A 68,233-nucleotide genomic window follows, 5' to 3' on the forward strand; every position below is an offset into this window, starting at 1 on the left:
GGCCCCCGGGAACTGAAGTCCAAGTGTGCACGGAAGAGGGGCTGGTGACAACCAGCGTGTCCTGAAGACCCACAGACCTCAGGCTCCTCCAGCAGACCTTCCCGGGCCGGGCCAGGCCTGGCTGGTGAAGCGAGTGTCGCGAGGGCGGGCGGGAGTCCTGCCAGCCCCCACCCCTTCCCCACCCGGTTCTGCCCTCAGCCCCAGGAATCCTGCACTGCCAGCTTGGCATGGCAGAGAGGCCAGGCCGGTCTGGCTCGCACAGGTCCAGCCTCCTCACCCCTCACCCCAAAGCCCAGGATTTCCTGCTTCTACCAGCTGGGCCTCTGGCTCAGGGACACCCTGGGGAAGCTGGGCCCAGTCGTGGGGACCCACATGCTCTCTTTCTCCAGGCCCCAACAAAGACGCAGAACTGAGAAGAAGGCATTTTACTGAGGAGACCACAAAGCCACAGGGACATCCATGATGGGAGGGTGCAGCCGTGGACCACAGGCCAGTGACATCACACCATCACAAACCAGCCAGGCACACATGGAGCCTCGCCCTCATCTCCGTGGTCACACGAGCACGTCACATATTCTCTCATTCAACAAACACGTGTCCACTCGTGACAGCAACGTGACGGTCTGGGCTAGGCCTGGACACGGCAGGGACGGAGCCACTGCCTGGCCCACATCCTAGACCACGGCTGTGGGCAGGGCTGAGAAGCAGCTTGGAAGGGGTGGGGAGCATGCAGGATGCAGGGGAGAGGGGCACAAACGCTGGTGACCACGGACTGGCACTCACTTGCTGGTCACTCGTGTCCCACATACAGGCTGACACTCAAACGTGTGGCACACAAAAGGTCACACATCGTCACTGCGCCGTGCAGGTGGTCACTGGTGGCCTCCCACACTGAGACAAACCGCAGCCCTGCAGCCCTGCCTCCCCTCCTCCAGGAGGGGCAGGGACACCGGATCTCCTAACCTTCCCTCACCATTTCTGGACGTGCAGACCTGGTCAGGGAGGGTCTGAGCGGCAGACGCGGGACCCCCGCCCCCCAACCCCGCAACGCTCTGGGCTGGGCGCCGGTCTGCACAATCCTAAACACAGTCCTTTGGAGGAACGCGAGGGCCGGCCTTGCTGGGCTCCCGCCTTCTCGCACGGCTCCAGCCCCAATCGGGGCGCGCGCACTCGGGGCCCTCACGGCCAGAGGCGCAGCAGGTTCTCGTACACGTGGCCGGAGGCCTCCGGGGTGCTGCGGGCGAAGACGGGCTTCGGCTGGGGGCCACCTGCGATCCCGCCCCCTCGCCCCGGGCCCCGCCCCCACGCCCGGGCCACGCCCCCGAGGCCTCCCTGCCGGGACTCCGCCCCACCCCCACCCCCGGTCCCTGACGCCCCACTCACGCCGCCGGCGCCCGGGACGGCGCGGTTCCGGGGCTACAGCCGGGGTCGGCGGGCGAGGCGCCCGCCTTCAGGGAGTCGCGCTCCTCGGGCGACTCGCGCTGAGGGGAGGGGCCGCTGGTCACCATGGTGATGCCCCCGCAGGTTCCGCCCCGGCCCGGCCCTGCCCCCACCTGCTCGCGCAGGCGTAGCTGCTCGCCCCGGATGTACCGCTGCAGCGCCAGGTACACGAACTTGTACTGCGCCTCGGTCTGCACCATCCCCGAGCGCTGCCGCCGCACATGCTGGATCGTCTTGGGGACGTCGATGTCGCAGTCCAGCCCTGGGGACGAGCGAGCTCAGGGCGGGGCGGTGAGGCAGGGAGGAGGTGGGAGGGCCAGATGAAATAGGCGGGGCCGGCAACTGCAGGGGGGCGGGGCTAGATGGAAGGGGAGGGGCCGGTACCGGGGCGGGGCTAGATGGGAGGGGGCGGGGCTCGATTGCGGGGCGGGGCCTGCCTGAGGTGGCTCACCCTGCCTGCGAATGACGTCCACCAGGATGTCAATCACAATGATTGTGCCGGTGCGTCCGATGCCGGCGCTGTGGGGACGGACCAGGAGGCCTGTGGCCAGTTGACGGGACAAAGCCGTGGCCCCTTCCCCGGTGGCACCTGTGCCGCTGGCCCCGCCCCGTCCCTGGTCGCACCTGCAGTGCACTACCATGGGTCCGGCCCCCGGCATGCCGCTCTGGGCCCGGTTCACCTCGTCCAGGAAGCCAAGGACGCCGGTGGGCTCGGCCGGGACTCCGTGGTCCGGCCAGCCGAAGTACTGGCAGTGCGCCACTGTGCGCGGTGACTCCTCCTGGGCAGGGCGGGCTGGTGAGCGCCAGCCGGGGGGTCTGGGCGGGTCCCAGGCGCTCCGCGCAGTGTCGGGGCTGACGCTGCTGTGACCCTCGGTGGGGAGGGGCCCAGGGACTGAACCGGGAGGAGGCAGGCTGTGGCGCGGTGGGGTTTGCCAGAAGGAGTGACCAGCGGGGCCCGGACAGAGCAAGAGGGAGTGGGAGGAAAAGATGGGATTCAGGGCTTGGGGGACCCCCCAGATGGCCCCAGGAGGCTCAGGTGCCTGGGGAAAGGAAGAAAGATGGTCTGGGGGAGAGAGCAGCTTTCTGGGAAGTGAATTCGATTTGGGAAAGGCCAAATGCAGAGGCTGGCAGGACCCCCAGGGTGCTTAGACAAAGGGAACTGGCCAGGAGGGATCTGTGCCTGGGAAAGGAATGGGCACCACCAGCGTACAAAGGAGGCCGAAGGTGCTGAGACGGCCCAGGGAGGGCTGGAGGGAGAGGTGCATGTGGGTGTGAGGCCGCCCTGGAGCCAGGCAACTGTGGCTGAGAACGTGCCCGACTGGAAACACTGCCCAGCAGAGCCCAGTCCAAGACTGTGCCCACTGGATTGAGGGACGTGCAAGCCACCAGGGCCAGCCCAGGGCCTCCTCACCCCAGCGCAGACCTGGGGACTTCCCGACCACTCTGACCCTGGCCCCACAGGTCTCGTTGCCCTCCAGGCTCACCTGGTCTGCCCGCCACACCTGCAGCTCCCTCACACAATAGCCCTGGGCCTGGTGCTCAGCAACGTTGCACACACGCAGGCGGCCATACGCTTGGCTGCCGTGCAGCTCTGGCCAGTATCGGAAACACTTGTTCTGGGAGGGTGGGGGCATGGCATCAGCCATACTGGAAGACCACCAGCACCCTTGCCCCTCTGCCCCGTGGGACACACACGGGGTCTCTTCAGTGCCCTCCCTGCTCCCCCAGCATCCCTAAGACTGAAGAAGCAAGGCTGGGCCAGCACCAGCACCGGTCCAGTGGGGCATGCGGCAGGCAGAGGGGAGGGACACGAGCCTGAGCCCCTACCCGGCCTCGCTCCACCTCTCTGGTGGTCATGACGATGACACGCGTGTTCTCCTGGTGCACCATGGCCCAGAAGGCAGCTGCCGTAGTTGGCAGACAGCCCTGGGTGGCGATGTACACCTTGCCTGGACCGTGGCCTGGCTTCTCCTCTGGGTCACTCTGAAAGGAGGTGGGGTCAACTGCCTGCTGTTTCCAGGAATTAAAGTGCCAGAGGACCAATGCAAGTTGATGCAAATGATATGCAAAGTAGCCCAGTGGCTCACGCGCAGTCCGCCGAGGGTGGGAGGGTCTTAGGACGAATATTTTGTCCAGCAGGCTCTGAGGACCCCTCTGAGGACCCCTTGTGGACTGCCGCACCCTGAATATCCCCCTGAATATCTATTGTCTTGCCAAGGTCCACAGATCACTTCAGAGCTCCAGGCTCATTATTATGGGGGATGGGGTGACTGGTGTTTGATCCACGCGGGGCCACGCGTGCAGCTGGCCACCCACACCTCATGCACACTCACCCTGATGTAGTTGGCGTTGATGTAGTCGGCTCCAGGCGCGCTGTCCTCCACATCACGCAGGATGACACGGGTGGTATCAACTGGGAAGGGAAGATGCCGCTTAGGTCTCCAGGGCAGAGGGGATGCTCGTGGACCCCACCTGCTTCCTGGCCCGCTGACCCGTGGTGAGCAGAGACAAAGGACGAAGGGGCAAGAGGGGGCATCACACCACTGGTGGGGAATGACCCCTGCCTTCACCCTCCAGGACCCCTCTGCCAGATGGGCCCCTGAATGTGGTGAATGGAGCCCTGGCCCCCCATGTGGCCCCAGGCCCCGGCCTCACAGGGGAGGATGTTCTTGTATCGGTTCTTGGGCTTGTTCTCCAGCCGCTGGCCCTCTTTCCGGGGATACAGGAGCCGGCATTCCTGCTGCTGCAGCATCTGGGGGAAGTGGGGCTTTAGCCCGTGGCCCCAACCCTTCCCGGGAGCCCTCAACACCCACCCACACCCCCTGACCCACACCCCTCTGCTGGCCCTTGCCACAGCCCCAGAGGATGGGAGTTGGGGCGGGGGGGGGGCGAGGCGGAGCGGGCAGCAGTCCGGCACCTCGAACTCCTCCCAGAAGCCCTGCTTGGCCTTCTCGCTGGCATCCATGGCCTCGTTGAGCTCCCGCACACGGCTCTCAATGCTTGTGGCGCTGATTCTCGTGGTCTTGAGGGGCTGGCAGGGAGAGGCCCGCGTCCAAGCTTAGCAGGGTCCAGCGGACCCCACAGTGCCCCGGCGCCCACACCCTTGCCCTCGGCCACCCGGCGCCAGCCTGGTGTCCTTTTTCCCGGGTGGGGCTGTGCCAGAATCCCTTGCCCCCCCAGGTGGAGAAGTCCACTCAGAGCCCAAGGTTCAGGTGCCCAGGGGCATACCTGCTGGAGGTGCACTACGGTCCCCGACCTCTCCACCAGAGGGTTCTTCCTGTAGCATTCCACCAGATCTCCCAGGGTGTCAAACCTCTCGCCGCCTCCCACATCGTACTTCCCATCTGGCTGTGGGGACGGCAGTGAGCGGCCGGTGGTGCCCCCTCCCCGGGGTCACCCCCCAACCCCGGCCACTGCCTCCTACCTGGAAGTGTATCATGACATGGGTGACGCGTGCCTGGCGGTCCGCCCTGTCCAGCTGCTGTGTGAGCACTGACAGCACGAAGTCCCCAGGTTTGCTCTGACTCTCCCGAACCAGGAAGCTGCCCGGACGCCCCTTCTGCATCAGCAGCTTCTCGGCCTCCTTGCCAGACAGGTGCCCGTGGTACCACCTGGCCCAGAACGGCACAGGTGAGACCAGGGGCCCCAGCCTGTCCAGGTGAGGGACACAGACCCACATGTAGCCTAAGGCTCTGAGACACAGATACCGAGAGAGGCACAGACCCACCCAAACCTCGGGGGCCCAGGCAGCACCCGCACCCAGGCCAGCCTCCGTCAGCCCTGCCCACCTCTCCGACCCTCCTCCGACCCAGAAAGCAGCAGGAGGCAGGACAGGCGGGCCCTGCAGTGCCCCAGGGTGACCACCAGGTGGCAGCCTCGTCCTCAGCAAGGAGGAGCAGGATGGTCTCCCCAGGCCAGCCGCACCCTGCTTCCACGGCAGATGCAGCTGGCTCAGACCTCCGCAGTGCACATGGGGAAACCGAGGCTGGGGGAACCTGCTCTCCCCAAGTCACCAGCCAGGAAGGCAGGGGGCAGGCTGGCTGCAGCCCTCCCACCCCGCACTCACCCCTGTGGCTGGTGCCTGGGACCTGGAAGAAACGAGGCCAGGACCCCGGGGGAGGGGGTGCAGTACGCTCCCTCAGCTTTGCCACAGTTGTGCCCAAGCCTGACCCTGAGTCCTGGGGGAAGAGGACACCCAGAGGCCATGCCCAGCGGCCCCTGCCCCCTCGGTCACTCGCACGCACACCTGAGCAGACACAGAAGCCTGGCTAGATGCAGACCCAGCTGCTTACCGTTCCGACGTGGGGTCCTGGCAGCTCAGCGGGTGCCAGAGCTCCACGGGGGCCCCGCCACGCTCTCGGAGCAGCGCCCCGCGCTGGCCTGTGTAGTGCTGCACCAGCTCGGCCAGCGTCGCGAACTTCTCCCCTCCGTACAGGTCATAGTAGTCGCCTGCGTTCTGGATCTTGATGTGGGTCACCTCGTTGTGGCGCCTGGAAGGGCCGGTGCGCCAGCCGCCGTTGGGGGTTGCTGGTCCCATCACCACCCTCAGCTTCCCGAACAGTGCCTGGGGTTTTCCTGCCCTGAGATCTCGGCCTCTGCTGTCCCCCTGCCACGAACAGCACGGCCAAGGCCAGGCCCCTCCCCTCTGCAGCTCCCCGTGTCCAGCCAGTGTCCGGGCCCCACCCTGGGTGGCGGGCACCCCACCCCCACTGCCCATGGGGCAGCCAAGATCGGGCTTGTCGACCACAGGCCTGACTCTCCCTTGGCCTGGAGGCCGAGGCTGGGGCAGCCTCTCCGGACAGACTCTGCCTCATTCCAGACCACCTGCCCAGGGGCTCCAGAGGATGGGGGACTGGGGCCCCGAGACTGCTTCCCCAGGTGTCCCAGTGTGGCCTGGGAGGCCCCAGGAGAGAATGTCTGTGTCTCCAAGGTGAGGGAGGTCCATCCTGAGGGCTAACCTCATCCCGCCTGCTGCCCAGGTTTAGTAGAAAACCCGGAAGGATCTGGAGCCCTTTGGGCAGACCCCTCCCCAGACCCCAGACTGACCCGCCTCACCCAGGGTGGATGGACACGGATCCGGCTGTCCACTCTGCTGGTCGTGACTCCTCCTGCCCATCCTCCCCACACATTGGCCCTTTCAGGGCTCCGGCGAGACCCCCAGTGTGCGGCATCCCCAGGAGATGGGGGCACGATCCCAGCCATTGAGGCCCCTCAGAGGGTGGGAGGGAGGCCCTGCCGAAGCCCACCTCACGGAGCTCTCCCTGAAGGCCTCTCTAAGTGGCCCCCTCCTGCCCAGAGGCCACCTGGCCAGGATTGCCAGACTCCCCCCCAAGATCTCGCCCCCAGCAAGGGTCCTCACTGCCCACCCCCTCTGGAAGGACTGGGGAGCCTGATCCCCAGCTGTGCCCCCAGCTGAGGGTGTTCCGACCCCTTGAAGTCTTGCGGGACCTCGGGGCCTGTCCACACCCGGCAGCACCACCCACCCACCTGACGGACAGCGTGAAGCCCCCCGGGCGGCTCTTGCTGGGTCTTGCCAGGAAGCTCCCGTGCCGGCCCTTGGACAGGAGCAGCCGCTCCGCCTCAGCCCCGCCGGTGTTGGGATGAAACCACCTGGAACGAGGACAGCAAGTTGGTGACGAGAGAGCCAGGAACACTGGGCAGTCCTGACCACACCCACAATGCCTGCTGGGGCTGCCCTGCGCTCACCACCGTCCTTGAGCCGTGACCACAGGGTCTGGGGTCCGTGGGGAAGGAGGGGGCGTTGGGGGGGACCGGGGACACAGGTGGGCAGACACTGAACCACAGTGGCAGGTGGGGAGGGCAGACCCCCTCCAGAGCCCCCACAAGGACATCAGCAGGAACCTCAGCTCAAGCCCTCGGCCGTCTCTCCCACCGCCCACCGGGCGCCCCAGCTCAGCCGAAGGCACTCGGGACCCCCCACAGCCACCCAGGGCTCCCTTTCTCCCCTTACAGCCCAGCAGCAGACCCTGGTGGCCCACCCCCCCACCTTCACCGCCCCTCCCGGTCCTGGCCACCACCCTCTCCCGAGGGACCCCAGCATGGCACGCCAGTCACTGGGTCAGCACCCCCGGAACGAGAGCACAGCCCACAGGCCCGTCACCCCCGAGAGCGCCCCCCACCCCGTTGCCGCCTGCCAGTCCCGGCCCCTCACCCCACCAGGCCGTGCGCCTCAGGGCCTCTGCGCCAGCTGTTCTCCGCTCCTGGCTCACATCGAGTGACAGGGGATCCTCTCCCCTCACTCTGCGCCACCGATCCTGCCTTATTTTTCTTCCCAGTGTGGGCGCCTTCTTGACACACGCTGCACATTTACTGGCTGGCAGTCTGTCTCCTTGACTGCAAGCGCCACAAGGGCAGTGTGCACGGCAGGCTTGAGAACAGAGCCTGGGCACTGACAAACACCCTTGAATTCAGAAGTGAGCGACCTATGGATGGGCGGCGGGTGCTGGGCGAGCCCAGAGAGCCACCATCTGTTCTGCTGGGGGTCCAGGCTGAGAGGGACTCAACCCCACCCCCGCCACTGCCACCGCTCTGGGACTGACCTTCACAGCCTCCCGCACGCGATGGGGGGACGGGGCAGGGGGACCTCATCAGGACTGCACATGAGCCCACGGCTGAGATCATGACTGCTGTTAACTTTACCCCGGTGGCTTCTGTCTCCGTGTGTCTCCCCCATTAGGGCAGGAATTTCTGGCGCTGGGATTAAATCATACTCGTGCGGTGGCCCCAGAGCGTCTCAGAGCAGGGTCCCTGCACGATCCCCCAGAGGGACACTGTGACACAGTATCTGGCCTTCCATTGGCAACACTGTGTCTCCCAAAGGTCACTGCAGGAAGGGCTTGGGATCTCTGGTTCAGAGGTGTGTCCCTGGTTCACCGTGCAGGTGACACACGGTGTTGGGGGTAGTCCTGCCCCATCCTGCATCCAGTGGGAAACCAGGGCCCCCAACTCCAGCTCTGCTGCCTTGCGACCCCCCCAGGCCCCGCCCAGTTGTTCGCAGTCATAACCCCGGGCACAAATGGGGTGGGGCTGCTGTGCCCTGGGCAGACCCTGCCCCGCCCCACAGTTGACCCACTGAGATCTTTCTGGAATGGGAATCAGATCACATCTCTTGCGTAAAAGCCGGCCTGCACGCCTCCTCCGGTCCTCCTGCCGCTCCCTTGCCTCTCCTGGGCCCCTTCGTCCCTGCCGTCAGCTCCTTCCTGAACCCTCCAAGGAGCCACTGTGCTCAGTCTACATCGCGCTGTCTGACGCACAGCCCATGGCAGGTGTGGGGTGTGCAGGTGAATGGATTAAAATTCAGCAGAATCATAATCCCAGTTTCTGGGTCACAGTGGCCACGTTTCACTGCTGAAAGCCACGTGTGGCCACTGGAGGCTGTCGACTGCGGGTGGGAAAGAAATATTTCCACCATCACAGAAAGTTGTGGCCTGTGCTGGTCCACACTGCCCATCTTCGCCTGAGTCACCACAGACCTGTTTCCCTGGGCTCTCAGGGTCTCCCCCAGCCTCCCAGGGCCAGTGGTCAGGCCTCCTTCCAGAAGCACGTACTCCACACGGGAGTTCTCCACACTCCCCTGGTTTCCCACCTCAGCCGGCCTGGGTCCTCTCCCTTCTTCTGACCCCGCGGTGCTGGAGCCCCACCACCTGTGCCCTACACGTGTCTCCATGTCCACACACTGTCTACATCTCCAGCCCCACCTGGGCTCTGAGCTTCAAGCTCATAGACACAACTCTTTCCAGTATCTCTGTCTGAAAGGTAACAGCATCTCTATCTTAACGTTTGCAAAATTCGAAACTCCTGAGAGGGCCCCGTTCTATGCAGTCCTCGCTCAGTGAAGGGGGTCACCGCCCGCCCATCACTCAGGTCCCTGCCCTCAACTCCCCAGCACTCTCCCAACGCTGTGCCCTCTTATCCTGACTTCCAAACACCCCAGAACCAACCACTTCTCCCACCGCCCTGGGACCAGTGCCCACCGGCTCTTGCCTGGACGGCAGTATCGACTCCAGGTCTCCAGGCCTCATGCTTCACCCTCAGCAGAGCCATGGCAGACAGAGGGGTTCTCATAAAATGCACATCAGAGGCGTTTAAACCTTGCCAGTGGTCCTGCGTAGCTCTCAGGACGCTCACACACACCTCAAGGACCCCCCACTAGAAAGCCCCTCCCCCTGTTGGCCATCTCTCTGTTCACTGACGTCACTCCGCATCTGGCCGCCTCCAGCCGGCCCTACGGGGCACGGCTCACGCTCCCTCCCTGACCATCCCGCGGCCCCTGCCATCAACGCTGCAGCTGCATCACTGGCCCACCTTCCACGTGTGGCACCTGCAACAGCAGACGGGCACGTACAGGTTTCTGCGTTTACCTGTCTCCCCGTGTCTTCATCACCAGACATGAGCCCCGGGGGAGGACAGGCTCCGTTCTGACCTCCATGGCTCCCCAGGGTCCATGTACTGGTTCAGAGAGGCCCAGAAGCTCAGGTGACCCGCACAGGGCCACCCAGAGCGCCTATCCAGCTCGCCCCGGGGGAAGGAGGGCTACCACCAGCCAGGCGCTTCCTGGGCACTTTCTGGGCCTGGGGTCTCAAGCTCCCTCCCGCGCTGGCTCTAGAGGAGTGGGACCTGGGGGCTATTTGGTCGAGTGGTTCAGCAGATGAAGCTGCCAGGGAAGGCTTCCAGGGGGAGGAGCTGCCACATGATGACCTCCGGGGCCAATCACAGGACAGCAGGCGAGGCCACCAGGAAAAGGGCGAAGGCCTCGTGCCGTCAGAGACGCGGCAGTGTGTGTGGGGGGGACACTGGAACCCAAAGGAAGGCCTCCGACCCCCCCTACCCTGGGGCCACCCACTCTGCTGAACCACATCCTGTGCCCCAGATGCCGCCTCCCCCAGTCCCAGCAGCCTCAGACGCCAGTCCAAGATGGGCGATGCCCAGAGTGTGGGACCAGGGGCAGAGGGTGGAGGCCCAGCATCAAAGCCACAGAGCAAGGTGAAGGGCATATTGTTTGTCCTTTCTGGGACTCTCGCTCATACTCTCCGTCCCTCTCTCCTCCCCGAAAGCTGCCCCGGGTCTATTGGGTGGAAATCTCCAGGGGTGGGGTATCCTGAGAGGCCACAGCAGCTCACACCACAGCAGCTGCAACCCCAGGCCAAGGTAGGCCTCACTCCCCCGACCAGGCCTAGCGGTGGAGCCAGGTGTCCGCAGGCTGGCGCAGCCGGCGGCCCCAGGCTGAGGGGCGGGACGAGGTGGGGAGGCTGCAGTCCCGTCTCCAGTCTCCACACCAGGGTCACTTCTGTGCCAAAGGGCTCCCTGCTCGGTGGCAGGTCGGTGACTCAGCTCTGCCCTGGTCCCATGGTCAGGCAGGCCTGGGAGAGGGGCAGGTGAGGTGAGCAGGGCACGCTGGGCTCCCCATGGGTCTAACAGCCTGGGCCTGCCAAGGCCAAGCTGAGCCCAGTCAGTGCCCCGGAGTCCGAGAACAGCCCAGCCTGAACCCACTGGCCACTGTCTGGTCCAGCTTGCTGTGTGGCCTTGGTGTCCCAGCTGTGGATGGTACAGCTCCAACCCTGGGACCCTGGGAGACCCACGAATGGCCTGTCGACACGCTTACACGCACGGTACAGGGGCTGGACACACCTGCAGGGAAGACATTGTCATGATGGTGGGAGATACACAGACAAGTGGGGAGGGTCCCAGGCTGGGACCCCAGGGCTGGGGACCCCAGAGCACAGTCAGTGTTCTTCTCCATCTCCTTGCCCCCAGCCCCTCCTGGTCCCAGAGGAACCTCAACCAAGGCCTGTCCTGTCTATGCAGAACCGAACTAACCAGAGACACTCTTTCCTCTCCAATCTGGAACAGAGGGGAGCTCGAGGGTGTTCAGCAGCTCCCCATAGGACCCGGCTCCTTCCCGAGCACCAATATCAACACATCAAGCAGCAGCAGTAGGTGGGACTTGCGCCCAGCCCTGCCCACAGCACCGGAGTCCTGGGGCGAGTGGTGCCGATGACGGTGCCCGTTGACCCACAAACCACAGGGCGAAGGGGAGGCGCCACAGGGTGGGGGCAGGTGTAGGGGGATGGGCTTCGCTTGGGACTTGGTTGGGCCTGCCCAGGCCCGATAGGGGCGTGGGCAGGGACCCGGGGGCCAGAGGAGGGACCGTCCAGAGGCCATCACAGGGTGGGGCAGGGAGGGTTGGCGAGGGCAGGCAGAGCCGCACCGGGGCTTTCCCAGGCTGGCCCAGGGTCACATGCACATGACGCGGACATGACCTTTTCTGAGCACCAGAACTTGCCTGGGGGACAAGAAGGAGTGAGGCCAGTGGAGCCCGAGGGTTGGTTCCAGGCAGAGCCCAAAACATCCTCCTGCCTGAGCTCCAGCTGGATGTTAAACCTGGGAATCGCAGGGCTCTGGGGCTGACAGGTTCCTGGAGACCCAACCCACTTCCACTATTCCTGAGCCTAAGAGGGTTCTCGACCCTGCCGGAGGCCACCGTGCCAGGCTCACCACACCCCTTGTAGGGATTCTGGAGCCCTCACCGCTGACGCACTGCCCTGGCCCCGCAGATCAGATCTTGTCCAGCCCCCTTACTGATCTAGGGAGTCACTCGGGGTCTTAGGGCGACCCTCCCTGTGACCTCCAGCCTCACCAAACCCCAGAGGGGCTGTTCCGGATGTGCCAGGAAGTGGCGACAGGCGTCTCACAACTGTGGCTCGCCACAGATGTCCACATCCAGCTGGGGTCTGAGCTCACAGGAGTGTGTGCACACCCGGGGTGGGGGGGCGGTCTGGTGGAAAGGGCAGGAAAGGCAAGTCCCGTCTTCCCTCTTCATGGAGGCCAGAAGCTGGCTTGACTTGAGCCCCGTCCGGGGTCTCACACACACCCCTGCCAGGGAGCTCACCCCTAAACTTGGTCCTTAGGAGGGTCGGGTCGGGGTGGGGGGATGAGCCTGTCAAGGGAGGGCTGATCCTTGCAGGTCAAGGGGCCACAACTAGAGGGGGAGACCAGAGCCTCCAGGATGGCCCCAGTTACAGGACTGGGGAAACGGGGGGCCCCACCAGGTGTAACACATCTCTGGTGGCCCAAAGGGAGCCTGGAACAAAGCAAGGAGTCCAGGGGAGTGAGAGAGGGTCTGTTACTGACCTGACACGTGCTGCCCACTCTAGGCTCCAGCCACTGCCACCCAAGAGCACCATCCATTCCCTAGAGTCAGGGTACCTCTGAACCCCCACCCAGACCCAGCCCCCGATCGGAAAGAGTCCTATCCACCCGCAGGGGTGAGGCTGGGCCTCGCTGGCCCGGGACGCGTGGAAGGGGGCAGGTGTCAGAAGGTCGGGCCTGAGCGCCACCGGTCGGGAGCAGGAGACGTCCCGGGGAGCATCTCGCCCGCACCCCCTGTCCCCGTCCATCGGCCGGAACCGCACGTGGTGGGGTCCCGGCTTCTGGCCACCGGGGAGGCCGGGCTCACCTGCGCGAGGTCATGTCTGCTAGGCTCAGGGTGCTCCGGCCGCACGGAGGAGGCCCCGCCTACCTCGAGGATCCGCCCACCGGAGCTCCGCCCACCTTAGAGGTCCCGCCCCTCCCGAGCTCCCTTAAAAGGAGCCGCGCCCTCAGGTCTCGCTACGGTACTGGGAGGTTGCACCAGTTCCCCAGGGCGCCGGGCTTCAGGACGAGGGGCTCACGCCACATCACGGGCTCGGAGGGCGAAGGCGCCAGGCGGCCCTGGTCCGAGAGGCGCGTTAAGTGATTAATTATGTGTCCTGTTCGTCTGGGTGCTTTCCTTCCAAGAACCTTTCGAGCTCCGCCTCCGTCCTGGGGGAGGAGGGGCTGCACTCCCCGCACCCTGGGTGGAGGGGCTCGGAGCTAGAGAAGCGTGTGGAACAGGTCCCACCGGCCCCGCGTCCCGGAGGGGGACCACAGAGGGGCGGAGGTGGGAGCCCACGTGATAACCAGCTCTTCCCTCTTAGCCGTCCTAGCTTGGGCTGCCGGCTCCCCTTCTCCCCACCTCTGCCACCCGCCTAGTCGCCACACTTCCTAAGTGATGCTGACACCCCCTTGACCTCAGGGCCTTTGCTCCTGCTACAAGTGCCCCCACCAGGCCGGCTTTCCCTAGGGCCCGCTGGCCAATCGCCTGGGCTCCTAACCTGGGGATCCCGTTAGGACTGTCAGGGCCTGCCCAGCGCCACGCCGCCCCCCCACCCGCCCACCTTTCCAGGAGTGGTACAGCACCAGCTTGGAACCTTCTGCTGCTCGCAAGCCCTGATCCCAAATCACCACCACCAGTGCCGAGCGCAGGCTGGAGTGCCCCTCGCCCTCCTTGGCTTTTCCCCTTCCTCACCGTCCTGGCAACCTGGAGGGTCCTGCACCCTCAGCACTGGTTGCCCCGAGAGCCCCTCCTTCTGGAAGCATCAGCTCCCAGAGCACCCTCTCCTGGTCCCCCCACCGTGGGGGTCTCTTCTCCCCTCACTCAGCCGAGCCCACCCTCCCTCACGTGCCCGGCCTCAGCCCAGCTTCCCCTCTGCTTGGTAGCCCACGGCCTCCTGGACTCCACTCAGGCGGCCTCAGCCCCTCAACCCAGCCACTCCAGACGCAGCAGGGGGCCTGCCCAGGTGCCCCTGCTCCTCAGTCAGTGCCTCCTCCTCCCTGTGTCCAGCCCACACCGGCCCACCAGGGTCCCCTTCCCTCAGGCCTCACCTCCACCCCATCCTGGCTCCCCCAGAGGCCCTCCTTGCCCTTAGTACTGCCAGCCCGCTCTCCTCGCAGCCCCTCTTCCCATCCTGTGCTCACAGACACCCGAACGTAGGCTGATACATGTGCAGACGCATACACACATGCACACGTGGCGGGGGCTGCAGCCTGCCCGCAAGGCCCGCCATCCCTAAGGAGGCGACCTGGGGTGCAGGCCTCACGGGCCCACCCGGCCAGCCCCTTGCACAACAGTGTGCGCACTCGCCGCTCAGGGTCTCCTCGCCAAAAGCAGCCCCCACCCCAGCACAGGACCCCCTCCTCCATCCAGAGCCACCTAAGAGAGCCTGAAGCCTGCATGCCACCATGAAGCTCAGCGAGGAGCTCCCGGGACAGGAACTGGCCGGGTGGGCGAGCGCAGGGCCAGGCGGGGTTGAGCGCTGTGGTGTTGGTGTGGACAGACGCAAGCACCTCTTGCAAGTGTTCAGACTTTATTTCACGGTGATTGACACAAACACAAATTGGAGTTAGTAACAGGACTTCTGAGGCTCCTGCAGCCTCTGAGCCTGACAGCCTGGCTGGGCTGGGGGAGGGGCTGGGGGAGGGGCTGCCACCCCCGCCAGGACAGGTGAGGGCGGCTGGGGGGACGGGACCAGATGAGACCTAACATTGCAGTTTAAGGCGTCACTGGCTTTGCAGCCGTCTCTGCCACCCCGCACCTGCCCCTTGGTGTTGCCTAGACGCCCAGCCCGCCCCCGGTCACTCCTGGATAAGGACAACCCCTCCTCACACCACAACTGGACAGCTTTGCTGTGCGGCGTCCTCAGCTGCCCTCGGGCCAGGACAGGAAAGACAACAGCCCTGCCACCCCAGCTGTCAAATAAAATCAGTACATAAAGACTCTGCGGTTGGTGGCCAGGCCTGGACGTGCATCCTCAGGAGGGGATGCTGGCCCCCCCCGGCAGGCAGGCAGTGACGTCCACCACATCACAAGTGGCCCCACGCCCTCTCAGGGCTCCTCGTGGGGCCTTGGGGGGAGGAGGGGGGACACAGCCATGTCCAGGGTGGATGGGCAGGGCCAGCTGCGGGCCAGGGTGCCCTGAACAGGCCTGTGCCCGGCCTCTGCTCTCCAGTGACCTGGGACAAGTGGACTCAGCTGGAGGGAGGGGCACAGCATGGCGTCAACAGTGACATTGTTTCACAGGACTGGCACAGGAGGCCTGGGCTCGGCGGGCCCTGGTGAGGCTGGTCCTGCCCAGCATAGGCAGGGAGGAGGGGCGGCTCAGATGGGAACCCAGAGAGGCCCTGTGGGGCTTGCACAGAGGAAGGGCACCCTAAACCCTACAGTGCCTACCTGCTCTGGGGACACAGGCCTCGCCAGATGGAACATGGGCAATGTATGTATGCGGGGCCTCCGACAGGCTGGGGAACACAGGGGCCAGCACGAGTGGATACTTGGGGAAGGCACAGCCTGAGAGGCCAGGACACGGTGTCCCAAGGCAGAGGGGCACGTCCCAAGGCTGCTGAGTGCGCCAAGCCCTCCATGTGCAGCATTCCTCCCCCAACCCCTTGGAGTCCCTTGGCACCAAGTCTGTCTCTGCAGCGCGCCTGCCTGGACGGGAGGGAGGCCGGGCCAGCAGTCCCTCCGGCTGACACATAGGCAAGGAAATCATATCAAAAAAGCAACAAGTTTACAAAAATAGAAAATAATTACAGCAGGGTGGGTCGTGGCTGCATTGTGGCTCACGGGGCAGGACAGGGCCGAAGGTCCGGCTTGGTGACGGCATCCTCCAGCAGGTTCAGCGGGCGCCGACCCACCACCACGTCCCGCAGGCAGCCCACGAAGCCCGTGCCGTAGGCCTTGGGCAGGGCCTGGCCCACAGGCAGCTTCTCTAGGCCACCTGCAGGAAGACAGAGGAAAGGTCACCGGGCTCAGTGACAGGCAGGCTGGACACTGGCGGGCAGAGGGCCCCACTGCATCTGAATGACCAGGTGAGTTACCTGCAGCCCGCCAGTGCCCGGGGGTGACCAGGGGACCAGCAGACGAGCTCCAGCCTCCTGGCCCCACACCACCCAGGGCACAGCAGGGGCTAAGACAGGAGGGGAGAGGGCCCCACCCCAGCCAGCCCATCTGCTGTCCTGGATAGCACTGACACGGGTGCCACTCTTCGTTGTCAGCTCCAGGGGATGGGACCTGTCCCTCAGAGACGCTTCACTGTCCCTCCCCTGGCTTCCCCCCCACCAATCACTCACCCAACCACAGGGCTCCATCTGTGTCCAGCTGCGTGGCACCCAGTGGGGAGGAACCAGTCACAGGGGCCTCATTGCCCACCTGAAGGGAGCCTTCCCTCTGTTCCCTGGGGGCGTGGTGGGTGGGGTGAGGCCATCAGGTGGCTCCAGGTCCTGGTCCCTCCATCCCTTTCGCCCCAACACCACACCCTGGGGACCGTCACCAAGTGTCACCCCTGGGGGCCAGGATGGAGTGGCACTGACCCCAGGAGAGCACGAGATGGCCAAGGGCAGGGGGACCTCCTGTGGGTCAAGCTTTGCTGGAGGGGACGGCCAAGGCTCAGACCAGAGGGACATGTCCCCAGCCGGCGTCTGGGTAGAGCGGGGAAACCCCTTTCAGATCAGGGGTTCCCTGGCCATCACTGCTTCTCCTGTACCCTCTCATCCCTCCTCCCGCGCTAGCAGTGACCTCAGGTCGGGCCACCAGCCCTCCTCGCCCTCCTCCCCCTAACAAACTCCTACCCTAGCCACGAGTGGCCAGGCATGCCCTGGCCGGGCAAGTCCAGGCAGCACCCGCTGCTATTCTCGGTGGCCCCAGGCTCCCTGCTGACCTGTGTGCCCTGACCCGCAACCAGCGGTTGGTGCTGACTGGTACGGTGGAGCGCAGCACCATGGGCTGGGAGCCCAGGTCGTAAGCCAGTTGCAGGCGCCCGTCCACGATGGCCAGTGCGATGTAGTCGGCCCGCTCTGTGGCTTTGCCACTCCACAGCACCAACCCCTGCGTGGCCTCGGTGCGCAGGCTCAGCTCAAAGTAGTTGCTCTGTAGCGCCTTCTCGCTGGTGGGCAGAGGGCTGGTCAGGACCTCTTGGGAGGGTGGTGGGGACGGGGTAGGGGTGGTAGGAAGGTGAGGGGCATGACTACAGAGGCCCTGAGGGCTAGTGGTGCCACCGGGGCAGCTGGATGGGCAGCTGGTGGACACCACCAGTGGGACAGATGGGCCGAGAGATGGATGTGGGAGGTAGGGCCAGACGGGCAATCAGAGGAGTGCGGTGGACAGACACAGGGACAGCTCGGCAGAGAGATGCTCAGAGAGATGGGAAGGCAACAGGCAGACGGCAGGGGCCAGGGGCCGCTGCTCACCTGGGAAGGGCCCTGGAATCCGGAGTTTCAGGGCTTGGATGCAGGAAGAGAGGGAGGCGGGTGAGCAGGGGCACAGACAGGCTGTAGTGTGGGGTGGGGCGGGACCCAGCAGCAGCCCCTCCCCACACCCCGTCTCCGCCAGTGGAAGGCAGGCGGAGCAAAGCATCCACGGAAGACACACAGGACCCTGGGGTGTCGGCTCCGCCCACCACGGAGCCCTGGCCATGACACAGGCAACACACATGGGCAGACGCAGAGCTGGCAGGCACGGCCCAGGCCAGGTGCAGAGGAGACAGCTGGGGCGCGGGCGACACGGAACGAAGACCGAGGGCCCCTGGTCGGGAGAGACCCCCGGATGGCCCCCCATACACGTGGGTGTGCGCACACATGGGAGCACATGGACTCGTGTGCACACTGAGACACACGTGCTCGTGTATGCACACAGACACGTGGGCACGAATGTGCACGTTTGCAAGTGTGCGCACGCGCGCACGCTGCGCCGGTGCCACGCGGCAAGGGGAGTAGTTGCAGAGGGCATTCCACGCATCCGGGAAGGGGCGGCTCCCCACTTTCAAGCGGGGAAACGGAGCCCCGGCAGCACCAACAGCTCCCCCGAAGCCCCGTCCTCCTCCACTGGGGATGGAAAGTTCTGCCCTCGGCCACCCTTGGGATGTGCTGCCCGGTGGGTGGGGAGCAGAGGATGGTAACAGTGAGGGTGGAGGCGGAGCTACTTACGCTGGGATCTCATTGGTCAGTTCGCTTGGAATCAAAGAGACAGAGACAGTGAGAAGGAAGGAGGGTGAAGGAGGGGCGGAGGTGGGCACAGAGCCGGGGGCTGGAGTGGAGGGTCCCGCAGCTAGCCCTGTGCAGCTGCGCAGACAGGACCAGAGAGCGGAGGGCGGAGGGGCGCCTGGCTCCGGAGGGCACACTACCTCTCCGCCACGGCGTTGAGGTACTCGATGTAGGTCCGTCCGTCAAAGGCCAGTGTGTCCAAGTCCCCGGCCGACTTCTCAATCAGGCCTGAGAGACAGCGGGGTGAGTGCGGTCTCAGGCAGGCTCCCCCCGCCCCGTCCAGCCTTGGCCCTGTGCCAGAAGCGCTCACCCTTCTCGCAGTGCAGCCCTGAGAAGCCCCCAGGACACAGGCACTCGTAGGAGGCCTCCCGAGGGAGACAGGAGGCCCCGTTGAGGCAAGGGTGACCCCCGGCCTGGGTACAAGGGTGGTCTGCAAAGGACGAGACACCCACCGCCCGCACCACGTGCTCCCGGGTCAGCAGCTGGCGGCCGTTCAGGGAGACCTGGGGACGGGAGCGAGAGCCTCTGTCCAGCCTGCCCGGGCGGCCCCCATCCCAGGAGGACAGAAGCCCCTCTGGGGTGGGCCCTTCCTCGAGACTGTGCCAGGGCGCCGCCCCCGCCCCACGCACCAGCTGGATAGCACCATCCAGGCCAGAGGACACGGCGGCTGCCCGGGCCAGCTTGCTGAAGTCAGGGGCCCCCCCAACGTAGAGCGGCTCCTTCAGGTTGAGGACGGTGTGCGGCACCTGGGGGGAGGTGCAGCGGGCTGAGGGGTGTGGAGCCCACCCACCGGGCAGGAACAGCTCGAGCCCCAGACCAGGGCCCGCCCGCGGTGATGACCCACCCCGCGCCCTCCAGCCTGCTGGAAGCAGCGTTCATCACAGACACGGCCACACGGGCTTAGTGGGGGCGGAGCTACGCTAGGGGCGGAGGCGGCAGAAGAGGAAGGAGGCAGGATGAGAGGAGACGGTACCTTGCGGGATTTCTGGCATCCGAAGAGCGGAGAGCGGAGAGCGGAGAGCGGAGAGCGAGCGGGGTGGGGTTGCAGAGCGAGGGCCAGGGAGCAGTGAGAGCAGAGAGGAGACACAGACAGAGGCCCAGGGCAGAGGAGAGAAAACAGTCCAGTGAGCTCGGGCTATGGGGCGGGGCCGCGCGCCTCCCGGGAGGGGGAGGGCGGCGGCGAGCGGGGGGGCAGCCCTGGAGACACTCGCTCAGCTCACCGGGGACTCCCCCAGCACACGGGGCCCATCGTTGACCCGCATGGCTCCTTTGCGTCCGTTTCGCTCCAGAGAGACCCTGGTCCAGGCGCCCAGGGCCACTGGCTCCTTGCCCCTGGAGGGGGGGTGGGGCGCCGTGAGCGCACTGGGGCTCTGCCGGCCTGCCCGGCAGGGGCCTGAGGCCAGCCCCCTGCACCCCGCGCGGCCCACCTGATGACCGCTGCCCCCTTGCCCAAGTCGTAGCGGAACTCCAGGACACGGTCGTGAAGTGCCAGCGACACGAAGTCGCCCTTGCCGTCTGTCTTCTGTCCGTTGTAGAGGAGCAGGCCGCTGGGACCCCGGGCCAGGAACACCACCTCCAGCGCCATCTTCTCCCTGGGGTCACATGAGGGCAGGCAGGGGTGTCTCGATGTCCCCTCACCCCATGGCTGGATGGGGTTGGGGGCCGCTTCCCCTCATCGACCCCTCTGCCCAACTGACCCCAGGTCCCGCTCAAAGGTGTGCAGGCCTTTCAGCTCCAGGTAGGAGAAGCTGCTGAAGTCGGCCAGGAAAGGCTGGCTATTCTCGCGCTCTGAGACTGCGAGGACAGGAGACGATCACACAGGGTGCCGGGCCCTGACCCCAGAGCCCCAGAGCCCCCACCGCCCTCCCTGCCCTGAGCACCGCTGTCCCCACCTGTCTGGCAGAGGCTGCCCTCCCGGCCCCGAGGGCACTCGCACTTGGCCTCGCCCTGGGGCAGCACGCGGCAGGGGGCTGCCCCATGGCAGGGGTTCGGCTGACAAGGGTCCTTCTCGTCAGCACAGGTCGGGCCTGGAGGGAGGCAGGTTGGGGTCCCGGGAGGCCTGAGTCCCAAGCACAGACAGACAAGTCCCCCCAGCACCCGGCCCAGGGCCCGCCCTCACCAAAACGGCCGGGTAGGCACCGACAGTGGAACATGCCGGCCTCCAGGGCCTGGCACGGGGCCCCGCCGAGGCAGGGGTTAGGCACACAGGGGTGGTCCCCGCACTCGCCCACTCCAGAGCTTCGGGTCGCAGACCCCTGCCAGTCACTCAGCTCCAGCTGCTGGTTGTTGACGTCCAGCAAGCGGATGCAGCCCCTAAGCCCGACACCGACAGAGGTCCGCTCGAGCACCCTGCCACCGAGATGAGAGGGTCAGGGGCCACAGGCCAGAGACCAGAGCTGTCTGTCCTCTCTCACAACCAGCTGTGCCACTGGCGTCCCTCAGTCAGCCGGGGTCGTGAGTCAGGGCTGCTACCTGTCCCCGACCCCTCTTTTGGTCCTCACAAGATGGACAGTCAACCCACAGAATCAGGAGGCGGGTTGGGCTGAGTCAAGGGTCGGGACTGAGGGTCAGGGCCAGCCCAGCCCCTCCCTGGTGATGACACGGCAGCTTGGTCCTCAGCATCAGGACAGAATCAGGATCACAGTCAAGGGCTGGGGCTGAGGCCAGCGTCACAGCCGTGGTCCACACCCACACTTCCAACCCCTTTGCTATCCACAGGGAGCTTGGACCTCCTGGATGCCACCCCAAGAGTCAGGGATCAGGGCCAAGGTCGGGGGTCTGCGGTCGGGGCCACACCACCCTCCTCCATGCTCACACGGAAGCCTGGTCCTCCGGGACGCCACCCACAAAAAGGTCCATGTCCAGGTTGAGACCGTCAGTGCCACTGGGGCTCTGGCCCAGGACAGGGGTCTCACCGTCCACCGAGAGAGTGCCCTGGCGCCAGTGCCGAGACAGCTCCAGGTGATGCCACCGGCCGGGCTGCACGGGCACTGAGCTGGTCAGCACCGCGGGCCCCGAACCTGTGTCGAACCTGGGGGGCGGGAACAGGCGCTTGGGACAGCCAAACGGAGCCAGGACCACGGGCTGGCCCTGCCCTCCATCCCCCACCCTCATCCCTGACCCCCCCAACCGCCCGCCACCCACCTGAGCTGCACGCGGCCCCCCAGCAGCGCCAGTGCCAGGAAGTCCTTGCCCCGGGCATTGCCGTTATACAGCAGCAGACCCTGGGGCTCCAGCGCCCGGAATTCAAGCGCCAGACGCAGGGTGTGGTAGGCACGGAGGGTGGGGAAGGCCAGGAAGGAGTGGCCCCCGAAGGCCGGCACGGAGGGGCGTGGTGCTGCAGGAGACGGAGGGGCAGTGGAGGGCACAGAGGACCCGGCTGCCCGGGCTCTGACTGCCGGCCCGAAACCCCCAACCCTGTCCCCAGCGCTGGGCCAGGGAGTCCAACCGGCCGCTCACCCCAGCCTGGCCCCCCTGCCCGGCCCCCCACTCCCGGCGGCCCGGACCTCCCCAACCTGGCCCCCTCTGCCTCCCTGCCCCTCCCCCGCGTGGATGACCTTACCCTGCTCGCAGACAGCGCCCCCCCTGCCCGCTGTGCAGCGGCAGGTGAAGTCTCCACCTGAGCCCTGGTCCTGGCAGGTCCCCCCGTGGAGGCAGGGCTGGGAGTCACAGGGCCTTGGGGGCTGCAGGATGCCTGGGGGCGAGGGCCGGTGTGCAGGCATACGGCTAGGGGCAGGGGTGGGGGGTTGGCGCGCGGTGAAGGGCACTGTGATCCTGCTGACGGGCCGGCTTGTGTGACTGGGATAGAGGGCCCGAGGGGTCACAGCTGAAGGTGGCAGGCGGGCCACAGTGGTGGCTCTGGCCGTGGCTGCAGCAGGGGTGGCTCCCGTGAAGAACGCAGGAAACCAGTCTGGGGGTAGGGGAAGCTGTCAGGATCCGCAAGGAGCAGGGATCCCAAGCGCAGTGCGCGGCGTGGGGGACGGAGGGTGGGGACAAGCTGTGGCTGGCGGCCGGACCAGGCTCTCACCGAAGTCCATGAACCGCACGTGTTCCTGCAGAGGCCGCCTCACGCCCAGTGACCGGCGCCTGGATGCCTGGATCTGCCGGACCAGGGCCTGGCACACATCGGGTGCCCTGAAGGCTGTGGCTGGTGGAGGAGGGACCCTGAGCATGGTGGAGGCCAGGGCAGCCCCCCACTTCCCGGAGGGCCTGGGGTGGGGGCTCACTGGGGTCGAAGTGCACATCCACGATGGCTCGGACGGAGTCGCCGGGCCCCAAGTCCCGCAGGCGGACACTTCGAAAGTCCTTCTTAAGGTCCGAGTTCCGGAAGAGATCATCCAGCTGCGGGTGGAGAGTGAGTTAGGGCTCCGGGAAGCTGCCCAGGCTGGACTGTTGGGCCCTCCTCCCGCCCCCACAGCGCTTCTCTGGGTCTGTCCTGGGAAAAAGGCCAGTGGCTGGGTAGGGCTGCCACCCTGGCCACGGCCCCACACTTACCGCGCTCTCGATGCTCCTGGCCGTCTCCCCAAACAGCTCGGACTTGGGGTCGGCCATCTCCGGCGTGTAGAACAGCTCCTGCCCCTCGACCCCCTCGAGCTCCAGCACACCCTGGAACACCTTGGTGGCTGCGGGGGAGGGAGCAGTGAGGTCCTGCCCGGCACCTGCCTGGCCTCTGGGCCAGCCGTGGGCACAGGCCCCAGCAGTGAGCCACGCGGGGTGCAGGGCGGGTGGCGGTTAGTCAGATGGTCATGAGGTTAGTGCGGGCCCCGGGGCAGGGCTGGCATCGGTTACCAGACAGACTCCTCGGAGCAGTGCCCCAGGCCGGCTTGCACAGGAAAAACAGGTTAGCCACGGAGTCCTGGGCACCCACGCGTGTGCGGGGGCCGAGAACACACGTTACGTGTGTATGTACTGAATCCCCAAGACCACTTGCACATGTGTGCTAAAATCAGAAGATCACAAAGCCTGGGTGCCCACCTGCTGGACAGGCCTGCGGCCGGGAGGAGAGACAGCATCTCTGGATGTGTCCAGGCCATTCCACACGCTCCACCCAGGCCCCCAGCCACCCACTCACCAGGACAGTTGGAGCCCTCTGCGTCCAGTGAGGGTGTCTTGCCATCTGAGCAGCAGCCCATAGGCGAGTTGTAGCAGGACGCCCTCTCCATGGGTGGCCCGGGGGTCCCAGCGCTGTCTCTCTCAGGGGGCTCGAGTCCTGGGGAGGTGCCGTCTGAGCCCAGCCCCAGATGTCAGCCCTCCTGGGCCCTGCCCCCACGTCCCGGAGCCTGTGCTCACCTCCTGAGCCAGCCGCACTGGCCTCCAAGTCACCACTCAGCTCCTCGTCGCCGCTCCCATCGGCGCTGCCAGATTCGCCAAAGGCAGATGTGGCGAGGCTGGCTGCCGGGGAGGGGGCCGTGGGAGGCATGGTCAGCACAGGCCTTGCAGCGGTCCTGGGGACGCTGGCAGTGGTCCAAGGTTGCGATGCGGGTCGAGCGGTGCTGCTGGGAGCCGGGGGGAGGGCGCCGGGTGGAGGCAGCAGCACCTTGCTCAGGTCAAGCCCTGAGGGGGCCACAGAGGCAGATGTCGGACGGGGGCCGGAAGTGATGTCTTCTGTAAGGAGAGGAGATTCCAGGTGGCGGGGCCGGTGGTCAGAGCAGGGTCAGGCCTTCCTGGTCAGTCTGGGGCAGTGGGTGAGGCCTTACCCTGGCAAGGGCCGAGGCTCTGGATAGAGATGTCCAAGCCCTGGCGGCAGGCGATGGTCCTCAGCTGGCACTCGTCGCCGTAGGTGACTCCATCTGACCCACAGACCTGGGGCACAGGACACGGATGCTGGGGGGAGGCCCCTCCGCACCCCTCCACCCTCCACACTACCCATCCCTCACCTTGGTAGCATTGGCCCCTGGACAGGCGGGTGTTGGGCATACGCAGTGGGCGGAGCCAGCCTCCTCCACGCAGGACGCCCCGAACTCACAAGGCATCTCAGCACAGGTCTTGGGTGCCGGGGAGTCTGGGGCACAGACACGGGAGAGCCCACTGGCTCAGGAAACCCCGTCCCTATGACGGCCTCATCCCCAGCACAGGGGGCCAGGGGCAGTGCCAGGTCTGGCCCTCACCTGTCTCACAGCCAGCAGGGCCCAGGGCACGGCCGTCTGGACACTGCCCGCACCTGGGTCCGGCCACCCCGGGCTTACAGGAACACAGCCCGGTCATCTGTTCACAGTCGTCCCGCACGGCCCCCTGGGGGTCACAGCTGCAGGCTGGGAGGCAGGAGAAGAGGCTGAGACCTGTGTCCGGCTTCCCCGTGGGCTCCAGGGCCTGGCCCATCCCCCCTGCCAGGGGGGATGAGGAAAGCAGGGACAGGGTGGGCAGGCAGCAGTGCTCAGCTGGGGACCGATCGTGGGCCCCGTCACTCACGGGTACAGCCACTCCGGCCATCGGTGACAATGCCACGGAAGTTCCAGAAGCCGGGCTCGCAGCGGTCACACTTGAGGCCCCCCACGCCCGGGCGGCAGGAGCACTGGCCTGTGGCCGGTTCACAGGTGCCACCGTAGGAACCGTGGGGGTTGCACTGGCACGAGCCTGCAAGGCCAGGGCAAGGCAGGGTCACCGCAGCTGCGTGGCTCTGCCTGGCTGCGGGTCAGGGCCAGGCTCGGGTACTCACTAGGGCAGCCGGCCAGGCCCACGCCCCGGGCAGCAGTGATGTTGTCCAGGCAGCAGCCGTAGGGGCTCTGAGCGCAGTGCAGGGGAACCGCAGGCAGCAGCGGGGCCAAGGTGGGGGCTGCAGGGAGGGGCAGGGGTTGAGATGCCAGGCAGGGCCAGACGCTCCACCTGGGCACGGCCCCTCTGCCTCAACCGCCCCCGCCCTCACCACTCAGCCCTCCAGATGCCGGCTCCCACCAGGGCCCATGGGTCTGCAGCTCGGGTCACAGGCGGGAACCCCATACCGCACATGAGAACAATGACGTGTCTGCACACCGAGTACCAGCAACATGTGAAACGCCCACAGATCGTGGACGTGAAGCCCCGTGCACACACATACAACCAGAGCCACACGCTCGGATTAGCAGGCCTCTGCAAGGTGGCAGGCACACATGTACACCACATTCCCCCGCGCACAGACACACACAGGAACACTTGTGCGTGCACAAAGATACAACGATTGCCGGTCACCATCAGTCTCCTCCCAGAAGAACAAGTGCCCGGAGGGTGGGCCTCGCTGGTTCACTGATGCCCCCTTGCACACAGTAGGTGCTCAGTGCACACTTGCTGACTGGCAGGCACACACGTCCACGCACCACAGCTGCACAAATGCGGATATACACTAACAGCACACACTGCAAACACGATACACGTGTTCACACACGCCCACCACAGCATACACGCAACAACTTCGAACAAGACATGGACCCCCACAAGCCTCACACCCGTGGGCACACGTACCTTTGAACAGGCACATGTGTGCCCACACACAGCCGGACACGCCCGCACGCCCACTTACCACTGCAGGCTCCCTGGGCCACGACGTACAGCTCTGGCCGCGATTCACACCTGGCCTTCTTCAGCTCACACTCGGTGCGGTAGGTGACCCCGTCCGAGCCGCACACCTGCAGGAAGGGTGTCAGGGCAGGTGTGGGCGGTCACGGCTCCTGCCTCACTGCCCAGTGGGAGTCAGGGGAGGGGGGGGCCTCACCGGGCTCCTCAGGACGCTCTGGCAGCTGAAGTCGCAGACGCACGGCCCGTCCTCTGAGTCCTCATCCCAGATGCCGCCTCGCTGCCGGCACAGCTCCTGCCCACACTCACCGTGCTCTCCAGAGCCCGAGCCTCCCGAGCCGCACTCGGCTGTGGGGAGGAGGCCAGGTCATCTCGGGGTCCCGGCCGAGGCTGGCGCCCAGCAGCCCACACCAGCTGCCCCCGAGCCTACCCTGCTCACACGGCCCCGCCCGGGCCTCCTCTATCTGCATCTGCTGCTGGCAGGCCGCCTCGCGGAGCTCGCAAGAACTGCGGTAGGTCACGCCGTCGCTGCCACACACGGGGCCGGGCGGAGGGCGCTCGCACCGGGGACACACGCACCGCCCTGCCGAGCACACGGCTCCAAAGGCGCACACTGTGTCTCCGCAGGTCTCTGCAGAAGGCGGGGCCGGGCGGGGGTCAGCTGATACTGGGTGGAGGAGGCACGGGACCACAGCCCGCCGGGCGCCCCCAGCCCCACTCACGGCAGGGTCCAGCCAAGGCCACGGGACCACAGCCCGCCAGGCGCACCCAGCCCCACTTACGGCAGGGTCCAGCCGAGGCCACGTGCAGGCTGATCTGGCGTGTGCAGGCGTGCACGTGCAGCTCACACTCGCTGGCATACGTGCGCCCGTCAGAGCCGCACACGGGCTGGGCCGAGGCCACGCACTCGGAGGGGCACACGCAGCGCCCGGTCTCAGCCTCACACAGGGCTCCAAAGCGGCACTGCCCACAGCGGTCTGGGGAGGACGCTCCATCACCACAGTGGCGAGGGCGGCCACCCCCCAGCTAGACCCACTCACCCACCACTGACCACAGGGTCCTCGGCGAGCCACCCGGATCTCCCGCCCAAGGGCGCAGGCCGTAGCCTCCAGCTCGCACGTGCTGCCGTACGTGACGCCGTCGCTGCCACACACAGGATCGTAGATGCCTGAACACGCTTGCTGACACGCACACTCGGCTTCCCCATTCTTCACAGCACACATCGCCCCGAATGGACACTGCACCCCGTGGCACGGGGACGGGGGCTGGTCTGGGGAGAATGTGGGCACTCAGCAGGGTCCCCACCTGCTCTCCCAGGCGACGCGCAAAGCCCCCAGCCCCACGCAGCAGACCCTTTCCCAGGGTGGGGATGGTGTGGGAAGAGTGGACCAGGAGGAGGGCGGGATGCGCAGGACACAGCAGAGAAAGGGACAGACGCGGACACACGTGGGCAGGGACACAGACTCAGACGGCCCCAGGTCCCGGCGTGAGTGTGGGGTGGGGCTGCCCTCTAGACGCAGGAGCGTCTGGACTGGTCTCAGGGGCTGGTGGGAGGGCCAGCTTTACCAGCCCACCCAGGCCACTGACCCTTGACCACCAGCAGCCCTGGGACACCCATGCGTGGGGGCGGGGGTGCTCTCTCTGTGGGGGGAGGAGTCTGCAACCCAGAGCCACACCCAGGGCCACACGGGGGAGGAGGTGTCTGTCCACTTGCTCTGAGGACCGCAAGGCCAGGCAGCAGCGAGCCACCCCCCCCTGCCGCGCGGGGGGCAGACCTCGGGCTGTGGGCTCCTGGCGGCAGGCGCGGTACCTCATCCTGCCAGCAGGTCAGGCTGGAAGACACAAGAGGTGGACCCAAGAGGGAAGGGAGAGCAGAGGAGAGGAAACAGACGCAGAAAGAGAGACCGGAAAGATGGGCAGACCGGCCGACGGGGACGGAGGTAGAGGTGGGCAGAGCCCCAGTCCACTCAGGACGCGCTGTCTCTGCCCATTCCTGGTCCCTCGAAGCCCGACTGAGATGCTGCCTCTAAGGGGGCTGTGTGTCCCAAGAGTGTGGCACCCGGAGGACTTGAGGGCTGTCGGGCAGGTCCCAGGGAGCCTGCCCACGGACCCCTGCCTCTGCCGCACATCCTCCCAGGTGCTGCAGGCACGTCCCTGACAGATGCCACCTCCCCAGAGCCCGCTGACGGGCAACAGCCCTGCCAAGGCTCCCCAGAGTGACCAGCTGTCGCCCACAAGCCCAGGGAGGAGAAGCATGACTCAGGATGGAGATGGCATGTGATGACAGGCAGCGGGGACTGCCGGCCCAGCCTGCTCGCAGCACGGAGCCCACCCACGGTGCTCACCACACGGGCCCTGGCGTTTGGCGGGGATGCTGCGCTGCTGCTGACACTCGGCCTGCTGGCGCCAGCAGTCATTGTCATATGTGTGCCCGTCGTGGGCGCACACGGGTTTGTAGGCCCCATCGCAGATGACACGGTCGCAGGAACAGCGGGGGCGGCCTCGGCGGGACAGGCACACGGCACTGAACTTGCACGCCTCTGGGCACTGGTCTGGGGGGGCAAGGAGATCAGAAGAGCCAGAGTACCACGCCAGCCCCCAAGCTGGGATGTGCAGGGGACCCACGGGCACACGAGGTGATGAGTGGGGACCCATGAGGCATGCAGGGGAGGGTGGGGACAGGCGGGGCCCTGGGTCATGCAGAGTGCCAGGACGGGGCCCTCCCCCAGGAGCCGCCCACCTCGAGGCTGGCACTGGCCAGAGCGCACTTTCTGGAGGAGGAGGCCTCGGGTGGCCCCGGTTCGGCCCATGATGCAGTCGTTACCGTAGGTAACCCCATCATCCCCACACACGGGCGCCTGCCTCGGAGGGCAGCTCTCTGGCCGTGGGAGCATCTCGGGGCGCCGCGTGCGTGGGTCCACACGGCAGATGAGGCTCAGGTCGTTGAGGGCGCCCTGGCAGGGGTCTGGGGGCGGGAAGGCGGAGGTCAGGGCACTGCCGCAGTGTGCACACACTGACTGAGGTCATGCTACACGCGCAGGGGTAGCGCTCACCGCAAGGGCCGTCGAACTTCTTGAACACGTTTTCCTGGTGGGCGCAGGCTTGGCGCAAGAGCTGGCACTCGCTGGGGTAGTCAGTGCCGTCGCTGCCACACACGGGGCCCTCGGGGGCCCCGAGGCACGTGGCAGGGCACAGGCACGTGGCTGTCAGTCCATCTGCGGAGCGCGCACAGGTGCTGCCAAAGCTGCAGGTTACATTGGAGCAGGGGTCCCTGGTCCCTGTGGGCGGAGCAGGGTGGGGTCACACTGGCTGGCGGCCGGCCCTCCGCGCACCCCCTCACCGCAGGCCCCGCCCTCCTCATCCCTCCTCACTCAGGCCCGCTCCAGCCCCGCCCCCGCGCCCCCCCAACTGCAGGCCCCACCCCCGTCACCACAGTCCCCGCCCCTCTGCATCCCCCTCACCAAGGCCCCGCCCCGCACTCACCGCAGGGCCCCCGGCGCAGCAGGCGGATGCGCCTCTGCTGGCTGCACTGCGCCCGCTGCAGCTCGCACTCGTTGCTGTAGGTGGAGGCATCCGAGCCGCACACGGGCGCCACCACGCTGGGGCAGGCGCTCTTCTTGCACACGCAGGAGGCTCGGCCCGGCTCCTCCGCGCTGGGCTCGCAGACGGCGCCGAAGCCACACAGCATTCCTCGGCACGCTGCGGGTGGGGCGGAAGACGCGACGGGGTGGGTAGGGGCCCGGCCCCTGCCGCCTCCAGGCCCACGGTCATCATGCACACAGTCCAACGTCCGCACACCTGCCAGGATCTTGCACGGACGGTCACACATGCACATGCGTGCCCACCCATGTTCGTGCTGGCGCTCACAGGAACCCCGGGTGCGCCCATCACAGCCAGGGCCTCGTGCCCTCCCCCTCTCAACAACCTCCGTCCCCCCGCAGAGCCTTCTCTGCCCCCGCCCCCCTCAGCCCCGCAACTGTGGAAGGGGCATTGCATCTGCTCCTGACCCACTCCCCACACAGAGGACAGACAGACAGCCCCCAGGCCGACTCTATCACAGGGAATCAGCATCCCCACCTCAAAATCAAAGCCCCTCTTCCGACTGTGACCTACTCCTCAGAACCCCGGACCGCCCCGCCCCCTCCCTGGGAGCTGCTCCAGTGTCCCCGCCCACACCTGGCCCCTGCCACCTCCCCAGGGACCAGCTCCTCTGCCTTTCATGGACCGGCCTGAGGTCATACAGCTGCAGGACAGGGGGTGGGGTTATCTGAGGTCAGGTCACATGCTCCACCCTCGGCCCAGAACCCAGTGCCCTGCCGGCCCCCACCCCTCTCTTTTCACTTCTTCCCCTTCCTGCTTCTCTGGAGGCCTCCCCTCTCCTCAGGCCTGTCCCCACTTGGGTTCTTGTCTGCCCACTCCCCCACCTTCCACGTTCCCACAGCCAGCCTCCCCCAGGTCCGTGCTCTGCTGTGGCTCGTGGCCTCCCAGCTGCAATCCCTTGCTAGGGCCCCGCGGGTACCCACACACCTCATCCTTCCTCACCTATCCTCCTGGGCCCCCACCTCAGGAAATGTCGCCACCCCCACCCCCTCCCCAGGCCCTGCTGCCCCACCTCACACTCAGCATGACCTCCTCAGGGACCCTAGCACACCGGGCCCTGCGGACCCGACTGTTTTCTTCTTTAAACATTGTAGTTCTCAACTTTGCAGTGTCGCCAGCGCACACCCGCTCACTGAGTTGCAGAGCCGTCAGGACAGGCCCTCCTGGGCACAGTGTCAGGGCAGCGGGCAGGCTGACTCCTCAGGACTCCCACCCAGGGTGACACCCCCATAGGCGGGGCAGGCCCATTACCGGCTGCGGCTGTCTGGATGCAATAAATGTTTAATTGGGTCCACTTATCATTAATAAGTTATGGGGGTCGGGGGGGACCCCCATCACCTCCCAGCAGGCTCAGGCAGGGGGGCAGGAGGAAGCAGCCTCAACTCCGAGGGGTCTGGAGCAGCACAGGCAGCTGGCGCTGTCACCATAGCAACAGCCCACCCCAGGCTCCCGCGAGTCTGTCTGGGAATCCCTGCCCCCACCCCCCACGGGCTGAGTGAACGGGGGCTGGAGGCAAGGGCGGGGCCAGCATGGATACCCCAGGCTGAACTCCCTGCAGACACACACACCCCCCCCCCCCCCGTCCTCCCCCGACCTCATCTGGGCACCCACGCAGATGCTTCATCAGATCCTGGAGCCAGGCTGCCCCACCTGCATTCACCCGCCAAGTGAAGGTGGGCAAGTTACAGCCTCGCCCTACCTCAGCATCTCCTCCAGTGAATGGGGACAATAGAACCTACCCTCCAGGGTTGTTGTGAGGCTAAATGGGCCAATACCTGCAAAGGCTTGGAGAGGCCCAGCACTCCACTCTGGGCCGGGTGGGGGGTCAGCCACTGCGATGACTAGAGCAGTAAGAGCTGCTAGCATATGGGGCATCCCTTGTCCTGGTTCAACACTTTGTCTACTCATAGCCCCTCTCCTCACTTTCCGTCTCCCGCGGTCTCCTTCTCTCTCCCCTTAGCACTTCCTCTCACTTTCAGCCCTCACTTGCCCAAGGCCCTGGGGACCCCCAGGCCAAACCCAGGGGCACTTGCCCCGTCTGGCTGGCTGCTCTATCTGGCTTCAATTGGACCTGCTGATCAAGGTCTTTCCCAGGGTCCTGACCCCATGGCCGAGGACCTGGTCACCGCACTGCCCCTCGGGCTCAAGCCTCTCTCTCCCTCTGGTCACCCTGGTCCAGCCGGACACCACCCAAGGTCCTGACCCCTGGGCCAAGGACACCTACTCCTCTATGACCAGTAGGTTCCTCGTCCTCCAAGACTTGCACCCTCATCATGCAGGCTGCCCCTCCTTAGCGCAGGTGGAGCGCCCAGAGACCTGCAAGCTTCCCGGCCCTTGAGCGTCACCTCTGGGGCTCTGCCATGCTTGCCCTCCTGAAGGAGCCTCACTCCTTCCTTGCCCAAGGCTCCCTCACAGTGTGCGATGCCGGAGGCGGTGGTAGCTTTTTATAGCCTCCGCCGGTTGGAGTGGGTATATTTAACTCTCTCCCCAGACCTGGGTAGGTTGGAGGATGGAGCGCGTGCCCTGAGCCCTGCCTGTGACCAAGAATGTGCTGTGTGTGCGCCTGGGAGGGATGACGATGGTCATGTTGGGTAGCTGTCCCGAAATGTGTGATGGGATCCGAGGGCAGGTGCGGGGCCCGTGTGGAAGGCTGTGGGGCGCGCCAATGCATGTGTGAAGGAAAAGAGACACAGCAGGCCTTGGGGCTTGAGGAGAGAAGGCTGAGGACGCTGGGAGAGAGGAAGGTGTTTAAACCCAGCCAGCTCCAGGCCTCTTGTCCACAGCCTATGAGAGGCTCAGTCCTGGGCCCAAACCCCCAGCCCAGTGCAGACCTGCGCCCTCCCATGGCCCATCCCATGTATGGACAGCCCTCTGTGTACTTCCAGGGACCTGGGCCGTGCCTGCCCAGCAGGGGGCCCAGGCACTGAAAGCAGACCTGGGAGCAGCCCCCTCTCCCAAGAGGACCCCAGGCCACCCCTTTCCCCTGCCCTCCGGAGGCACTGACAGCTTCCTCTCTTCCCCGCTCACATTAGCTTAATTACAGCAGCCCCCCAGGGAGGCCGGGCCCCAGCCCACAGAGCAGGTCAAGGAGGCCAGGCCCAGCCTGCTCAGTCCAGGAACAGACCCGCACATCCCTCCTCAGACAGCTGCTGCTGGTCCTGCTGAGGCCCTCTCCCCGAGCCCCTGGCCCCCCACGCCCTCTGTACACATCTTCTGACCCATCTCTCAACCCGTGGGCTCCAGCACTAAGTCAGTCCCAACTTTGAGGCCAAGGTGGGGCCAGGCCCAGGGACTGCGGACCCCAGGTTCCCTTTGCTGTCCACCACTGTGGACTCCCCAGGAAGGATCCAGGTTCCCTCATCCAGCCTCCTCCTGCTCCAGACACAGCTAACATGTCTGATGTACACGCCCCAAGAATGACCCCCTGACCACCAAGAGTGCCACCGCCCCTCCAGGCACAGATTGCCAAGCTCAGTCTGTCACCAATTGAGCCCTCACTCACCATCCGGAGGCATTGGGGGCACTGGCGTGAAGTGGGTCCCAGGTTTGTCTGGAAAAAAACAAATCTCCAAGTCAGGCAACCCCCGCCCCCACTCCCCAGCCCGAGCCAGTCCTTCCATAGCCTGTCCCATTGTCCAGCCTGGAGGGGTCACCCCTGCCTGCACACATCCCTTCCCTGGCTTTCCTCTGCCCCTCTGGCTGTATCATCATGGTCTGACACCTGTCAGGGAGGCCCAGTGGCAGGGGTGTGGGCAGCCACCTATTCCCGAGATGAGCCCCAGGTCCTGCCAAAACCCCCATTCCCAGCGTAGCCAGCTGCCCCCAACCCCCCCCCCCAACGAAAGTTGTCTCTGCAGCTCAGGATGTGGGCTGGCCCCTGCCCCCCCCCAGCCCACAGACAGCCTTCGGGGGGCCCAGGCATCCAGAGAACGACCCAGGTGTTCCCAGAAGATGCAGCGGCCCATCTGAGCCACGTCACAGCTGGTGGCCTCTCTGTGACCCTGCCTGTCCCCTAATCTTTGGTGGCTGAGGCAGGGGACCTCAGCGAGCAGACAGGCAGGGTCACCTGGGCCCAGGAGGCTGCCACACCCACAGACGTACAGTTGTTCAGGAAGAGTAGCACCGCGAAGCCGAGCGTGGCGGTGGCCAGGAGGATCAGGCAGACGTTACAGGGGATCATGAAATATCGCACAAGCAGGGAGAGCCCGCGCCGCTGCCGGGGGTCCCGCTCCAGCGGCAGTGGAGGCATGGCCCGGGATCCTCAGCCCCCACTCTTGAGGCGTGGGGGTCCTCACGGGGTGCCCTTGGGCCTCTTCGGTGCCACTCGCCCCATTCTTGGACCCCTGGGCCAGTTGACAGCAGCTATATTCTCAAAGTTCAGCTCCAGTCACAGCTGGGGAGTGGGGGGGCGCCAGGCCCCCTCCACAGCCCTTGAGGCTCATAAAGGGAGGTGTGCAGAATTCTCCCGGAGTAGAAATCCCAAGTTTGGGCTCGGAGGGAGGTGGACGAGGAACCGAGGGCCAGCACCACCCCTGCCGTCCACACCGGCCAGGGCCTGGGCCGGAGGCGCCAGCAGCTCTTCGCGGGGCTCGGGCTTCGCGGAGCCAGCCTCGGGGAGTCCCGCAGCCCCGGATCGTGCCCGCGCGGCCGCCCAGGAGAAGTCGGTCCGAGTGGGAAGGGCGGCGAGCGGCCCCTCGCCCGGGACTCGGCGGGTCCCGGCTGCTCGGTCCCCGACAGAGGCGGGAGCGGCGACGGCTGCGAGCGGGAGGGGCGAGCGCGCCTCCGGAGAGAGAGAAGAAAGAGCCGGCCGCGGAGGGCCGCGCCCGCTCCCCGCGCCCAGGCCGGGGCCGAGGCGGTGAGTGAGGGGCGAGGGGCGCCGCGGAGGGAGGGCGGGGAGCTGAGACAAAGGAAGACGCCTCCGGGGACCCCAGCGTCCGCGGGGAGTCGCGGCTCGCGCCGCAAGGAGCATCAGGCGGATGAGGACGGGAGGGCGACGGCACAAAAGACAACGCAGAGGCTGCGGGCGCTGGGGGTCGGCTGGGGGCACCGGGGCTGGAAGGGCGCGGCGGCCGGGGAGGGCGCAGAGGTGGGGCGCTGGGGCTGCGGAGGGTGCAGGTCGGGATGGGGGCTGGGGTCGGGGCCGGAGATGAGGGGGAGCGGAGGCTGGCGCTGGAGAGAAGGCACGTGTGAGGTCGGGGTGGGGGGCTGCGGAGTGGGGTCGAGTAGGTGGGCGGGACAGGGTCCCCTCCCGCTCCCACCCGGCTGGGCTGGGCTGGGCTGTGCGTGTGAGCGGCGGCGCGGCGGAGTGTCCGAGGGTCTGTCTGTGTCCCCGCAGGGGGGATCGACCTGCACGAAGGACCCGGTTTCTGGGCTGCGGTCTGCGTGCTACCGCGTGTGCGTGTCAATGTCTCTGCCCCCGCTGGCGCGACCCCGGCACTGTGGGGGTAGCGTCTCCAGGTACATACACACAGGTGGGGAGTAGGCTGGGCTCAATTCAGAGGGTGCGCCACCCCTCCCTAGGACCTGACAGCAGCACCTCAAACCATCCGCACACCCCCAACTCGCGTCCGCGAGGTGACAGGATCATGCAAATGAGTCCCATGTAAATGAGCGTTATGCAAATAGTCGCGGGGCTCCAGGTCCAGACCGCAAGCCTGGAGCGCCCCCCAGAGGCCTTCCGGGAACGTCGAGACCCTGACGTCACAGCGGGCCAGGGCGCGCGGCCCACCTGGGACTCCCGTCCTCCCCATCACGTGTGCAGCTGCCTCACAAACATGTCCCTGGAGTCCTCCCACACACACCTCGCTCACTCCCTGCTCGTCAAGCACCTGCCAGCCAGCACCCAGTTCTTCAGGTCCATCTCCTTGGACTCCTTTCAGTCCTGCGCCCAGACACACTAGTACCAAATCCTAACAGGGTCAGCCCACCCTGTCCGGTCCCCAATCATCCACAGCAGGGGTCTTCAAACCTCTTGGAGCCCTGGAACCTGAGGGTCTACTGAAACCTTGCAGGAAAAGTCAATACACAAAGTGGTCCCCCCCCCACCCCGGGCCGCGATGGACACAGAGTAGCAATCTGTCAGCCCACCTGGAGACCCTGCCCCTGGCTGGCCTCACTGTCTCCTCAGGGGAGCCTCCCACCCCCTCACCTCACCTCACCACACCCTGGCACTGCCCACACCACACTGAGAGTGGCAATGCCCCGGACTTGGAGCACCCAGGGCAGGGTCTGACTTTTTATCTCCTCCGGGCAGAGCTTGGCCCACAGCCCAGAACTTGGTGTGGTGAGCCCAGGCAGTGACACACTTCCCATTTACTTCTCACTGCAGCCCCCAGGACTGCAGTTGGAATCCCTCCACTCAGGGAGGGGCCCACAGACAGTGCCAGGGTTTAAACCACAGACGTACGCACTGAGCACACACCCGCACAGGAGCCCTGTCTGCTGCTGCCACTGCAGCTTGGGACATCATGGGTGGGCCCTGCTGGAGGAGGGGAGGCAAGGGGACCAGAGTGTGGGAGGGGCAAGCCCTGGGATCAGGGGGAGCCCGTGCTGGCAGGGCAGGCCTCCCCCAGGCAGAGACCCTGGACTCTGCCAGCAAATGGGCTGGACTTAGGGCTCACGTGGTGGTGGTGGCGGTGCGCAAGGCCTGTCAGGTCTGGCCTGGGGAAAGGGGACCCGCATGCAGCCCGGTCCCTCCCAGCCTCAGCCCGAGCCTGAGCCCCCACAGGGCTTGGATGCCTTCAGAGAGACAAAGGGCCATTGAGGCCTCAGAGCCAGCTGGGGGAGGGGAGCTCAGGCTACCCGGGCTATTTTGGGATCTTCAGACTCAAAATCATTCAGCCCTGACCAGGCCACGCAGGCTCAGACCCCAGGAACAGAGGGTGCTCCGAGACAAGAATCGGCCCCCCTCTGGGCTTACACACAGCAACATGCTACTGCTCACATGTGTACACACGCACTCGATGTCCCAGGTCTCACGTACGCAGATACATGTACACCCACTCACTCAAGTCTGCACAGGCACTGGGTGTCACACACTCACCTGCGTGCATACACACTGCACGCCCTCATGCAATGCAAAACTTGCCCCTCAGTCACACAGCACACACTGGGCGTGCCCCCAAGTACACGGTGCGGTTGCGCCCCTCCAGGTGCTTCCCTGAGAAGGAAGATGGGGAATAGTCTAGAGAGGATGGAAGTCCTACCTACTGGCCCCCCGCCGACCCCTTTCTTACGCAGATGACCCCTCCCTCACTCCGGAGGGGCCGGGCCCAGCTCCCCCGGCAAGGAGGGGGTGGGGGTGGGGCGGCACCGCCCTCCCGGCGGCGAGCACACACCGCGCGTGCGCACACACCTTTAATGTCGGGCCTCGCGGCCGGCGGCGCCTCGGCTGGTCCCGCGCAGCGCGCGGTCCGCCTGTCCCCACCGCCGGGACCTCGAGGGTATCCCGCTTGTGTGTGAAGCGCATCGAACAGTCGAGCGCCGGCCGCCAGGCGGCCCGGAGTCACAGGTGTCTGGCCGCCCCGGTGGGGGAGGGGAAGAGGACGGGGCAGGGCGGCCCCTTCCCCCAGCCCCGGCCTCCTGGTGTCTGGTCTCAGGCTACGGCCGTCCCCTCCCCCTCGGCCTCAGCAGACAATGGGCGTTTCACGGCGGGACGTCGCTGCTGGACCCGGGCCCGCCGCTGGGAAGGAGGCGGCGTCCAGCCCGGGCCCCGATCGCCGCCTCAGGTGAGGCCGAGGCCGGGAGGCGCCCAGGTTTGAGTCCGCTGGCTGTGTGCCCACCCACCAGCCCCGCGGGCAGGGCCCACACTCTGCCGGTTAGCCGGCGCCGCCGGGCGGTGGGATTGAGTGAGAGTTTGGGGACGGGGCTCAGCAGGGCCAGCTCGTAGGGTGGCGACCGCTGGCGGCTTGGACGGCAGCTGCGGCCGCTGACCCCTGGCTTCCCTCCTCCCTCATTACTCAGCCTTCACCCTGCCCGGGGCCCAGCCTCCCTCAGCAGCCCGTCTGAGCTCCTCCGGGGGTAGGCGCAGTGCAGGAGGTGTGTCCCGAGTCGGGTCGGATTTCTGCACCCTGGGAGGTTACCCTGTGACAGAGAGAGCACTAGAGGTCGGAGGGTCGGGGGGTGGGGGTGGGGGGGTTATCTGTACAGAGACCCGAAGGATGGGGAGAGGGGTTTGCACCTCCGGACAGAGGCAACTACAGAGGCCCAGGGGAGAACGGGCTCAGGAGGCTGCAGGAGGCCAGGAGGGGCCAGGCTGGTGAGGCCTCAGGGCGACAGGGGCCATGGGCGGGTCCTCCGGCCTGGGGAACGCTGGGAGGAGGGAGCCCAGTCCAGGGCCTGGACACCTGCCAAGACATAGACTGAAGCCACCAGGGGGCGCCAGACGAACAGAGGAGGGGGGCGGTAGGCACCTGCAGAAAAGGGGGCCGCGGTGGAGCTGATCCATGCCTTCGGTCCCTCCCCTCCAGGACAGCCCCAAATCCACCTCTTTTGGCCAGGCCCTGCCCATCTCCGGGAGGAAAGAGAAAGCTGGAAGAGCCAGGGTGGCACCCACGTGTGGTCAGTGCCTGGTGAGTGGAGACCCTGTGTCCTGCTGAGGGCCACGCCAGGCAGTGAGGGATGCACAGTCCAGCACAACGGTCTGAGTTGGGGGACGGTGCTTCCTGGAGGTACTGACCAGCTGGATGTCAAGATGAAGAGGAGTGACAGACAGACACACCTACTGGAACCAGAAAGTCAGGGGACAAAGGGGCAGAGAGACCGGCCAGACAGGAGAGAGCCGCAAAGACGGAAGACCAGGAGATTGCAGACGCAGCCAGGGTGCAGGCGGAGTTTCTCCCGTGGGGGAGGGTGACCGGGACCAGCAGCCAAGGCACAGCGTCAGGTGGGAAGGCTCCTGCTCAGAGGGGAGGGTCCCCCTCTTCCAGCCCGTGGGCTGTAGCTCTCTGGCCCGCACCACGCCCACAGCTGCCTTGTCCCACCCCGCAGCCAAGCCACAGGGACTGCCCGCTGTTCCCTGCATCTCAGACCTTGTTGTGCTGCCTTTCCTGCCCGGAATACCCTTCCCCCTTGGCCTTCGCTCCTCAACACACAGTCACACCTGGCCTCCTTGGAAAGCCCATCCAGAACCTCGAAGGGCCCTGTGCAGGTGGCAGTGGCAGCCCTTCCAGCGGCCCTGTGAGGATCTGCTGCTGGGCCGTGGTGGACAGGTGGCTGAGGAAGGAACCCATGGATGGATTCTCAAATGGACCCTAGCGACCCTTACCGCCTCCCCTCCAGGGAGAGAAGTGGACGTACATTGCTCCCCACTGATGGGTCAGGGACAGGCCACAGTCTGGCCCAGATGCTGTGCTCTTATTTCACCCTAATGTGCACGGGAAGCCCGCGTCTGTGGCCAGAGGGACAGGCTGCCTGCTTCTGCCGGGGCCAGCGCGGGGCGGCCCAGAGGCAGCTGCCAATGGAAGGTGCAGGGAAGCTGCAGGCCCACCTCAGGCCAGAGGCAGACCAGCCTCTCCTGACTTGCCACACCTAACCCCTAACAGTGCCAGACTCAGGGTCCGGCAGGTACGAGATGGGACAGGGAATCCAAGTGGCCCCAGAGACTCTTCCTGTCCCTACCACAGTCCTTCCATCTCTGGCATTGAAAAACCCAGAGGCAGAGCCCACAGGAGGCGGGGCCCAGACCTCGGCCGGGAACGGGGTGGGTGGGAGGAGGACATAGCTGGACACTGGGGCAGCAGGCAGGAGATGGGAGCCATATGAGAGCAGAGGGCTGGAGCCCTGTTCCCAGGCCCCCAGGGACACAAGCCAAGGTTGCCTGCTACCAGCCCGCTGGCAGAGCACCTGCAGGGTCCCCTCCCCAGGCTGATCCAAGGGTGGCAGGAACCACAGCCCAGCTGGGGTTTCAATCAGAATCGTGTGCCGGTTGGTACACCTGAGGCTGCAGGCACACGTGCACACGTGCAGGCCACACAGCTGTTAACAGCAGGCTGCCTGGGAGGACACAGAGCCGGCCCCTCCCATGCCTCTATGCCCTGGTGGGGAGGGGAATGGGAGGGGCCATCTTCCCCTTCCCAGGTCCAGCTGTAAGCAGCCCCTGGCAGGGGGCCTTCCTCAGAGGAAGTTCTCAGGATCTGCTCTGGGGGGAGAGGCCCCTTCTAGGGGAGCTTCCCTCCCCACTGGAAACTCCACCAGAGGCCTAGTCACCCCTGCCCGGCTCCCAGCCGCAGCCTGGGACTGGAACGTGATCCCTCCTGAGCCCCAGTGTAGCCCGTGGGGGCACAGTGCCCTCTGATGAGCTGCATCAGTGTCACCAGGGTGCTTGTCACTAGGGTGCTGTCTCATTTCTGAGATCCCTGTTGCTCTTCAATGAGAGGCGGGCACTCTCTGGGACTCTGGGGTGTCAAGGGTTACTGGGGCTATTTCAGTGATTGTGCCTGCAGCCCCCAGCCCGGCTGGGCCTTGGGGGCCTGTGTGGGGAGCCATGGTTCCCCTATCTCAATGGTGGGGGGGCGGCTGGGGCCAGCAGAGCAGGACAGGAGACGGAGCCCAGCTTTCATCCCCCCCCGCCCCCTGCCCCAGGCCTCTAGGCAAGGGTAGAACTTGTGGGGGGAGGGAGGGCAGTTGGCCTGGAGCCTGCAGGTGGAGGCAAAGGGCTGGGGCAGGTGCAGGGGCAGGAGCGAGGCCTGTTTCTGCAGCTGTTTTCCACCTTCCTGTGGTGATGGGGGTGGGGGCAGGCTTTGCTTCTCAGGGGGCTGGGGAGAATTAACCATTTAGGAAGGAAGCAAAGCAGGCTGGAGGAGGCCTGACTGTAGCAGGGTGATGGTGAGAGTGACCTCTGGCTAGATCCATGGCCCTGAAGTCTGGGCCCACTCCCCTGCTAACCTTACCTGGCAGCCCCATGCCACCCTCTACACTCCCCCCACCTCAGCCTGTAGGACTGGCGGGGCAGGGGGATGTAGCCCCACACCTGGGCCAGCTAGCCCTGACCAGGTGAATCTAATTTCTCCTCTGTGCACGTGGGTCCCAGCACCCCCAGAGATGCTGTAAGGGCACAGGCAGGCCCCACCGGAATCCACTCTGTCCAGCACCCTGGGGGAGGCCAGTATAGACAGCGGGAGAGGGGAGGACAGTTTCAAAACAACTTTTTTTTTTGCATTTCCAATCTGCAGGGGAGAATGGAGACCAGGGCTGTTCTCTGGGTGTGGAGCAGGGGGATGGGGTGGGGTCTGGAAAAAGCCAAAAGCTGTTTCCACTAGCTCAGTCTGGCGCAGTGAAGGGACTGGATCCAAAGGCCTTTGGTTTCAGGAGCAGCCCCCCACCCAAGCCCCCTGGGGCTGCCCCAGGGAGGACACCAGCCAGCCCACCGTGGGCCCAGGGGAAGACAAAGGCGACACAGGTCCATTCTAGCGCTGACTATCTACCACGGACCCCCAGGTGGGGAGAGGACAGGCGGGCGGGGTGGGGGGGGCGGTCACACCCCACCTGAGCTGATGCCCCACCCCTGGCTGCTGGAAGGAAGGAGAAAGCCTGGGCGGGCAGCCTCCAGCCTGGGCCTGCCTGGGGGAGGGGCCGAGGGCGCTAGGCGGGTCTGGAGGGGTGGGGTGAGAACCTACAGTCTGGAAGAGGGAAACAGGGACAGGAAGCAGCCACCTCCCACCTCAGGGAGGAATGTGGCGGGAGTAGGACAGGCTCAGAGGACTTGGGGGTACAGAAGCTAAGTGCCAGACAGCAGAGGGAGCCCGCCCAGGAAACTCCCTCTGGACTTCTACCTGCCCCCGCCCTGCTTCAGGGAGAGCCAGTCCCTGTCTGGGGGTGTCTGCAGTCCACATCCAGCTCCGAGGCCATAGCGCCTGCACCAGTGCCAGGCTGGCCCGGGACCCAGCACCTCTCCAGCCTGAGCTACATAGGACTGCCTTCCCAAAGGCCCTAGAAGGCTGGCCTGGCAGGGAGGAAGGGAGGGAGGGTGCTCACTGGAATCAGGCTGGCCAGGCTAGGCCACGGCCGCCAGGACCCCGGGCTTCAGGGCTGGGCAGGGCTGAGCTGGGCCACAGCCAGACTCACCGACCCTGTCCCTGTGCCAGACCTGGAGAGGGCAGACAACACTTCCTTTCTCTGCTCCTGGCTCCTAGTGGGCAGGGAAAGGCCTGGGGAAGGGCCCCAGGCCTGCATCCCTCCTAGGGGCTTCAGGGGGCCCCAGGACCAGTCTTCATAAGGTGGGGGAGGGGAGGGTGGTGGGAGTGTATGGGTGCTGCCCAGACCAGGGCAAAGTGGCTGAAGCCTGGAGGAGATGCCTGCTCAGCTTCCAGCCTGGGCAGGCTCATGGTGCGTGGGCGGCTGGCACTGGAAGAGGCCAGGCCACTTCCCTGACAAAGCAGGGGGCGAGGGGCTCCTTCCTGAAGAGGCTGCTCTGAAGCAGAGCATCGTCTCCCTCACCCACAGGTGGCGCAGAGGGAGGGACACATACCTGTCTCAGTTATGCTCGGAATGTGGCTCCCCAGGCGGAGGATTGGGGAGGAGCTTCCTGGGGGCTGGAGGCTGGGGAAGGGGCCCAGAGCCAGGAAGACCCTGCAGGCCCTGGGGGAGAAACTGAGGAAGGTAGTCCCAGTAGAGCTGGGGCCCAGGTGGGGATGAGCTGGGGGCATCCAGGGAGGTGGGCCTGGCAGGATGTGCCCCTGACCTTCGCGGCTGTGGGCCTTTTGGGGGCCGGGGAGAGGTGTGTTAGAGACAGGGGTCTTGGGTGGTCTTGGGGTCACCTCCACAAATCAGTGGCCTTCACTCTGGGCCCTGTGGGGCAGGGGCAGCTGTGGGCTCCCAGGAACAGAACAGGGTCAGAATCAGACAGGGAGGGGTCATCTTAGTTCAAGCCCTGCCCATCCCTAACCCTAACCCCCCACTAGGGTGAGGCCTTGTCTCCCTGGAGAGCCTGGAGTGGGGTTTGAGGCCCTTATCTCCCACAGAGTGGAAGGCGGGCCCTCCTCCCAGCCGCACCTTGCTGGGGCAGGTGGGGAGAGGACTGTCTCTTCCCCAAGCCCGGCCCCAGCTCCAGGGGGCCTTTTGCCTCAGGCCTTCGGGAGGCTCAAGGGGGAGGCACCCCCATCTAACTGGGGTCCCTGGGATGCACCCACCCTGCCCGCAGCCCCTGCTCCTCAAGGTGCCCCAGTTTGCTTCCAAAGAAGGGATCCGTGTCATGGGCTCAAAACTTCCAGGGCTCCCTGGCCCCTTGCAGTGGACCCCAAGCTTCTCACTCTGGGCCCCTCCCCTCCCTGGGGGCTTCCCCTCCACCCTGGCTCTACCACAAGGCTCCAAGCTACAGTCAAGGCTACTTCCTTTCCTTTTCTCTCCATGAACCTCCTTCCCCAAGACCCTCCTCCTGGCAGGCCCACCCCAGAAGACTCTGGTGGCCTCGGCCCCTTCTGGGTGCTCACCCCATTGCTACACACTGGCCTGTGGGTCCCAGCACCACCCTCCCCCACCGGCCCAACTGGAGCTGGGGGCCTAGCCCGGTCCCTATCCTGGGCAGCCGGCACACAGAAGGTGAAGTCTCGCTGGGAGCTCTCCCTGTGGGCCCTCCTTTCCAGGTGTCCCTCTGCCCAGCCTGATGTATCCGGAACCAGGGCCTGGCCTGGGTAGAGCAGGATCTGGCAAGATGGCAAATCTTGTTCTGCCTGGGGTGGCCCTCCTGCCACATGCCCTCTGACCCCACAGAAGGGCTCAGTTACCGAGTCGTGGACCCTCAGGCTGGACCCGTCCAGCTGCAGAGTTAGTGATGTGCCTTCTTGATCTTGCAGAAATGGGGGCTCTCTGTGCCCTGACCCTCTCCTTAGCCCCCAACTCATGTTTCAAGACTGGGCATCACACCCCACAGCCTGCCCCATCTCCATGCCACCCTCCCATCTCTTCCCTAGACCACAAGCTTCCAGAGCAGGGCCAGGGTCTCCAGTCCTCACCTGGTGGGAGGGCCATGCTGGGACCTCCTCAGCTAAGCTGGTGATGCAAGGGACCAGTGACACAGCCCCGCCGGCCTCTCTGTATGACGTTGCAGGCTGGGACCCTGGACACAGCCCCAGGAGCAATGGACTACAGGCCGCGCAGGATGCTACAGGGCTCCCCACTTCAGGTCCTGCCCCTCGCCCTGCACAGTCTACCACCCAGGACCCCGCAAAAGCCAAGCCAGCACCACAGCAGTAAGTTGGGTGGAAGATGGAACTTCCCTGCTGGCCAACAGAGCAAATCAGAGGGACAGGGTCACCTTCCCAGGACAGGAAGTCAAGGACCCTTCCCACTGCCCTGGGAGGAAGCATTCTCTCCTCTCTCCGCCCTCTCCGGTACATCCCTTCCCAGGCAGCCATGAGGGGACAGACAGGATGTGAGGGCGACAGGCAGTTCCTATGTTCTCCCTGCTACGTTCCTCAGCCATGGATCTCAGCCCCCAGCTGGGATTCGCCTGGGCTGAGGTGGGTGGGTGAGCCCTGGTCATGTGATTCCTGCTCACCTCTCAGAGGCTGGGGTGAGGGAGGGATGCTCTTGGGCCATTCAGAACGGACGCATGGGGAGGGCAGACAAGGAGAGGTTCTGTACCTCTGTGAGGGGATCCCACACCCACTCAAACTCCTGGAAGCAGCCCACTCCACATAACTGCCCCTCCCAGAAATGACAGGCCCCTTGGAACACACGGTGGGGTAGCCCCACCTCCAGCACAACCCTTAAGCCCCACCCCAACGGGTTTGCTCAACATCTGGGCCCTGTCTAAACAGATGTTTGGGCTTCTGCAGAACACAAACAACTGATGTTCATTCACCTGGTCCCAGCCTCTCTCCTAGAACAGGGAACTGCAGGAAGGGGCGTGCAGAACTACGGAGGGGGAGGGGAAGAGAGAGGAGGCCTGTCCCTTTGCAGGGCTGGGACTCGCTTGGCTCCAAGACAAAAAGTGGTGGCATCTCCAGGGCCAGGGTGGGGAGCGCTGCTTATATCAGAGATTGGAGCTGAGACGGCTGGGAAGCCAGGGAGCTGGGACTCAGAAAAGGAGGTTGCACCACGAGATGCCAAGTGCTCTTGCCGCCAGCAAACTCTCTCCTGCCCCCACGGTGCCTCCCCTGCTCTGCCCCTTCACGCACCTTCCACGCAGTGTTCCACCTCCTCCAGGTTCCGCAGGGTGATGCGCATGAGGCTGGAGTTGAGCATCAGCTCATTCTTGTGGGCCGGCCACAGGTACGGCGGGGCTGGGTTCACAAAGAAGATCCTGGTGTCCCCAGTGGACACCTGGTTGTCACAGATGAGGGGGTCTCCGAAGCCGCCAATCACCACCTTGTTGCCTCCGTCCAGCAGGCTCTCCTGGGCCACCACATCTTTGCCCTTCAAGTACCGCCAGACCCGAACCTGGGGTGGACACGGGGGTGCGCAGGTGTCAGTGGTCCTCTTCCCACTGGGGAGGGGTGGCCGCAGAGGCTGACACCTGGGCTTTTTCCTCTCTTCCCACCTCACTTGCTCAGGCCAGATGTCCAGAGTAGATAGACCCAAACCCTGGGCAGATGTGTGGAGATCTTTGGGTCAGCCCCCCAGGAGGAAGCTGCAGGGAGGCACACACACGATGGATGCCACTGCCCACCCGTGTGTGTCACACACTAGGACACCTGGCCTGCAAACAGAAGCAGCCCCCCAACCCCCAGCCACCCCAATTCCAACAACGTCCTTCTCGGCTCAGGCTGGTTACGGGAAGGGGACCCAGCCGGCTGGGGTGCCTGCCTTCCGTGCCCCACTCTCCCTATCGTCCCACCCACTGCTCCGGCCATTCTGTATGGGCAGAGCCAGGAGCAGCTAAGGTGGATGATGAAGTTTCAGGGTGATGAGCTCTGAGCTCAGGGCTCTGGGCCAGCTGGGCTCCATGCAGCCCTGTGGGTGGGCAAAGACACCATGCCCCCCGGCAGGTGAAACACCCTCCTCCTGCAAGGCTCCTACAGTGCGTGCGGTCAAGGCAGCCTGTGAACCTCAAAATCAAGCCTGGGCAGCACAGGGCAGCCCCACCCTCCCCACTCTGCTCTTGGAGCCCTGAGGGTACCTGCTCTGACAAACCAGGCCCTGGGACGCCCACGGCCTGCTGGGGGTGGGGGGAGGAGGGCTGCAGTCAGAACAGGCGGTCCTAAAGGAAAAGGTCCATGGGGATACGTGCCCATGCATGCTGCACCTGGGAAGACACCCCTTTCCTCGGGAGCTCTGGGGAGCCAGGACTTCCAGAATGGGGAATGAAAGACAATGGTGGCCCGTCCACCTGCCTGCCCCTGCTGGGAGCCTCGGGTCTGAGAAATCTGCAGGGACTCCCTCCACACTCCAGTGGCCATGGGGAGGTGGGGGAGCCTTGGCCAACTCCCGCCCCCCCACCCCTAGACACACAGTAGGCTCTAGAAGGACGACAGCTAGCAGGGGAGGGCTGGGTGGCTTTCATCGCCTCCCCCCACCCCAGCCACACCCAGGAGCAGCGGGGAGGAAGTCGGGAAAATCCTGCAGGGACTTGGCAAAGTGCCCTGGCGGTGGTGGAGGGGAGGGGGCCCGGCGGGGGATCCCAGCTGTAGCCCGCACAGGCCAGGCTGAAAGAAGCTGCCACCCCGCCCCATCTCCACGGAAGAGGAATGATCCGATTTCTGGTCGGGGAGGTAGTTTTAGGGGCCAGAGGGGGGCAGGGCCCTGGGTCCCTTGAGCCCTCCCTAGGAACAGATTGTGGGAAAAACCCCACTAGACCTATCCCAGGGGGCTCCCAGATCCAACTGAAGGAGAGGCCAGGCAAGTTCTCCCTCCCTGTGGCCGGGGGAGATCCAGGTCTCTCAGGAGCAGGATGGGGCACCTGCCCTGCACCCCGACACTTGAGGCTCAGCAACGGCCCCGCCCACTTCTCTGCTCCGGCCCCCAAACCCATCACTGCAGCATGCCCCACCAGGAGCCCTGGGGTTGGGAGATAAGATGTGCACCCCTCCACTCTCTCCTGACCACCCCTTCTCGCCTCTGGGGGGGGGGCGACAGCACTGACCACAGGCCAAAACCCCACCTCCACCCCAAGCAGAAAGCGTCACCTCCCCTCGTCCCTGTTCCTTTTCTTTGGCCGGTGGGTAGGGGGTGCGGTAGCGGAACATTCTCCCTGCGGGGAGGCGCACTTGTTTCCAGTAAGGGAGGGGGCTTGGGTTGAAGGGGCAGACACGATCAGGTCTCCGGGGCCTGGGCACCGCGAGGCGGGATGGCAGCGGCACCGCAAGAACTTTCCCTCCAGCGCTCGCGAGTTTTCCCAGACCCGGCGCCCCACGCGGGGGTTGGCGGTCGCCAAGGGAGCGGGCGCGGGCGCTGCGGAGCGTCTGGGGCTCGTTCCCACGGCCCGGGGCGGGGGTCTCAGCGGGGCGGCCGGCGTCGCGATGGCAGGACCTCCGGGCTAGGGGGCCGGGATCGCGGGGGAGAGGCCCCCAACCCAGGCTTCCAGGACGGTCCGAAGGGGGCTCAGGGTCCCGGGGGTCACGCGGGGGCCCACCTTGCACGAGTACGTGTGCTGCACCGGGTCCACGTTGAGGATCTCCTCCACGGTGCCGGTGAGCACCACGTTCGCCTCCTCCTCCCGCCTCTCCAGCGCGCGTTCGGGGCACGTCCCGTCGGCGCCGGGCAGGGCGCGCGCGGCCACCACCAGGAGCAGCAGCAGTGGCTGCAGAGGAGCCTGGCCGGACGGCCGCAGGCTGGCCATGGCGCGGGCGGAGGACGGCGGAAGGCGGCCGGAGCAAGCTCACGGGCCGGGCCGCGCCAGGGACTGGACTGGACAGGACGGGACGCAGCTCCTGGGAGGCGGCGGGAGCGCGGGCGGCGCGGGGGCGGGCCGGGGGCGGGACCGGGGGCAGCACCACCCCCTTCCCTCCTCCCCCCCGCCCCGGCCCGCCCGCGCCCGCCCCCGGCCCGCCCGGCGCCCTGCGACCCGCGGCGGCCGCGAACAAAGCGCCGGGACGGCGGCGCCGGGCGGAGGCCTGGCTGGGGGAGGGAGAGGGCCAGTCTGGGTCGGGCCAATGTGGGTGATGGGCCTGGCCCGGCCGAGAGGCGGGGGCAGGGCGGGATCGAGGGTGCTCTCCCTGCTGCGGCGCACCCCCACGGACGCCCCTCCCCCGCCTGCGCGGACGTTCCCCACCCCCGCCAGGAAATGCGGCTGAAATCGGGTTAATGCATAATCTGGAAGCGACGTGACGGGACTTCCAAGGGGCTCCAGGCTGCGCCGGGGCTGGGGCGGCGGGGGCTCCCCGGCCGCGGGGAGGGGCTGCCAGATCCGGGGCCCCGCCGCCCCTCGAGCCCTGCAGGGCTGTGCCCCTCCCCCGGCAGGAGGAACCTGACGGGGGACCCCAGCCCCTCGCTGGACCTGGGGACGGAAGCTCGGCCGGCCCGGGACCCCCGGCCTGCCGGGACCAATGCGGGCCGGGGGCTGCGGCGATTGGTCGCAACGGAGCGCAGACCCGCCCACCTCTCGGTCCCGGGTCAGCTCCGGCCCCTCTGCAGGGCTGCGGGCTCCCCCTGCTGTCCGAGGCGGCGATTGCGTCTGCGGTGGACGGCCAGCCACGCCCCCTCCCCAGCTCCCCCAAGGCGCTTCTCCAGACATTCCCACAGGGTCCAGGCGGGTAAACCGAGACCCAGAGGGTCCAGATTAGACCCCGACCTAGCTGAAGATGGTGGGGGTGGGGAGGGAGAGGAGATCCCTCTGTCCCTCCAGGGCCGGGTCTGCCGCACATCCCCTCACCCACGCCAGCCACGGACCTCTGAGCTGGAGGCAATGAAGGGTGAGCAGCAGCAGAGGCCCCTCGGGGGACCCTACGTCGCCTAGACCCTGGTGGGGGGGGTTCAAGAAAGGAGGGTGGCACCGAGGGGGTGTGCTTACACTTGTTAAGTTACAGTATGACAAAGAGGTGAGGTTGGGGGCCCAGGAAATGAGGTTGGAGCCAGGAGCCCTCCCCCCCACACACCTGCATGTCTACACATATTTGTCACAGGTAAGCCAGACCTGGGGGGTCCCCCAGCTCAGATACGGACCCCCACAGACCACAAAGGGGGCTTCTGGGTCTGCAGCCAAATGCCACTGAATAGTCTGAAGGCTGAGGACTGAGTGTCCCCAGAGTCATGGACTTTGGCCCAGAGAGGTGTACATTCTATGCTCCCCCGCACCCCCCCACCCCCCCACCCGTGTCTAAGGCTGACTCAGCCTGGCTCCCGAGTGGCTCATGTGGAAAACTGGCACAGAAAAATGCATCCGGTGTGGAAGTGGCTGTAGTTTTGCCAAATTAGGTGCCCCCTATCTGGGACAAACTCTTCCACGTGGATGGGAGGAACCCCTATCCCAGGTACCCCCTCACCTACTGGCTGTGGCCCCTTCATGAACTGAACCCTGAAGGAGGGCGTATTTGCTGATTCAGCAGCTCGCCCTGATGGTGATGTGAGTGCCCAAGGCCCTGTCACCACTCTTCCCCAGACCAATGCAGGCTGGACAGTGTAGGCTGATGGTTCCTGGAGGGTCAAGAGGCCCCCAGACCCCAGCTGGTGTGGGGAAGCCTCCCTCACAACTGGCCCAGGCAGGCCCTACGGACTCACCGCCTCCAGGGACACTCGCCTTGTGGCCTTTGGGACCTCGCCAGGCCTTCCCCTCCCTGTGCTACCTGCTGACCCAGATGTGAGGAGTGGGGACCAGTTGTGCAGGCAGGGGCTGACCATGGCTCAATGTGAAGACAGCGATAGGCTCCAGCAGATATGCCTCTTTTTATTTCTCTAGAAGTTAATTTCCCAAAGATGTGGGGACACACCTTCAGTTTCTCTGGGGGCAGGCGGAGGTCACCATTTTGATCCCACTAGGCTTGTCCCTTAACTTGGCCACCCTAGCCTGCTGATTCCCCCAGCGACCCTGGGTCCCCTCTTACCACTCCCTCCTCCACCCCTCCCCCAATCTCACCAGAAGGGTGCAGAATGGTGCTACAGAGGGTGCTACAACTGTATTCCTGGTGCTCAGTGGGGCGCCCTCCCCGCGGCCCTCCTGGCCCTGCCCCGCCCCCCCGCAGGCGCAGATTCATGAACACGGTGCACATGGTGGTGAGGCCGTACTCCCCCAGCTGGTGCGCGTCCTCCATGGGCTTCCCCTCGAAGCTCAGCCAGAACTGGTCGGCTTGCACGTGCTCCTTTTGGCACACTTGCAGCTTGAGCTCGGCCACCCTCTGCGTCAGCCGGACCACGTAGGAGCTGCTGCGACCCTTGTTATTCCTCACCAGGATGCTCAGGGGGTCTTTGCAGCTCTGCACCATCAGCAGGACGGTGCTGTCGGGGCCCAGGCCCTGGCAGACCAGGGGCACCCCATCCTGCAGCACCTTGCGAGTGTCCTGGTGGACAAGTAGCTGCTGGAAGGCGGGCACGCCGATCTGCTGGGTGATCTGCTGCTTCAGCTCAGATGACAGCATGGAGTCCCTCAGGGGCACCAGGATCTCCTGGCCCCCGAGCATCTTCACCTTCAGGTTCCTACCCTGTGGGCATCACACAGGCTCAGAGACCCTGGCACCAGTTCTGGGAGCACTGCACGCGTGACACTGGCAGTGGGGCAAGCTGCTAGACCCCGTGATACTGCCCCCTCCTCTCCAGCCTCCCCTCCCACCAGGAGGGGGACGCCAGGTGCTGGAGAGTGCATGCGGGCATTTCTAGAAGAATAGTCACCACCCACAACCATCATGTTGCCTCCCTTCACCTGCTAAGACGCCCCCCTGTGCTGATCCCAAGGGATCTCAGGGTTGCCCACTGGGCAGAACCCACCTCTGAGGACCCAGACCCTGCTGTCAGAAGGAGCCCTGTCCCTCCCCTCACGCTTAAGAACCTGGGGGTTCTGAGCAGCTCTGCCTGCCTTGCACATGTAGGTGTTCCGCCCCTGGGAGATGCCACCAGGGGGAGGGGTACGAGCCCACCTGCCCCACTTGTCTAACCCGCCTCACCATGGCTGTGGGCCCTGGCGCCAGGTCCTCTGCAAGCACCGGTTGGCTGCCTCTCCGCTCTCAGCTCTTCTCCAGCCGTGGCAGCTCAGCCCTTTCAAAGCCTGAGCAATCACGTCAGAGGGCGGTGTCGGGGAGCCAGCCACACAGTAGCCGAATTCAGCTTCAGTTTCGGTTTCCTTTTCCCAAGGCGGGCCCTGGAGTGAATAGCAGAAACAAAACAGAATGACAATGACAAGAAACTGAGGCAGGGGTGGGCTGGGGCTTTCCACCTGGCCAGCGGGGCCTAGGGACTGTGACAGCATCCCCGCCTCCAGGGGTGTGTGTTCAGAAACCCCCTGCATGTCCAACACCTCGGGTCCTTTGCAAGACGCACACACATCATAACATGAGCGAACAATTGGAAACTTTCACTTTCCATTTACCAATCTGCAAAATTAGTAAACTTGGAAATCATTGCCAGGGTTAATTCAGAAATAACATAAAATAGTGACAATCTAAACTACCCAGAGATAACCTCCATTTGTTTATGACAATATTTGTTCAGATTGTTTTTTAATTAATCAATCAATCAATCAATTAATGGCTGCTTGGGTCTTCGTTGTTGTGCACGGGCTTTCTCTAGTTGCAGTGGGGGGGCTACTCTTTGTTGCTGTGCGTAGGCTTCTCATTGCAGTGGCTTCTCTTGTTGCGGAGCACGGGCTCTAGGCGTGCGGGCTAGTTGCGGCATGCAGGCTTAGTTGCTCCGCGACACGTGGGATCTTCCCGGACCAGGGGTTGAACCCACGTCCCCTGCATTGGCAGGCGGATTCTTAACCACTGCGCCACCACGGAAGTCCCTGTTCTCATTGTTTCAATGAAAGATATGTATCTTATTTTCTACAAAAATGAACTCCTGGACACTATTGACAAAGGGGAAAAAAAAAACTATACACAAAATGGTAGAAAATATTTGCAAATCACATGTCCGATAAGGGTCTAGTATCCATAATATATAAGGAACTTTTACAACTCAACAACAAAAAGATAAACAACTCAGTTAAAAGTTGGGCAAAAGACTTAAATAGACATTTTAAAATAGAAAATATATAAATGGCCAACAACCACATGAAAAGATGGTCAACATCATTGGTCACTAGGGAAATGCACATCAAAACCACAGTGAGGGACTTCCCTGGTGGTGCGGTGGTTAAGAATCCACCTGCCAATGCAGGGGACACGGGTTCAAGCCCTGGTCCGGGAAGATCCCACATGCCGCGGAGCAACTAAGCCCGTGTGCCACAACTACTGAGCCTGTGCTCTAGAGCCCGTGAGCCACAACTGCTGAGCCTGCATGCCACAACTACTGAAGCCTGTGCGCCTAGAGCCCGTGCTCCGCAACGAGAAGCCACTGCAATAGAAGCCCCCTCACCGCAACGAAGAGTAGCCCCTGCTCGCCGCAACTAGAGAAAGCCTACGCACAGCAACCAAGACCCAACACAGCCAAAGATAAATAAATAAATAAATTTATTTAAAAAAAAAAACCACAGTGAGATACTATGTCACACCTGTTAGCACAACTATAATAATTAAAAAGGGAATAATAACAAGTGTTGGTGAAGATGTAGAAAAAATGGAACTCTCATACATTGCTGATGGGAATGTGAAATGGTGAAATCACTGTGGAAAACAGTCTAGTCATTCCTCAAAAGGTTAAACAGAATTTTCACGTGACCCAGCAATTCCACTCCTAGGGATATGCTCGAGAGAACTCCAAACAGGTGTTCAGAGAAATGCTTGCACACAAATGTTAACAGTAGCTCTATTCACAGGAGATGAATGGTAGAAACTGGGGGAGCAAACACCATCAGCACGTGGATGCATAGACAAAGTGTGGTCCATCCTTGTAATGGAATATTAGCCATAAAAAGGAATGAAGCACTGACGCAGGCTACAATGTGAATGAACCTTGAAAACATGATGCTCAGTGAAAGAAGCCAGACACAAAAAGTCACATATTGTGTGATTCTACTGATACGAAATGTCCACAAGGGACTTCCCTGGTGGTGCAGTGGTTAAGAATCCACCTGCCAATGCGGGGGACATGGGGTTGAGCCCTGTTCCGGGGAAGACCCCACATGCCGAGGGGCAACTAAGCCCGTGTGCCACAACTACTGAGCCCACGTGCCTAGAGCCAGTGCTCCACAACAAGAGGAGCCACCACAATGAGAAGCCCGCGCACCGCAACAAAGAGTAGCCCCTGCTCGCCGCAACTAGAGAGAAAGCCTGCGCGCAGCAACAACGACCCAACGCAGCCAAAAAAAAAGTTAAAGAAGAAAATAATTAGGGCTTCCCTGGTGGTGCAGTGGTTGAGAGTCCGCCTGCCGATGCAGGGGGGTCCGGGAAGATCCCACGTGCCGCGGAGCGGCTGGGCCGGTGAGCCATGGCCGCTGACCCTGCGCGTCCGGAGCCTGTGCTCCGCAACGGGAGAGGCCACAGCAGTGACAGGCCCGCGTACCACCAAAAAAAAAAAAAAAAAAAGTAATTGCCAGGGGCTGGGGGCCAGGGGGCATGGGGAGTGACTGCTTCATGGAGACAAGGCCTCCTTTGGGAATGATGTTTTGGAACTAGATAGAGGTGATGGTTGTACTAAATATACTAAATGCCATTGAATTATATACCTTAAAATGGTTAAGTATGTTACATGAACTTCACCTCAATAAAAAAGAAAACTGAAAAAAAAGAAACCCTCATGCTACTCTCACCATTTTCTAAAGTGCTTCATTCACAAGTATCTCACAAACATTTTTCCATATGAATAGATACTTTTATGCCAGTTGTTTTCATGGCTGTATATGTTGCCCATAGTATAATGAGTCCATCATAGAATACAGTGTAATTTAGTTAACCAGTCCCATATTGTTGAATATGTAGGTTATTCCCAAGTTTTTACTATCACAAACAGCATATCACAGGCATATGTTAGCTAAAAGTAAAAATAAATACTTAGGGAATTCCCTGGTGGTCCACTGGTTAGTACTTCAGGCTTCCACTGCAGGGGGCATGGGTTCAGTCCCTGGTCAGGGAATTAAGATCTCACATGCTGCATGGCACAGCAAAAATAAATAAGTAAGTAAATAAATAAAATTAAAATAAATACTTAAAAATAAATACTTTAAAATACATTAAAAATCAAATAAATAAGGCTTCCCTGGTGGCGCAGTGGTTGAGAGTCCGCCTGCCGATGCAGGGAACACGGGTTCGTGCCCCGGTCCAGGAGGATCCCACATGCCGCGGAGCGGCTGGGCCCGTGAGCCATGGCCGCTGAGCCTGCGCGTCCGGAGCCTGTGCTCCGCAACGGGAGAGGCCACAACAGTGAGAGGCCCGCGTACCGCAAAAAAAAAAAAAAAAAAAAAAAAAAAAATCAAATAAATAAAAAATTAAATAAGTAAAAGACTGGAAAAAAACAAATTGTTTTGCATATGAATTAATCATTCCACCTCCCCTCCCCCAAAATAATCTCATATGGCACCAATGTTGTTAACATGCACAAAAGTTTAAAAACTTGTTTCTTTATATTATTTTAAGTTGCTATCTCGACGCATTCCTTGATTAATAATATTAGTATTATAAAAAGAAAACCAGAAACATAACAAAGAATACAGAATGTGAAAACCTCTCAATCTCCTTCAGATGACCATTATTTTGTTTTTGTTTTTGGCCATGCGGTGCGGCATGCAGGATCTTAGTTTCCTGACCAGGGATCGAACCCATGCCCCCTGCATTGGGAGCTAGGAGTCTTAACCACTGGACCACCAGGGAAGTCCCCAGATGACCATTATTAAACATGGCAAAGATACAACAATTTAAAATTTTTAAAAAGAAATTAAAAATTTAAAAAGAGAAAACAAAAACATGGCATACGTCTCCTAATTTCTTAATACTGACATACAGTAATAGAGTCTTTCTTTTAGTTACTTCATTGAATGTCACCTGCTTTTTTTTTTTTTTTTTTTTTGCGGTACACGGGCCTCTCACTGCTGTGGCCGCTCCTGTTGCAGAGCACAGGCTCCGGACGCGCAGGCTCAGCGGCCATGGCTCAGGGGCCCATCCACAGTATGGGATCTTCCCGGACCGGGGCACGAACCCGTGTCCCCTGCATTGCAGGCGGACTCTCAACCACTGCGCCACCAGGGAAGCCCTGTCACCTGCTTTTGACAAGAGGAACTAAACACAAAGGCTTTAGGCAGACAAAGTGATAGCACCTGGAAGCACGTGTCTCCCTGTCTTGGTGGCTTTTAAGTCACCACAAACTGGTGGCTTAAAACAACAGAAATGGATTCCCTCAAAGTTCTACAGAGCAGAGGTCTGAAATCCAGGAGGACTAAATGACCAGGGTTGTCAGCCTGGTTAAAAATAATCTGATTTTATGTGGCTTACAGAAGACACGAATCATCTGAAATATAAGGATATGGGAAACTGAAAGTAAAAGGATGAAAATAAACCTACCAGGTAAATGTTAACTAAAAGGAAGCCAATGTGGCTACATTAACAGTTTTATTAACAGATTAACAAAGAAATCTTACTGTAAGGAACGGCACCAAGAAACAGAGGAGAGCTTAAGCAAGCTGTATTTGGGAACGCTCCCGGGCGAGGTTCACTGATCCGAGTGAAAGGAGCTAGGGAAGTCGCGCCCGGGCGAGGGTTTGGGCAGAATTTATAGGGGAAGAAGGGAAAGGGGTGTGGTGAATCTGGGAGGGCGCAGGGTATTCCTTATTTGGTGGTCTTTTCGGGTATCCTGGGGGACCGTTAGTCCCGCCCCTCAAAAGGTGGGAAGGCTGGGCCGGGTGGAAAGTCCCCAGGTCAGTTCCTGGAACCGGGTGGTCCTGAAAGTCTCCAGGTCAGTTTCTGGAACTGGGTGGTCTGGAAAGTTTCGGTCTGATGCAACCTGTGAGTCTGATTGCGTTCCCCTGCCTCGGGCCAGTCAAAGCATTATTAGATACAGAAGGTTGCATAGCAATATAAGGTTGAGTTCATTGGTAAAAAAAAAGATTTTAAATTTGTATGCACCTAATAACATGACCACAAAATATATAAATTCTAGTCACAAACCTGCCTGAATATCCTATTTATGAAATTACAACAGCCACTTATAAAGGGGTCTTTGGTTAATATTTGGTTTCATTTACAAACTACCTTAAACTTCCTTAAACCTTTAAGACAGTATCTATATCATGTTTAACACACTTGCTTTTATTTTTAAGCCCTTCAATGATCTAACAGCAGCAGTAACAGCAAAAAACCCTCCCAAGAAGTTCACAGTCCTCACCACGTACACCTGTGCACCCTGGTCCAGGGCACAGTCACCTCTCGCCCAGGCTACTGCGTATACATCCCAGTGGTCGTGCGGGAGACAGGACCTGAGAGAAAGGTATGGGGATGTGGAGGGAGGAGGCAGGACCCCAGGCGACGCTGTTGGAACAGCAGCCGAAGGGCGTTGGACCTTCCACCTCAGGCTCCAGCCCCGACCTGGCCCCTGTGGGCGGGGCTTCCGGTGGGTGGGGCCTCCAGGGTGGGTGGGAAACTGAGAGCTACAGTCAACACCCAGCACCTGGGATCCGGAGCTTAGTTATTGACGCTACACCAGGACACCCCATGGAGGCGAGGAAGTCCAGAAAGTTGGAGGCTCATCCGTGTGGATTTTGAAATCACCAGAAACTGTGACAGGAGTGTCTGGAGAAGGTGACAGGGAACCAGGAGTAAACCCTTCAGGAAGGTTTCGGTCAACTGTAGTCTGTGTGGTCTGTTAAGAAAGGGGTGGTCTGTTAATAAGGTGAGGTTTCAAAGCTGGAGCTTTTTTGGTGAAGAAGACACCGGTCTGGACGCGCCAAGCAGGAAGGACAGGGAAGCTCACCTCTCCCCAGGAGCGCCGGCCCAAGGAGAGTGGAGAGAAAAGCAGCACCCACGGGGGCCCACAGGGAGGCAGCATGCCAGGCAGATAGGGGTTGGAAGGAGATTCTGTCACCACCAGAAGTTGGGGGACATGGCTCCCCAAATGTGGAGAGGTGTCAACGCGCAATTCAGGAGAAAGATGTTGACAGCGCCCAGATCACGGGGAAGGTACCGTCACGCATTGGGTGTTGGGAGGATGCTCCCACTACCTGGCATCAGGTGGCCGAGGGAAGGTACGTTGGTCTCATGACCTGTAAGGGTGGAAGACGCCCCCTCAGTCACAGGGGTGGGGACTGCCCTTGAACCTCAAGGCTTGTTGTCGGCATCCTGGTGCTCCTGGCTTCTGCCTGGGTCCTGGCTATCTGCTTCCCTCATCTCTAGCCTGAAGGCTGGATTCCTCCAGCCCTGGCCTCTGCCACTTTATCATCACAGCGACCAGCTCCCGTGCTGCAGGAGAGGACCTACAATGGTTCTAGCCTGGTTACTTGGCAACTCTGGTCCCGGCTGCCTGAGTCCACAGGCCGTTGCCTCTTGGCAGAAGAGGAAGGAACAGGAGGGTAAGGGGTGCCGGAGGGCGTGGTCTGTGATGTCTCTGATGTTCTGGGGCTCATATGCCTGTGGAATGCTGAGGGGCAGAGTGGGAATGCAGGTGCCACCCCCATGTTGGAGGTTGGGAAGGACGTGTTCACAGATCGCACGTGGCAGACCCCCAAGGGACACTGTCTGAATGATGTTGTGTGGAACGCTGTCACGGTAGGCAGAGGACCATCCCTCCCCCCACAACCCAAGGCTGGAGCCCAGTGTCTGGCCTGGGAAATACACCCGTCTTTCCACACAGACTCCCCCACTGACTTTCCTGCCTCAGCCCCCTGCTCCCCAAACCCGGTGGCCACCAGTGGGCCCTGGAGATGCCCCTGGGACCACCAGCCAACGGGGGCTTGGCCCACTCAAGCCTGGATCTAGGAAGACAAATAGTTGGCCTTTGATGGCTTGCAAAAATCAACTCAAATCGTCAGCTGGACACAGCCAGGGCTGCAGGCTCCGGCGCCTCACTTCCTGCCGGAGAAAAGGAGGAACAAGATGGGGTGGGGGAGGGGGAGGGGAGGGGGAGGGGAGGGGCGGAGGACCAGATCCAGGGCTTGGGCTGGACACAGCCAGGCCTGCAGGCTCCGGCGCCTCTCTTCCTGCCGGAGAAAAGGAGGAACAAGATGGGGAGTGGGGTGGGGGAGGGGGAGGGGGAGGGGAGGGGCGGGGAGGGGCGGAGGAACAGATCCAGGGCTTGGGCCATCTTAGTTATACCAGTTACTACTGTTGTGTAACAAATGACCCCCAAAGGTCACAGTAACAACTGTCCTGTTCTGTGAATCAAGAATTGGAACAAAGCACCCAGGAGCAGCTGGGAAGGCATGAGGTGGGGGCTCTGAAGCAGCAGGTTGGGATCACCTGTCCAGCAGCTGAGATTTCTGGGCTCCTGGCTCAATGGCCTCCCCTTGGGAGCCTCTCCATGGGGCCAGTTTGGGCTTCCTCACAGAGGGGCAAACGGGTTCCAAGAGCGGGTTTCCCAAGACAGCAAGGTGAACGTGTGTGGCATTTTTAAGGTCCAGCCTCAGAATTCACATCTCACCCCTGCCCCTGTCTTTGCTGGTCGATGTCATCACAAAATCTCACCAAGGTGCACCATAAGGGTATTTGGAGTGGGAGATGTTGTTGTAGCCATCTTTGGAAAATGCAATATTCCACAGTATTCCTCAGCACTATTTCCCAACTGCAGCCCAGGACTCTCCCTCCTTGCCCAGAGCAAGGGAGCCCCTACGACCCCCAGGAGACCCGGTGGCCCTACCAGAGATCCAAGCCCAGATGTAAAAGGCGGGGTGGGGGGACGGCCAGAGGTAGGAGGGCCCAGAGACATGACCACACAGACGGTGTGGGTGACAACCCCAGGGAAACTCACTTTGTTCTGGGCTAGTGAAGTCTCCTTGTTGGGGCTGGGGCTGGGAGGCCAAGACACAGGCCCCTGGAGACCCTGGGTGGGGAGGGGGCGTCTCAGAGGGCAGAGGGTGCAGAAGGGCACATGGCCGAGGTGAGTCCAGGTGGCTCCTCCCTGCCTGCGTCTGTTCCCCCAGGCAGTAACAACTGAAGCTGACATGTGCTGCGTGTTTTCAGAATAGGAGCTCATTTATCTTCCCAACAACCCAGGGATAAATGAAAAGATAGCCCATTTTACAGGTGAGGAAACAGGTACCGGAGGGTAAGCGAACCCGTCTAACCACTAGCAGGTAAAGCATGGTCAAACATGGCTCCTCGAGCCTCTCCTTGCGGTCTGAAACCCCTGCCTGTGTGGTCTCCTGGGGGTGGGGGGCCGAGCCCACCCAGACCGGGTCCCAGCGCCCCGCCTGCCGGCCTGGGGTTCCGCCGACGCTTCCCAGCGGGGCACTCGCGGGCTTTCTCTCCTGCGCGCAGCCCGCCGGGGGGGATGGGGGCGGGGTGGGGACTCCAGGACCCCCGCGGCCTCATCCCCCTCAGGGCTGGTCCCAGCCACCCCGGCGCCGTGGCAGTCAGCGCTCCCAGGGCTTTGTGCTCTGGGTGGGTCCCCACCGCCCGCTCCTGCCCGACGCCCGCGGCTTCCCAACGCTCCCCGCCCCACACGCTCCTCCGGGGCTGCGCCTCTGGGGCCTGGCCTCGGGGGCGACAGCCCACAGACACACCCAGTGTAGCCGCCTCCCGCCCCGCCCCGGGCGCCCCCGCAGACCGCTGAGAGGTCGGTTTCGCGCCGGGGGTGGGATTGGGGGGTTCCAGAGGGCGAGGCTAGGGCCAGACTAGGTTGGCCTCAGAAAGGAGAAAAGGCGTCTACACCGTGACCCCGGGCTGGGACCCCGGGAACTGGTGTTGGGTAAGGGGCCAGCCGGCGACCCCACCCACTAGGTACGCCTAGGACCGAGGTGACCCTTCCGAGCTGCCAGTCGGCCCACTCCGCTGCTCCGAAAAGCCCAGCACGACTCTCCCAGGCCCCGCGCCCACCTGCCCCTGCCCCTCCTCCCTCGGGCCTGTGGTCCCTTTCCACCCTGGGCATGACACTTCCTCTCCGACCTTGCAGATCTGCCTTCTTTCCTGGAACCCACCGCAAAGAAGCCATCCGGACCACCCAGTCGAAAGAGGGGTTTCCTCTCCCCCAGCAACCTACCCATTTCTTTCTGTCTCTGGCAACTGCGACATAACATTGCTTGTTTGCCGTCGCCCCCCGCGTCGGATTAGAACCCGCGAGACGCTTCCTCAGCCCCAAGGGCAGGCCGGGTCTACCGTGGGCCTCAGGAGACATCTGTGCGATGCCGACAAGACGGCCGCCAGGCCACAGTGGGCTGGAACCCTCAGTACTCAGAAGACCAGAGTGCTGGCGCAAGGGAATTCAGAATGAAAACATCAAACGCGAAAATAAGCTTAGCCCTCTTTTTTCCCCACAACGCCACTTTGAACTAAAAAACAAAATTTTAACAAGTGTCCCTCATTTTTTGTGAGCCCTACTTTGCTGGTGCTTGGCTCACTGTTGGGTAATCTGGAAGAGAGTGACATCACCAGCGACCATGACATCACCCCATCTGGCTTGTGTCATCATCGACCTTAACCCTGAGACGTCACCAGCGTGACCAGTGACACCTTACATTCTGTTCCATGACGTCATCCTGCCTGACTGATGACGTCACTCCGCCCGCCTTGTGGCATCACGTTCACTGGTCTCGTGATGCCACTCTGCCTGTCTACGACCTTGGCCGGCCAGCCTGTCTCCTGCCCAGCGGCTGGTGTTCCACGTCCACTGTGTCACGGGCCTCGTGCAGGTGCTGCAGCCGGCGGGGGTCAGATTCGCAGGCCGCGCGGAGGCCCGAGGGCCCGGCTGGGTCCGCGGAGAGCAGAGGCGTGCGGGCCGAGGCTCGCCGGCTCCTCGGGGGCGCCTCACCCGGTTCCCCTCGCGAGTTCTCCTTTCAGATTTCCCGCGGCCCCAGCTCGCCCGGAAGGTGAGCCTCGCGCCTCCGCCCTCCCGGAGAGGTCCCCTCCCGGCGCACCGCTCGGAACGGGGGAGCGGGCGCGGCGACTTCCCCGCCTCGGCCCGGCGCCGCCAGAGGCGGGCGCGGGCGGGGTGCCCCGGCTCGCCTTTGTCGCCCGCGGGGTCGGTGGGCCGGGAGCGGACGCGTGACTGACAGCCGGCGGGGGCTGCGGCCGGGGGCGGGCTGCCCGGCGCCGGCGGCTCATTGGCTGGCGCGAGTGTGGGAAAGAACGCGGAGCCGGATTCACACGCCCCGCGGCGGCAATTCCTTAAATAGCCAGGCGGCTGGCAGCGCGCGCTCGGTCCCGGAGCCTGGAACCCGCGGGAGAGGGGCTCGGGAAGCCGTGCGTCCGGCCCGCCCTCGGCCCCGCGCGGCGCGGGGGCGCACCATGCCTGCCGACACCCCGGGGAAGCTGAGGGCCTCGCCGCGGGCGGGAGCGCCGGCCGGTGCCCGCCGGACCCCGGACCAGCCCCGGAGCGCGGCCGAGCACCGGAAGGTGGGGACCCGGCCGGACGCGGTTGGCAGGAGCGGGGGGGAGAGGGGAGCTGACGCCCGGGGGACTCAGCCGCTGCCGGCCCCGCAGTCCTCCAAGCCCGTCATGGAGAAGCGGCGCCGAGCGCGCATCAACGAGAGCCTCGCTCAGCTCCAGAGCCTCCTCCTGGACGCCCTCAGGAAAGAGGTGAGTCGGGGGCGGGAGGGCGAGATCGGGGAGCCTGGAATCCCGGCTCTCCTGGGCTGCCAGCCGCCCACACCGGCCCCGCCCCCAGAGCTCCCGCCGCTCGAAGCTGGAGAAGGCGGACATCCTGGAGCTGACCGTGAAGCACCTGCAGAGCCTGCGGCGCGTGCAGGTGACAGGTGAGCGCGGGCGTCGGCGGCGAGGGCTCTGGGGCCGGAGCCGCCGCCACCGCGGGCCCCGACCGCCTGTCCCCTGCCGCCCCCGCAGCCGCCCTCCGCGCCGACCCGGCAGTCCTGGGCAAGTACCGCGCCGGCTTCCACGAGTGTCTGGCCGAGGTGAATCGCTTCCTGGCTGGCTGCGAGGGCGTCCCGGCCGACGTGCGGTCCCGTCTGCTCGGCCATCTGGCGACCTGCCTGGCCCGGCTGGGGCCCTCGCGCCGCCCGCTTCCACCGGCCCCCGCCGCCGAAGTTCTGGCGCCCGCGGTTTACGCGGGCCGTTCGCCGCCGCCAGCCTTCGACGGCCCCTGCCCCTTGCCGCGCTCCAGGGAGGTCTTGGCGCCGCCCTTCCTGCCGGGCTGGACGGGGGAGCCCCTCGCCGCCCCCGGAGCCGTGGCTCAGGGCCGGGGCGCACCCTGGAGGCCGTGGCTTCGGTGAGGTCGCGGCCCCAGAACCCGCTGAGACTGTGCCAGAAAATATTTATTTCCAGAGACCGCGTCGGGAGCTTTGTTTTGTCGTCTTCGTGAAGGGTCCAGTCCGGCAGAGGCCCGGCAGCGGGGTCGGCTGATGTCTTCGCGCGAGCGGGCAGGGCGGGCCGCGGGGGTTCTGCTCCCACCTGGGCCCGCAGGTGCCCGGCGCGGACGTTCGGCCGGCCTTGCGTTTGCCTGTATCTAACTGCACTGGAGCCGCGACCCGCCTTGGAGTGGGGGGGAGGGTGTGTGAGAGGTCCCTCGGGAGGCTCAGGCAGGACGGGGCCAGTCATCACTTTTTCCAGAATGTCTCTCCGTGCTGGGAAGCGGTCCCGCAGCATCACTGGGCATGTTGTTTCCCACTCTCACTCGCGAGGACCCTGGAAGGTGGAGACATGTATTTTCACACTGTTGTCTTGGTGCTGAGCTGTGGTGAGGGCTGACTGTCCCTGAAGCTTCGGTTCTGGCCTGTTCCACCTCCTGCCTTCTTGTGGCTGAGCACAAAACTGCCTGTGCCCACCCGTGCGTTGAGCCTGCCCCAGGCCAGTGTCTGCCCGGGAGAGGGCTGCCAGCAGGAGCGGGCATCTGAGTCCCAGGGGCAGGGAACGGGGGCCAGCCCGACAAAGGGCACTTGGTGCTGGGGCTCTTCTCCTGCCAGAGCCCAGCCCTGCTGTGTGCCCCATCCTGCCCTGAGAGGGGAGGTCCCCCTTCAGTACAAAGGAACTGGCATTGGTCCGGCCTTCGCATCCGTCCTGAGCACCGGCTGCGTGTTCATCCTACAATACAGCGATCCTAGGCGGCGTTGGGCATGGCCCCCCACCCCTGACCCCGAGAGTCGCTGTCCTGTGGTCCCAGGCCTCCCCAGGCTGCTGCTGGGGGCTGTGCTCCGGGTGCGGTGAGGGGGTGGTCCAAGGCACGCAGCTGGGACTGCAGTGTCTCATCCTGAGCCCTGCTGAGGCTGAGGCAAGATCTGTTTCCCAACCACAGCCAAATTCACCTGATGGTTGTTGGCCGCCTGCCTGGCCAGGGACCATCGCGGAGGAGGAGGGTGAATCACTGCCGGGGCTGGCCTGCCCCTCCTCCAGTGGCCCCATCAGCTCCCGTGTCCGTGTCATGCGCAGGGTTCACCTGCCCTCCTGGACTCAGCCGTGCACACCCGGCAGGGCCTGCCACGTCCCACCAAGCCAGTTCCTCCCCGGCCTCTAGTTGCCTGGCGTGTCTTCCTGAGTGTCCAGGGCCCAGGCCAGTGGTCCTGGACAGTTGCAGCCATGCAGGCCAGGTGCCGCACCCTCTGCACACAGGCCCTGGGGAGGCTGGGAGAGCCGGGTCTCCAGCAGGACTGTGGGGGAGTTGCTCCTGGCCAGCCTGGGAGGCCCTCCCAGCAGGAGAATTGTAGAGGGTCCATTTCAGAAGCCAGAAGTTCAGCTTGGCTGGGGGAGGGGAACTGCTCAGGGAGGGCCTCAGTGCAGGAGGGGTGGGCCAGGGTGGGGGGGTGGGGGGGTGCTTTGGGATATGAAGCTGGGTGGGTGGGTTCGTGGGTAGGGGGAGCACCCCACCTGGTGGCCAGAGAGAGAAGGGCTGCCTGGGAAGGTCACCTGGAACTTGGGTCATCACACTCTCCCTTCTTCAGGGAGAGGGTGGCGACAGCGCCAGACCAGACCCCCCCACCTCCGTCCCAGGGCCTTGCCCCCTCCCTTACTTCCTTACTTCCTGTTCCTGGCCATCTGTTCTCAAGACGCTATTGCCAAAGGAATCTTTGCGCCGAGCACCCTGTTAGCCCTCCAGGGACCTCTCAGGCTCAGAGGGAACCACACTGTTCCTCAGACAGGCAAGCTCCTCCCGTCTCTATCCCTTTGTACTCACCCCCGCCCCGCCCCATTCTCTCCCCACTTTCCCACCTGAGGCAGCCACCCCCAGGCTCCGAGGGCTCTGGAGGCCAGGGCCGTGTCTGTGTCACTCACTCCTGTCCCCAGCACCTGCCTGGAACAGGAAGACGCTCAGGTCGGGCTCAGGCCATGCAGACCTCGTTAATTAGCTTGGATGAAGGAGGAGCCAGGAGGTTTGCGGAGGGTGTCGCCCTTGGTTAGATTAGGGGGGTGTGAGGGAGCACAGCGGGGGCTGAGGCTGGGCCCCTCCCCAGGCCACCCCTCCGCAGTATCCTTGTCTGTGGGAGGAGGCCACACCCCTCTCCCCACTCAGCCTGGACACCTGCGCCATCCGCGGAGAGCTGGGTTGGGGGGGGTCTCCCCCTCACACCAGGGGCTCTTCCTACTGCCACCCTCCCCCCTCCTCCGCCCGTTTCCTGCCCCCTCCCATGCCTCACAGGGGCTCTGGGTAATTCCTCTGTCCCCCTCCACCCCTTGGGCTTGGCTTTTGTCTTGCAGGCCTTTCCTGCAGAATAATAGAGGAAGCATCTTCTCCGGTGGCTGTGTTGGGGGTGTGTGGGAGGAATCAGAACTTCCTCCTCCTGGGGGGAGGGTGTGGCCAGAAGGCCTGCTGATCATTTCTCCTCCACTGGCAGGTGGAGCCTCATTCATCTGTGGCCTCCTTCCAGCCCAGTTGGACCCTGGCAGGGACCAAGGGTCAATAAATGGTTGCTGAATTCATGTGCAAGGTCAGGTGATCTGCCTGCCTCTGTGGGTGTCTCAGCCCTGTGGAGCCCTGTGACGCTGGGCCCCTCTGTCTCGCTTGTGGGGTCAGGGCTTGGGGACCAGACAATGACAGCAAGTCATAGGTGTTTGAAATATGGAGAAAGAATTAGTCCTCATGGTGACAGAAGTCCTCCTGGCCAGGCCCATGAAACTCCAGTCACTTGGGAATTTGGGGTGGGGCAGGGCCTGGGGCTGCTTGGAGCCCTGGCTTGTGAGAGGTGAGGCCTTAGCACCCCCACCAGAACTCCTGCGGTTGCCCGAGTGTCTCTAGGCCCCAGCAGCCTCTTCCTCTCCCCTGGCACGCACTGGCATGCCCTGGCTCCAGGGCCTGCTCCCTTTTCCCGAGGAAGAAGCTGAGCCCAGAGGGTCCTGCAGCTGTGCCTGGCTCCTCTCTGCTCCATGGAGCCCTGGGGGGCATACCCATCCTAGGATGCACCCTTGGGCAAGGAAGGAGGCCCCCAAGAGCCCCCACCTGGTATTCAGCCTTGTAAATGCACTGAGGTTGACCTGCGTGACCAGTAAGGTCCTGTAGAAGACGAGGTTGCAGGGGCATCCTGGCCTACCTCTTTGTCTCATGTTCTCCACTCTGAGGGAGGCCAGCTGTTCTTTGCTATGGAGAGGCCAACAGAGTGTGGTGTTTAGAAGCAGATCCTCCAGCCCTGTCGAGCCTTCAGATGAGACCCCAGCCCCTGCCGGCATCTCAAGGGCAACCCTGAGAGACTGAGAGCCAGAATCACCCAGCTGAGCAGCTCCTTGACTCCTATCCCTCAGAAACTGTGCGACATAATAAACGTCTGTTGTTTTAAACTGCTGAATTGTAGGTTATTTTGTCATGCAGCTATAAATAACAATAATGTTTTATGTAAAATTAAAATAAATATAAATAACAATAGCAATAAACAACTAATGTGCCCACCGCCACCCAGGGCCACCACCACGTGCCCACTTGATAGGGTTGTGGAAGAGGTCAGGCGGGGCGGGACCTGGAAAGAGCCGTTGAAGCTGTGAAGAGCGGAGTGAGTTGGCCTGATGTCTGCCAGGAAGTCGCTTCCCCGTGAGCTCCAGCTGGGGGTGCAGGGACAGCCGAGGCCCATCCCTGTGGCTTCTGGGCAGGGCCGGGGCCCATTCTGTTCTGGTAACTGACAGGGCATGGCGTAGGGGATTCATGGGCCCCAGACTTCAGACAAGGACAAGTGCGGGAGATGCTCCGTGCTGAGACCCACAGAACCCAGCCTGCCCCAGGGCCACACTGGCCTGCCCTCAATGGGCACGTCAGCCCTTTTTGCAGCCTGGTATCTATGGTGACCAAGAAGCAGCTGGCTGCTCTGCTTCAAAGGTGTCTCTTCCTGGTGGACTGCCTGACCCTGACACCCATCTGGTGGCTTTGGGCTCCCGCTTCAGAGAAGGAATCCCCATGTCTGTGTGGGGAGGTGGGGGCCCACTTCCTGCCTTCCCATCCTTACCCACGAGTGGGCCAGAGGCCACGCCCTTCCCCTCGCCCATGGTCCCCCCAGCACCCCTTGCCTTGTCTAGCACAGTGGGGTAGGGCTCAGGGAGGCAACTCTGTCCTCTCCTGGCCCCTACGCCCACCCCCCAACATATGAGCTGACCACGGCCTGGGCCATACACGCACATGCAGGGGCCGGGGGCTGGCCAAGCTCCAGCCGGAGCATCCCCAGCTCCTGGCCCTCCTTTTTCACGGCCTCTCAAGGCCCCAGGCCTGTGGGGCCCTGGGCTTGGGCTTCCGCTGCCAGCCTAAGGTCAGAAAAGTGTTAGGCAAGACCTGGCCAAGCTTCTTCCTCTACTTGGATCAGGAGGCCGGCTCTGGACGAAATGCCAGGTGGGACAGGGCATCACCTGGCTGTGTGTACATGGGACTTTCTTCTCTCTGTGTCCCTAGGAGTTTGCTTCGTTGAATTAAGAGGTGAGGGTAACATCCCAGGACTGAGCTGACCGGTCTACCCACTTGGAGTCTGCAATCTTTGGTCGGACTTTTCCAGAGCAGAGACCAGGTCCAATGGACTAAATGTTTGTGTCCACAACCCTTACTTCCTACCCCCCTTCCCTGCTAATTCATATGTTGAAACCTGCCCCCCAGGTGGTGGCCTTAAGAGGGGCCTCTGGGAGGGGATGGGGCCATGGAATGAGATTAGTGCCCTTACAGAGGGACGAGACGGGAGAGCTTTCGCCCACTCTGTCAGCCATGTGAGGACACAGCCGGAAGGCAGGCTTCGCGCCTGGAAGAGGTCCTCATGGGAACCTGCCTGTGCTGCTACCAGCCTCTGGGTCCATGATGAATACATTTCTTTCTTTTCTTTTTTTTAAATAAATTTATTTATTTATTTGTTTTTATTTTGGGCTGCATCAGGTCTTCGTTGCTGCGTGTGTGGGCTTTCTCTAGTTGCCGCGAGCGGGGGCTACTCTTCGTTGCGGTGCACAGGCTTCTCATTGTCGTGTCTTCTCTCGTTGCAGAGCACAGTCTTTAGGCACGTGGGCTTCAGTAGTTGTGGCTCACGGGCTCTAGAGCGCAGGCTCAGTAGTTGTGGCTCACGGGCTTCAGTAGTTGTGGCTCGTGGGCTCTAGAGTGCAGGCTCAGTAGTTGGGGCGCACGTGCTTAGTTGCTCCGCGGCATGTGGGTGCTTCCTGGACCAGGGCTCGAACCCGTGTCCCCTGCATTGGCAGGTGGATTCTTAACCACTGAGCCACCAGGGAAGCCCAGGGACTCTATTCTTTAAGAAGTTACATTGCTGGCATCAGAAGAAAAAAATTGATCTTTCGGATGGAACAGGCACCCCCCCTTGGAGGAGCTCCGGTTCGCGTGTGATGCAGATGCACATGGCGGGTCAGGGAAGGAGGAGGCGCAAACAAACACACGGAGAGAATCTTATGTTTAATTTTCTCTTGTCCTGCCGTAAAATATGGGTTTTTTTTTGGCCCGTGCTGCAAGGCTTGCAGGATCTTAGTTCCCCGACCAGGGATCGAACCTGGGCCCCAGCAGTGAGAGTGCCGAGTCTAACCACTGGACCGCCAGGGAATTCCCAAAATATAAATTTTATTTCATCAAGTGTCCCAGTCCCAAAGGGTGCCTAGAGCTCGGTGGCTGTGCTGACAGGGCCCGCAGCTGTGACCGGTGCAGCTGTGATGCTGCTGCAGGTTTCTCGGACGTAGCTGAGAAACTTGGTGACCTAGTGGTTAGGATTCCGAGCTTTCACTGCCATGGCGTGGAACAGTGATGCGGCCTTGAGGGAAGTCGGGAGGAGGGAAGGGGAAAGGGAGACAGTTACCACTTGTTCCTGGAGCACACCTGCCTCTGGGCTCTCAGTAACCAGCCCGCCAGAACTAGTCTCCACCTGGGCAGGTAACGAGGAGAGCAAACGCACAGAGCCAGAGGCCCACCATCTCATGGTCAGGACACAGCCAGTAAATCGAGTCGGACACAGAGGCCCCTCAGAGCCGGCCAGGGCCCTCCCCACAGAGACTCAGGCCTCTTCAGTCGGCTCTGTGTTTGGAGCACCTGCAGGTCCGCGCCCTGCCCCCACATTCCACGCGGGGCGCCTGTGCAGGACAGCCTCGACCTCCCCAACAGTGGTTCAGGGATGCGCCTGACACAGTCCGGGGCTGAACCCTACCTCTGCTGTCACTGTGACCTTGCATGTTGTCACTGTGTGTCACAAAATCTCAAGTGTAAAACGGGATTAGTAATAGTACCTGCCTGTGGAGCTGGGTGGTTGAGAGGATTAAATAAAATAAATAATCTGCATTATGACAGCTTCCAGCCAAGACTGAGTAGCAGGGACCAGATTTACCCTTCTGCCTAAAACAATTAAAAAACTGGTTAAAATATATGAAACTGCAGCATGAAAAAGAGTGGTCCCTGGGCTTCCCTGGTGGCACAGTGGTTAAGAATC

General features: G+C 63.4%; 4 protein-coding genes across 4 annotated transcripts; 1 reads left to right on the forward strand and 3 right to left on the reverse strand.

Annotated features, from left to right (window-relative positions):
- Nucleotides 1-1,179: 1,179 nt before the first annotated feature.
- LOC309975362 (tyrosine-protein phosphatase non-receptor type 11-like) lies at nt 1,180-9,482 on the reverse strand (the record flags this gene model as incomplete). The annotated part of the gene is made up of 15 exons (XM_082860412.1): nt 1,180-1,234; nt 1,384-1,481; nt 1,554-1,702; nt 1,892-1,959; nt 2,065-2,219; nt 2,925-3,056; nt 3,268-3,423; nt 3,774-3,853; nt 4,096-4,192; nt 4,358-4,471; nt 4,669-4,788; nt 4,865-5,051; nt 5,733-5,930; nt 6,928-7,103; nt 9,435-9,482. 15 exons carry the CDS (start codon nt 9,480-9,482, stop codon nt 1,180-1,182), a joined length of 1,833 nt encoding a protein of 610 aa, XP_082716538.1.
- Nucleotides 9,483-14,628: 5,146 nt separating this feature from the next.
- On the reverse strand, nt 14,629-47,123 carry AGRN (agrin). Its single transcript, XM_082833624.1, has 36 exons — nt 46,889-47,123; nt 44,496-44,757; nt 32,882-32,929; nt 29,263-29,478; nt 28,833-29,057; nt 28,520-28,744; nt 28,125-28,331; nt 26,831-27,049; nt 26,562-26,756; nt 26,210-26,410; nt 25,979-26,127; nt 25,787-25,892; nt 24,950-25,066; nt 24,703-24,867; nt 24,402-24,545; nt 24,171-24,295; nt 23,991-24,096; nt 23,584-23,898; nt 23,366-23,503; nt 22,789-22,916; nt 22,521-22,635; nt 22,322-22,441; nt 21,857-22,204; nt 21,439-21,631; nt 21,110-21,325; nt 20,414-20,643; nt 20,187-20,321; nt 19,992-20,088; nt 19,722-19,886; nt 19,515-19,626; nt 18,924-19,040; nt 18,605-18,797; nt 18,435-18,522; nt 16,974-17,198; nt 16,387-16,490; nt 14,629-16,034 (listed from the first exon to the last, which is right to left on the reverse strand). Exons 1-36 carry the CDS (start codon nt 47,093-47,095, stop codon nt 15,877-15,879), a joined length of 6,114 nt encoding a protein of 2,037 aa, XP_082689750.1. The 5' UTR covers nt 47,096-47,123; the 3' UTR covers nt 14,629-15,876.
- Nucleotides 47,124-49,121: 1,998 nt separating this feature from the next.
- On the reverse strand, nt 49,122-50,521 carry ISG15 (ISG15 ubiquitin like modifier). The gene is made up of 2 exons (XM_082832322.1): nt 50,349-50,521; nt 49,122-49,889 (listed from the first exon to the last, which is right to left on the reverse strand). The coding sequence occupies exons 1-2, from the start codon at nt 50,349-50,351 to the stop codon at nt 49,254-49,256; spliced, it is 639 nt and encodes a 212-aa protein (XP_082688448.1). The 5' UTR covers nt 50,352-50,521; the 3' UTR covers nt 49,122-49,253.
- Nucleotides 50,522-60,701: 10,180 nt separating this feature from the next.
- Nucleotides 60,702-61,642, forward strand: HES4 (hes family bHLH transcription factor 4; the record flags this gene model as incomplete). The annotated part of the gene is made up of 3 exons (XM_082832858.1): nt 60,702-60,992; nt 61,081-61,168; nt 61,257-61,642. 3 exons carry the CDS (start codon nt 60,702-60,704, stop codon nt 61,640-61,642), a joined length of 765 nt encoding a protein of 254 aa, XP_082688984.1.
- Nucleotides 61,643-68,233: the final 6,591 nt, after the last annotated feature.

This window comes from Leucopleurus acutus (genome assembly GCF_964270905.1).
Source record: "Leucopleurus acutus genome assembly, chromosome: 2".
NCBI lineage: Eukaryota > Metazoa > Chordata > Mammalia > Artiodactyla > Delphinidae > Leucopleurus > Leucopleurus acutus.

Excerpts from the sequence above, each read along its gene's own strand:
- AGRN (XM_082833624.1), bottom strand. The coding sequence starts at position 47,095 with ATGGCCAGCCTGCGGCCGTCCGGCCAGGCTCCTCTGCAGCCACTGCTG. Across the intron at positions 32,930-44,495 it reads GGTGGAACACTGCGTGGAAG|ACAAACCTGGGACCCACTTC; the intron begins GTGCGTGAAGGG and ends GTTTTTTTCCAG. Across the intron at positions 27,050-28,124 it reads CAAACGCCAGGGCCCGTGTG|ACCAGCCCCCGTCCCCGTGC; the intron begins GTGAGCACCGTG and ends CATTCTCCCCAG.